Consider the following 72089-nt stretch of genomic DNA (forward strand, 5'->3'; position numbering starts at 1 on the left):
AGAGACATAAAATGGAAGTAAAAAGATTTATTTAACTCTCATTTTTAATAGAAATGGACCAAATTACAAATGAGTTTACTGTAATTTTCCCAAATTAGTACTCGTTTGTTTCAGCGTTTATAACCCAAAAGCCGCATTTTCAAAAAAGCCAACTCCAAATTAGTGTTTGGTAAGTATAAAACGCAACTTTTTGGAAAAAGTTGCGTTTTGAGTTTGTGAAGAAAACGCGCATTTGCAAAATGGAGCTCAGGAGGTCCATAATCAGAAAGTCCGTGTGCGTTTCAACAATATTACCGTTGAGGCAGTGTTAACTTACCAAATTGCCCACTGTGCTGCTACAAAGGTCCTCTCTGTGCTGCTCTGCTACAGAACAAACACTAAAAACACAACAATCTTTCTCTCAAACATCTCTAAACTCAAGCATAATCAGATTATCAGAATACAAACTCAAAAAAACAGTTTTAAAATTAATCAAATCATAACAATAAAAGCGAAAAAAAAGAAAAAAAAAGAAAAAGACAAAGGACAGAAGCCATCTGACCCAGCTGGACTAAGTTGGGGACGAAGATGAGCAACAACACGAAGATGAGAGCTCCCTGGAATGTTCTTGAATGAGGGAGAAAAGGAAACTTTTCTTATCATAGAGAGAGTTTTGGAATCAAGTAAAAAAAAAAAGAAAAAAAAAAAGAGAGAGTGAGCTGGAGAAAGAAAGAGAGAATGGAGCTCCTGGAACATTCTGAATGAGGGAGAAAAGGAAAATAAAAGAGGGGGGTAGAGATAGTGGACAGTGTGTGGAGGAGAAAAAAAAAAAAAAAAGAAAAGAAAAAGAAATGAAACGTATGGCTGAAAGTGAAATGAAGAAAGGAAAAATAATATAAAAAATAAAAAATCCTAATTGAGAAATGCTACCGTAATATTTTCATAATAAATTTTAAGTAACAGATTGTTATTAATTAATATTGGTTAGTAAAAAAATAATTTCAGTTGTGGGTTCAAATTAGAATTAGTAACAACTTTCCACATAAATTTTGTTGTGATAATATTGCGAAAAATGTTGTGAACGTAACACTTCTCATAATAAATTTTACACAGTAATTTGTTATTGATTCTCATTTGAACCTACTAATGACATTATTATTTTTCTTATCTACCATTAACAACTTGTCATATAAACTTTATTATGAAATTTTTGTAAAAATGTTGTGTCCATAACTTGCATTAAGAGAGATAATTAAAACAAAAAATTCACTTATATATATATCTTGTCATTTTTGGTAATTTACAACTCAAACCTCCACTTTTATAAGTGCTAGTCAAACACTCAGTTTTTTCAAAAAACATTTTTTAACAGTTTTTACCAAACACTTAGCTTTTTAAAAATGCACTTTTTCATTATGCACTATTTGAAAACTCCACTTTTTTTTTTTTTTTGAGGGGGAAAACTCCACTTTTTCATTATGCACTTTTACAAAAAGCTGAACCAAACTCACCCTTAATATCAAAATTTGATTGAGAACTTACCATTGTGGTTGAAAATCTACACCTTGTTTATTTAAATCCAATACCACATTTTAAAGAGAGACATAAAATGGAAGTAAAAAGATTTATTTATCTCTCATTTTTAACAAAAATGGATCAAACTATAGATGAGTTTACTATAATTTTACCAAATTAATATCAAAATTTGATTGAGATCTTACCATTGTGGTTGAAAATCTACACCTTGTTTATTTAAATTTTAAACTTTCCGCGCTGGGGATAAAATTGGATTTATGGGTAAAAAGCAAAACCTAATAAAAAAGACAGCATATAAACGTAAATGACGAAAGTGCCCTTCCATATCCGAACAAATTCAAGAACCCTCGTTTCATTTCATTTGGGTATGAAACTGGCGGGAAAATCCATCCACGCAAAAATCAAAACCCTACTACTCATTTGCTCCAAATCAAACTCCGAAGTTTGAAGGCGGAAACGATGTCCGGCGGCGGGCGCGGCGGCGGCGGCATGAAGGTGCTGCACGTGGCGGAGAAGCCGTCGGTGGCGAAGTCTGTGGCCACCATTCTGTCTCGGAACAGTGGGGGCCTGAGAACCAGGGAGGGTCGGTCGCGATACAACAAGATATTCGAGTTCAGTTACTCCATCAATGGTCGCCCCTGCCACATGCTCGTCACTTCCGTCACTGGTCACCTCATGGAGCTCGAATTCCAAGACCGATATCGCAAATGGCACTCCTGTGACCCCGCCGATCTCTTCCACGCTCCCGTCCACAAATTCGTCCCCGAGGTCTCTCTCTCTCTCTCTCTCTTTCTCTATAAGCATATGTGCGTTGTTAGAATAATGGCTAAATGATTAAATTCTTCGTTTCCTATTCGATAACACTAGGTATAAGCCTAATTTTACACCCAACTGATGTATCAAGTTGTGATTGGTGCGTAATAAAAATGGTGTCTAAGACCACCCTTTGCCACAACTCTGACACGGCAAACTGTGAGTTATGGAAAATGGTGTGGTCCTAGAATTACTCGATATTGTTTCCATCATAAGTTGACAACTCAACCAGGTGTGAAATTGGGTGTGTTTTATCATGGTATCAAAATAGGGGTATTGGGTTTTTGTTTCTGCTCTATCTTTTATTTAAAGAAAAAGAAAAAGAAAAAGAAAAATCCAAATTCCACGGGTTAAAATAATGGTTCCATTTGGTAACACCTTATCAAAGGTCACTTTTTCAAATTCGTTCCCAAGGTCTCTATGTATATTGGTGTTTTATCAGAATAATAGTTAGGTCTCTATGTGTATTGGTGTTTTATTGAATAATAGTGAAATGATTAAATTCGTCTTTACCTATTACTCAGTAGTATATCATGGTATCATGATAGGTGCTTTGGGTTTTGTCTATGCTCTACCTCTTATTTAAAAAGTTAAAAAAATTCCAAATTCCGCATAAGTTGGTTTATGACGTGTGAGGGTCAGTGTTAAAACAATCGTTAAATGAAATTCATTATTTTTGTCATTCCCTTGTTAGCTGGTAGTTTATCATGGTATCATAACAGGTGTTCCAAATACCAGGTGTTGGTCTGGGTCATACGAGGGACATTGTTAATATACTGGTTAAATAATTAAATTCATTATTTCCTGTTAGCTTAAGCCATTGGGAAAAGTGGTAGTTTATCATGTGTGAGGTAGTGATTGAAATGAGGTGTTTGAATAAAAGTTAATTGGATGTTGTAGAAAAAGTTGCTTGGTTGTGTACTTGTTTAGTAAACTTTTTGTAATTATAATGAGGTGGACACAACAAAGTATAATTTACGCATGGAAGCAAAAGCAAAAGCACAAATTGCTAGATATTCATGTGAATTAATAACTGACTGACCTGTCTCTTTCTTGTTTTTGTTTTTTCTAATTTAGGACAAGTTGGATATCAAGAGGACATTGGAAGAGGAAGCTAGATGGTGCCAGTGGCTTGTATTGTGGCTAGATTGTGATAGAGAAGGAGAAAATATTGCATTTGAAGTGATAGAAGTTTGCACGGCAGTAAATCCTCATCTTACCATCAAGAGGGCTCACTTTTCTGCTTTAATTGACAGGTCCTAAAGGTTATAATATTTTGTCGGTTCTTAATATCTTCTTGTCTCTACTTTCATGATCTTGATTGATTCCAGGGAAATCCATGAAGCAGTGCAACGTCTTGTTGAGCCGAATAAATGTTTTGCTGATGCAGTGGATGCTAGGCAAGTGAGTACTTTCTCCAACCAATGTGGAACTCTACTTGTTTATTTATGATTACTGTGAACTCATTTGATAAGTTTCCCTAATAGCTGTATGCTTGTATGAATCGAAAAGATTGTTTTTATTTGTTAATTCAATTCCTAGTTATTTGGCACCATGCTTTTAGACCTCTTATCTACTATATTGCTGTTAGCTCAAGAAGTGTGTTAGTCCTTCTATCACTGTTCTTTTTGGCAGTTGTATCTCCTTCTAAGTTGAAATGAAATTCTCCCTTTTATTTGTTTGCAGGAAATAGATCTTCGGATTGGTGCTTCTTTCACTAGGTTTCAGACTATGCTGTTGAGAGATGCATTTGTTATTGATTTTACTACAGATGACAGAAATCTTGTTCTAAGTTATGGTCCTTGTCAGGTATGGTTGCTATTGAAAAATAAAATGGAAATGATTTTCTGCTTAAAAGTGGGATGCATCTCTCCTGCATTTGTCATTTCACCTCATCCTTAAGTGCAGTTCCCTACACTTGGCTTCGTTGTGGAAAGATATTGGGAAATACAAGCACACGAGCCAGAAGAATTTTGGACCATCAACTGTTCTCACAAATCGGATGAAGGCATTGCTACCTTCAATTGGATGTAAATCAAGAGGCCTTAGAGATTACATATTTATTTTTGAAGTTTAGTTGCCATAGAGTTGAAATTGAGCATATCTTATTTTGCAGGCGCGGTCATCTGTTTGATTACACATGTGCTGTTATAATTTATGAGATGTGTGTTCAGGAGCCAATTGCAACTGTGAGTTATAATGAAAATATGTAACTTGAGCGTAATGCTAACTTCATGGTATAGATATTTCTGAAATTTGGGTTTTTTCTTATTTAACTGCAATTTAGGTTACAAAGGTTAGACAACAGGAGAAATTGAAGTATCCTCCTTATCCTTTAAATACCATTGAGCTTGAAAAACGTGCTTCGCGATTCTTTCGGATGAGTTCTGAACACACTATGAAGGTGAGCTGTATACGTCTGTTGTATTGGTGACACTTTGGCATCCTTTTCCAATTGATTGCTACTTAATTAGAGACAACATTTAACATGAAATCAAAGTACCTGGGAATGATCATGGAAAGGTTCAATTCGTACAAAAGTAGTTTATTTATGGAAGTTTTTATCTACTTTTTGTAGAAAAATAATGGGGAAATTTGTGTGTATATTTGTAGTTGCAAAGTCAAGTGTAGTCACTGGCATTGCTTGGTCTTCTTTATAAGGAGAACCAAGGTTCAAATCCTCCCTCCCTGCTTGTTGTAACAATTGAATTATCAAAAAAAATTTGTAGTTGCAAAAAATAAAAAAAAATTGAATTTGAAGTAATGGAGTACAGTTAAAGAAGCTTTTTTATATCCACTTTATATGATACAATATGGGGAAGTGTGTGTAGGTGTGTTTGCAGGCCTGGTCTATCTGTTTTGTGAAAGAATACGATTTTCAACCCTGCAGAAATCTCATTTCTTATATTAGGACTCATTGTTGGTTGCATAATGCTGTGTTTCTACTCTTTCTGAAGGTTCTCTAAAAGATCCATTCATCCAACTAATGTAAATCTTCATTCCAAATATGCAATTCCTTGTCATTTCTTTGCTCCCCTTTCTTAGAGCTTCAAATTTAAAATTCCATCCTCTTTGCACAATTGCAATTATGGTTATTTGTGGCAAATGAATAAATTATTTTAGATGGCTCTCCTTGATCATCTATTTGAGCTACTTCTTAAGAAGTTTTTGGGACATACAAAATTGGCAGTTTGAAAGGTATGCCTATTTTAGATCTGTCTGATATCGTTATCACTCTTTTTTTTCCCTTACCAAAGAAAAATATATGAAAGAAAGTTCCTTGTTTTCCCAAAATACTCTAGCAATTGTGTTTTTAAAAGCTTTTGTTCTTATACTATGCTCATTATGACCATTCACATTGTTGTATTGGTTGGATCTTTAACATACATCTCAGCCTGAAACTCAAGTCAATTTATTTTTATAGGTTGCAGAAGATTTATATCAAGCAGGTTTCATCAGCTATCCTCGTACAGAGACTGATAGCTTTTCTCAGAGAACTGATCTGCATGTTGGTAACTTTGTTGGCATTGCATTTCCGCTAAATTCCTTCTACTCTCCAAATATTATAGCAGCTTTTCACTAAGTTTGATGTTGTCTTTATCCTTTTGTTGGTCATCATCTCTTTTGTCATTTATTTCCATTGGCTTTTGGTGATTTAATTGGCCCATATGACTATGAGATAAATTTCATGTAGGCAATTGTGCAAGAACAGCAAAGGCATCCTGTATGGGGACCATATGCACAGCAGTTGTTGGAACCTGGGTCAGGACTTTGGAGAAACCCTGGTAATGGTGGACATGATGACAAGGCCCATCCACCCATTCATCCAACAAAATTTTCTTCTGGAGAATCTGGATGGAGTCAAGATCACCATGTAAGCATGTCACCATCTTAATTGGCATTTAACTGCTAACTGAATGCTTTTGAAATGTATTCTTGTGGTGTTAAGTCAAGAAGCATGCTTTACTAATTCTTTTGAATTTTAAATTACTTTCATTTGGTGACAGAGATTGTATGAGCTGGTTGTTCGCCATTTCCTGGCATGTGTCTCCCAGCCAGCAGTAGGGGCTGAAACTAATGTTGAAATCGACATTGCTGGTGAATTATTTTCTGCATCAGGGAGAGCGATACTAGCTGTGAGTTATGTCCAAAAGTCAAAAAAGATATCTATCTATCTATCTATATATAAAACCGAATATGGTTGACTTTTAGTTGACTTTATAATATTTTGCCACCTAAGTTTTTGAGGCCTCACAATTTTACAATCATTATTATAATATATATTTTTTTAATTGAATTTAGATTCTATTCTATATTTAAATCCTCCATTAGAATATTGACACATCATATTTTCTTTAAATGGTAGAATTGATAGTTCCATATACAAATACAATTATAATAATTCCTATTAATAACTACGATAATTATCAATTTTATATTTAAGGCAAATAAATAAAAGAAAATTTTACATTTTGTTAAACTTTCCTGTGCATTGCACGGGTTACAGACTAGTGTATGTGTGTGTATATATATATCTTGATGGCTCAGTGTTGGGTGTGCTTGAATGGTATTTTGGGAAACTGTAATCAATGCCGGAAATAGGTTATGGTTGTATCTTTGAGAAGTTTTTGCATCTCTAATGGTTCAAGAAATATGTGTCAGTTGAAGTTATTAAGTAGTTGTTCTATATGATGGCAATCATTGCCCCATTCTTTAATGAGCTTTAGAGTTTAACCATTATTAAAGACTCAGATGCAAACCAATGAAATGTCACCATTTATTGAGCATTAAGTATATTACAAAATAATGAAATTTCACCATTTTTTATACTTTGGTTTATTTTGGAGGATTGTTAATTCACAAATGATAGCAGTTGTTCTCACTAACTTTATTTGTGTTAATAGTATACAATAGACCGGGAATCAGCCTCTCGAAAAAATAATAATAAAATTTTGTAGTTGTAACCAATTATCTTTCTTAGACCCCCATTTTATGCACTAGGTACTATCATTTATATTAAAAGATTTGTTTGTGCTTTGATTAGCCTCATTTCTTAACACAGTTGGTCCCTTTCTGGAAAAAGGAATAGACTTGTGTTATGTATCTAGTATCCTCGTTAGCTTTTAATGAGCACGGTAGCTACAGATTTTTTTGTTGACATATAAGAGTGCATGTGTTCCAGTAATGCTTGTAAGTTTTGTTGTATGCCCCCTAGGAGTGATGTGAACCATCTCAATGTATAACCATTGAAAGAGAAGCAGTAGCTTCATATTTGGGTATGACAGGAAGGACCATGGATGAAATTTTATTTTTATGAGAGCAGCTTGAAATAGGAATTGGTGAATATCTTTTTGAGTTGCTGTACTCAGTGAGGGTTAGGAAGGAGAAGAGTAGATAATGTATTGGAAGTTGAAACAAAGTAGTCTATAGATGGTTGATCTTATTATGTGACTTTGAGAGGCCCTAAAAGTGCAGCATCCTTTTGGAATACCATTTTATGGTCCATGGCACCCCTGAAAGTAGCCTTTTCCCCCTTTTTGAACTGTTGCTTTAGGGAAAATTCTTGTGGTAGATGGTTTGATTACGAGGAAGCAGAATATTATGGATTGTTGTTTGCACAAGAGTAATGATGGCATGGTAGATCATCTCTTCTATCACTTCATTGTCCAAATGCAATCGATTTGTGATCTCTAGTATTTTAGAGTAGTTTTTAATAATCCAAACCAAAGAACACCTCAGGGTGTTTAGGGGCTGTATGAACAATATCAAGAGAAAGAAAAGAAGAGACGAGAGAAGGGAAAGGGAGAAAATAACAAAAGAAGGCCAACATGCCTCAATGCTTGAAGCACACTATTTTATTAATCAACTCTACCTCTCTGAGTACATTGAAGTCAAATAAAATTAGGGGCTCTGATTATATTTATAAAAGAGGGACTCTTTCTTTTATCAGTACTAGGACTTTTAGTTTGGCTAATAAACTAAAAACATAATAAAAGATTAACTTGGACTCAAAGAAATTAAAACCGAAGATACTTAGGATCTTTTAGAAAATTCTGTACTCAACTACCAAGAGCATTATAGCCTAACTGATACTTCTTGGTGTTTTCCAACCTAGACATCTAGGATTCAAATCCACCCTCCCCCACGACCTATAGCATTTGATGGAAGGCACTTTCCATCGTATGAAGGCCTAACAATCAAAGTATCAAAAAGAAGAAGAAGAAAATTCTAGACTCAACCAAACTACCAAAATTCCCTTAATTTGTAGGAATGGGAGAAATTACAGATTTGCCCAAGTACAAAATTTACCATAACTTATAGAATAATAACTCAAAAGAAAAAACTGTTGACCCTAAAACACATATGACTACTCCATTAAAACCACGTGCCTTTTACTTCAATTGGACTTCATGCGTGGTTCCCATAAAATAAATCTTGAATAGACGAATTTGCGAAATAGTAACAAATCAATCTTGCATGGCTGCATCATTGTTTCAATTCATTTTAAATTCACATTTTGACTTGGGGTTTTACGCAATGTATTTCCGTATTTGATTTCCTGCAATCTGTTTCTGTTTCTCTGTGATATATAAATTTTTTTTTTCAAGTACAATCTGTTCATCATTGTGAACATGGTGTACTTTTTTATTAATGAAAATATCTATTACCTATCAAAAAAAAAAAGAAAGCTCAAAAGATAATTAATAGAAAGAATAAAATTGGTGTTGATCAAAGATGGAACTCTAGTTGCTAACTGCTTACGGCTTTATGCTAAGGTAGAATTTAATATCCTGTTTTTGATTGATAAACACTTAAAAGAAAAAAATTGATGACACTCTAATTTGGGAAGCTGAATTAGCAACAGTCTTTGGGACCCATGATCTTTCTTGGATGTATCGATCTCTATATTTTACTTGAATGGACAGAGAACCGGCTTCTATTTTAATTAGGAATTAAAATGAAATTACTATTTTAAAACCTTCTTCCCCCCCCCCCCCTCTCCTAAACGGATGGGTTTTGGGATTAATGATGATGATTTTGTATTTGACTTGATTGCTTCTTGTTTGACCAGAAAAACTACTTAGATGTTTACCGCTTTGAGTCTTGGGGAAGTTCAACGATCCCAACATATGTCTCTGGACAACAGGTTTGCTATTGATCATCTCATCATGAGCTGCGTTTAAGTTTTTCCAATTGCATATTGATTGTTGTATTTTTTTTACTCCATATTTGATCTGTTCTATCACTTCTTTCCCCTCCCACTTCTTACGTTTATCAGTTGGATGGAATTTTCAGCTAGCATATAACTCTCTAGAATAAAATTATAAAAAAAAAAAAAAAAAAAAAATCCCTAGAACCCTTTTTGTTCTTAGATATGTCATCGTTTTGTGATATAGTTGAAATGCTAAAATGTGCTCAGCCCAGGCAACTTCTTAGAAATTTTTGGACTAAAGAGATTAAAATATTGACAAAGGTTTTAGCTAACTCATGGTAGAAATTAGTGTTGTTAAAAGCGCACTTAAGCACAAAGCACACAGGCCTTGGGGCTTTTTCCCTCTAAAGCGAGGCGCCCTCTTAAAAGCTCGCCTTAAGCACGCTTTTTAGAACTTTTTTATTAAGCGCAAAGTCCCTTTTTTTGAGCTTTTTGTAAATTAAAAAAAAAAAAAATCCTGATTTGATTTTTAGCTATTAGATCTAAATATGTTTGATATAAGCCATTGATTTAATATATAAAAACTAATAGTATGGTGCTACCATACACCTAAGCCTACCTCTTTAGATATTTTAGACCTTTTGGACCACAACCACACGAACAAACACTCAAGTCAAGCAACAGGTTCAAGTTCTAGTTCACAACATGCTCCTCATGATGGAGATGAAGATGATGAGGAAAATAATGAGGGCTACAAATCTTGTGATGACAATGATGATGGTCCCTTGCTTAATGGGGATGATGATTATGTAGATTAGGATTGCATTGCATATTTGCATTGATTTTGTTAGGCAATGATATTTTGTTAGGCAAAGATAACATTACTTAACATTCTGGTACTTTTAAGCCTTTGCCTTTTTTGTTCTATACTTCTATTTTGATTCAACCATGTTTTGTAATCATGGCCATCAAATATCATGGTTGCATATATTTTGTAAAGCACAAGAGAATTATATAAATGTTATATAAAATGTTTTATTGTAATTTATATGATTAATTGATCACTTGATTGTTGTATTGACCATTAATCGCTTTTTTTTTTTAATTTATTAATTTTTTTTTTAAAAAATTTGCGCTTCGCATCGATCAGGCGCGCGCTTGCACTTTGCGCCTAGGCTCTAGGAGGCCTTTGCGCTTAAGTGCGCTTAGTGCTTTTAACAACAATGGTAGAAATGAAGAAATAATGCAGTTCACATTATACAAGATACCATTAGTTAACTTGATAGTTTGTCTGAGTTTGTTTAGAACTGTGATGTTGTCCTTTTTCACATGCCATCTTTTCTTGTGATTACCATTTCATTTTGATATACCTTTAAGGATGTATCATCAATGATCCTCCCTTGGCTCTTTCCCATGATTTGTATATCTTTTCAATAAAAGGAATTGAAAGTAATTTTTTTTTAAAATTTGCATGATGGCATAATGTATGTTAAAATATGTTGTGGATTTTGATGTTGAGACTCTTGGGGTGGGGAGGGGGGAAAGGGGGGGAGTTCGGTTTGTATTTTTGGAGATCATTTCTGAAAGTGATTATTTTTTGTGCTCTTCTTTAAGGGCCTTCTTTCTTTATTCTCTCTCCATACAAACAAATATGCATATGTGATTATCTATACTACTATTTAAGGGGCCTTTCCTATTTGTATTCCTACTTTTTAATGCCCAAAATACCCTCAAATTCACTTGTTTAGAAAATTTAAATAGTAGGGTTAGACATGTAAAATTAATATTTTTTTGATAGGTAATAAGAATAATATTAATCAAGATGAAAAAACGAAGAAAGCAAATACAAGGTGTTCATGATGGTGAACATAAGAAAAAGCAACAAACAACAAGGGAAAAAACTTAAGGTGCAATTCTAAGAGAAGAAAGAATTCAATGTTAGAAGAACAATTCAAGGAGCCCCATCACCTAGACCAATCAAAAAGAGTCTTCTGGCATAGAGCTTGTAATTGAACCGGTGATTTCTTAGTAGCCTCAAAAGAGCGCCGACTTCTTTCTGTCCAAACAATCCACATCTGCCAGGAACCAAATTCCATATGTCTGAATTAATTTTAAAACTACTAAATTTTAGATAAATTTAAAAAAGCAGCTTACCAGTACAAGTTTTTTCTTTTCTTAAAGGATGTCTCATCCCTCAGACCTCTTCCATGAATAAGGGGGTAATCCTCATAAAATGAAGGGTAATACTAGTAGGATGAGCTAGTCTTTCGAGCAGCCAGATGAATTCATGAAGCTCCAAAATCATAGTCTAAAACTGAAACTTTGATTCTCTCGTCTAAAGTTTATGAGAACTTGTTCCAGTTGTTTATGTATTTTTCTGTGGCTACTGTATATAGTTTTTCCAATGTCCACTGAATAAGACCACACAGATTTTATCATACAATTTTATGTTCTGAACCTTGAGGGTTAAACTTTGCTTTAACTTGTTTTATGTTTCTTGAAATTTATTACATGTATACTGGTTATTTTACAGTTTGTACCGACATCATTGACCCTAGATTCAGGAGTTACTAGACCGCCACCACTTCTGAGTGAAGCTGATCTGCTTAGTTGTATGGACAAGGTGAGGAAAATAAATACTTAATCTGCATTGATTCTGGTATGGACTCCTTATTGTCTGAAATTTGGATGATCTATTCTCTAGTTAATCAGACAGTGATAATTGTCACTAAATTATTGCTCTCCTTTTGCCCTTTTTTTTGGATGTAGGAGGGCATTGGTACGGATGCGACGATGCATGATCACATAAAAAAGCTGCTTGATCGGTTTTATGCAACTAAGGACTCGAACATGCGTTTCTCTCCAACTAATCTTGTAACTTCAGAGGCTCAAACTCTTTATGATATATTATTTGCTGTCTTGTCTAATAATTTTTTTTTTTTTTTTCCTTTTTTGATAAGTAATGAAACTTTTTATTAAAATATCAAAAAAAGAGACAGCCAAGTATATAGGAAGTATACACTAGGGACAAGACAATCAAATACACAAATTACTAGCATCCATCAAAGAAAAAATCGAAAAAATAGATTGACTACCTCCTACTACAGACAACCAATCCAATAAAGTTTTGAAGAAGAGAAATTTAAGTTCAGGAATTGTCCTTTCAGAATCCTCAAAGCTCTGGTTATTTCTTTCCCGCCAAATGCACCACATCAAGTAATGAGGAACAGCCAATCATATACACCATTCTGATGTCACCTAAATTTCCCTTGCCAACAAGCTAAAAGTTCAACCACCGTCTTCGGCATTATGCAATGAATACTGAACAATCTCTTAGGATCATCTGCTTAGGTTTCCTAATTCATTTATTGGTTCTTTGTATGGGGAAAAAAACTGAAGTAGCTATAGGTTTAGTATGGGTTTAGAATGGGATGTAGACTTTAGGAGTGAAATAGTTGTCAAGCTGTCTATAGTTTTCCAAGAAAGTAAATCTAACAGCCATTTTTGCAATTTAGCCTCTGTTTGTTTCGTTATAAAATGTTTTTCGACATGAAGTGTTTTTAGCATAAACATTTCTCTAGGTGTATGGTTGCATTCTTGAAAATGCTTCAAAAAACATTTTCAGGTGTTTGCCCCTACGCAAAATGAAAAAAAATCTCACATCTCACAACCCAATCCACAAATCTCACAACCCACTAGATCCACGCACCAACCAACAAAATCCACCATATCAATGCACAACCTACCAGATCAGAGAAGCCTAGAGACCACAAGAAAACCCAGCCACCAACGCAAGCAGCAGAGATAGATCCCCATTGCGAGTCCTGACAATATTGATGGTGCCGTGAAGGCCCTAGGCATGTCGGAGACTACATCTGATAGAACCTCACTGTGACATCAATAGTGTTGAGAAACCTAGAGATCCATGCATTCTGGAGACTTTGTTGCCTGTCGCCCAAGGATGGCAATGGGGCAGAGTGGGGCCAGATTATGGGTGCTTCACTCTTACCCTGTAGGGGTAGTTGCCCTGCCTGCCCCTCAAGAACCCTCCCCATGTTAACCCACCCCACCCACATGGCCACACCTATTATAATAGTATAAAATTATACCTGCAATTATATTGATCACACCAAATCAAACTATTTTTCACTTTGCAACTAAATAATAAACTAAAGTAATTTCCAAGACAGTAAAAAAAAGTCTTCATATCCAAGCATTTTGATACTTGATAATGAAAGTTAGTAAGGATCTTAGGGTTGAAATATGAATAAAACAAAGGGCCATTTGTAAATATATGGGGGAAACCTAAATCTATCCTTGTCCTGCCCCATGGTGTAGGGTGAAAATGTCTCCCCATCCCTGCTTTTCCATTTCTGTGGGGCGGGGAAAATTGTGCCTGTGGGAGTAAATTGCCACCCCTAGTGGCCCTTATCATTTCTCGCCTATGTTGCACGGACACGGACACGACACGGATACGGGGATACGGCAATTTTTGAAAAATAAGGACACGATACGGCGTAGACACGGCAAATAAATAATTAATTAAATTTTATATTTAGACATATTTTTTAATATTTTTAGACATAAAATACGTTTATGTCTAGAATTTAAATTATGTAAGAACTACAAATAAGTAAACTAACACCCAAAGTAGTACAATAATACTCATAAAATGTTTAGAGTACAAACCAAAAGTTTAAATAGGCTACATTCAACATCAAACTAAAAACATAAAAGGAAAACAAGCACGGCACACAAAAACAAAAATCACAAATACAAACTTTAGTAAAATCACCTACAATATTTAACTTTAATAAATAAATAAACTATAGCAGGACACACAAAAACAAAAATCACTAAATTCATAATGAACATTATAATTTACTAGTCGCTAACCCGTGCGATGCACGGGATAGTTAAATTTAAAATTACATATATTTAAAAAAAAACAAATAAAGAGTCCTATATGAAAAAACTATTAATTAAAAGTTAATAGAAAAATTATTTTATAATTTAAAATAGTTTCCCATAGGTATTGTATAGGTATCAATCAAGTAGGATGCATTATTTAAATAAATAAATAAATGGCTGCTTTTGTTTTATTATTTATCCAAAAAAAAAAAAAGAATTTGATAGTATATGAACAAATAAATTGTTGTAAAATTTGAATAGTTTCCCACAAGTATCAACAAAGTAGGATGCATATTTTAAATAAATAAAAAAGACAATTTTGTCATCTAACTCTCACATGCACCAACGTTACACTACCACCATATGTATAGAGGTTATCACACGTCCTTGTTTAGTTTCTTATCAATGTGAATTGTCACTTTTAATATGAATAATGCACCTCCTTACTCTATATTATTCTACTAATCAATCTGAGATTCCAAAATCAAGTAGGAAACATCTAAATCATTCCCATACGGACTATACTTCTCCTTAAAATTAAAAAAAAAAAAACTATGGACTATATCACAACATTAATATAAAATTGATTATTGATGACAAGAAAATTGTGGTTTTGATGGTCAAGAATAAGCTCTTCTTCTTATTATTGATGACAATTTTTTTTTATAGAGTGGTTTTTTCAAGATCATATGAGGGTTTTATATATAAAATACATAGTAGTACAAATTACACCAAACTATTCTTGCACTCAGCAAAAAAAAAAAACACAAAACTACTCTTGCACTCGGCCAAAAAAAAAGAAGAAAAACAACACAAAACACAAAACTACTATAACAATTCCTTGCAAGACAGCAAGAGTATTGTAATCACGTCAGTAGATTAATATCTATATCAGTTTTTAATCTGTGAACTTTTCTTTTCTTTTTTTCCTTGAATGAAACCAAGTATTGAGCAATATATTATATGTCTATATCATTCACTAAAAAAATAAATCCAGAAAAGAAAACTATCCAAAAGTATTTTAAGCGAGAGAGAGATCATACCTATAATGAAGCAGCAAAGTGAACTGTTTTTCTTTGATACCAACTTTGTTTAACACACATGACTATGTTGTAAAATAAAAGCTTTATATACGAAACAGAGTTATAGTTGAAGATGAAGAACAGAACCGACTTTATTTTAATATACAGATTCAAATGGGCCAAGCTCAACACTATAAGGGCCCACCAGTCTGACTATAAAACCTAAAATAAAAAGAAAAAGAAAATAGTGGTGACATGGAAAATTGTGGAAGTTCCAGAGGTTTCGGTTTTATATATATATATATATATATATATAGATAAGGCAAGGTTGAGTAAAGAAACAAAAAATATACATATATATATATATACAGTAAAGTATAACAGTGAGTGGGATTAAAAAAAAAAGCTTTGGGTGTTATAAATAAAACACGCCACAGTACACCAAACCAAAGGTCCAAAGCAGTCAGCAGATAAAAGAAAGAAAAAAAAAAGAAAAAAAAAATCGCGAAACAGAGAGAGAGAAGAGAAGCTCGGACCTGTCCACGTCGAGAGAGAGAGAGATCGGAAAGGACTGAGGGACAGAGGGAGCTTGCCGACTCGTAGCGCCGGCGAGGGACAAAAGGAAATCAACGGTTGGGCTATGTGGGTTTCTGATGTGAGATTTCTCACTTCTCACTCAAGCGTATATCACAAAATCAACAGTAAGGATTTGTCCATCTGTCAAAACCTTGACTTTTTGTTTTTTTTTTCCCACTGCTGGCGTGTCGGCGCTGTGTCGGAGAAGCAAAAAAAAAAAAAAAAAAAAAAAAAAAAAAAAGACGACACCCTCGGACACCGGAGTCCGGCGAGTCGTGCCGGTATCCGTGTCGGACACCGACACGTCTCCAAAAATGGCGTGTCGGTGCAACCTAGTTGCTCGCAAGTTGAAGCCCCAATGGTCTGCGTGAGAAAGAGATAAAAGAGTGTGAGAAATATAATTCAGCTGCTTGGGATTGATTGGGTCATGCCAAGTTCGGTTGCAGACTTACTTTGTTGTTGGCACTATTGGCTTGGGAAATATAATTCTGATATTTGGAACTTGGTACCTGGCTGTTTGATGTGGACTATTTGGACTGAACATAATCGGCGTTCTTTTGAGGATATCGAGAAATCAATGGCCCAATTGTTAGATTTGTGCAAGCGGACTCTCTTCAATTGGTCTTGGTGTTAGGGTCTTTCAGATTGTTCTACTATTTTTAATTTTCTTTTGTTTCTTAGAATAGGATTTTGATTCCTTTTTTTCTTTTGTTGCTATTTTGTTCTTTGTTCACTACCGTGAATTATGTATATCTTTTATTCTTTTCTCTTGATAATATTACTTTCTTACCTATCAAAGTAAAGATAAAAGAGTGTGAGAAAGAGATAAAAGAGGGAAGGGGTGGGGGGGGTGTGCATGTGTGGATTTGGAAAATGTTTTACAAAATTTTTGGTGTAAAACGTTATACAACTTTTATCCATTGTGTTTTTATGGTCAACCGAAAATATTTTCGGTTTGACCAAGGTTTTATAACGATCAAATACCTGAAAATGCTGACAATGTTTTCCGGAAGACATTTTACAACAAATGCAGCCTTAGTTCTTGTCCTCAATATAGTTAATTTTGTTAGAATTATGATTAAATTATTAAATTCACCATTTACTAACAGCTTAAGTTTATGGAATAATAAGTAAATTTGCATGGTATTAGAGTAAGAGATCTTAAGTTTGATCTTTGCCTTTACTTGACCTCCCATTTAAAATGTTAAAAATGCCACATGTTGGGCTTCACTTTATTAAGGGGGAGTTTAGGTGCACACATGAGGAGGTGTTAGAATAATGATTAAATTCATCGTCTCCTAACATCTTAAGCTTTTGGGAATTGTTAATTTAACCGTGTCTTTAGATATGCAAACATGTTTGTGCTTGTGTGTATGGTAGCTTAAGGATAAAATTTTTAAAATAAATTAGTGGTCCATGTCCTTTACTTCAAAATCAAGTAAATAATTTTAATGATTCATATATTTTTTAACCCAAAAAAAAAAGCACACTTAGGTGTGCCTTTGTGCTTCTTCAAAAAGTGCTACAAAAGCATGCTTCAGGTGTGATTCATTAAATAAGCTTTGTTTTGACCAAGCAAAGTGCTTAGGTCTAAGGCTTTGAGTTTTGAGCTCTAAGTGCATTTAAGTGCGCTTTAACAACATTTTCAATTGCTGAGAAGCCCACAACCCCACCTGCAGTAGACCACAAGCCACACCCTAAAGACCAATCGTGCTGTCATCAAAGCCAAGTCGTTAGCCTCCACTTTGTTGTTGTCCAGCCCACCATGAAATATGCTTGATGGGTCAAGTTTCTCCCATCTTGGAAGAGTTAGCGTGGAGACCAATTTAGAGTCATTAGACCATTAATGTTGATTGATTTTGTTGGACCTTTTTTTTGATGACATGGAACCTCACCAAGGTAGGGCCCTTTGAATCTACCCCCCGGGAGTAAATCACGGATACATGATCCTATCCAAAACTATGTATCAAGTAATCCAGGGGAACTCCTATTGGGGGTCAAACTCAGGATGTTTGGGCCTATAGCTCATCCCAAACCTGTAACCACTAGGCTGCACCTTGACGGGTGATTGATTTTGTTGGACTTGATTGATCGTGATTGGTGCAAATTGATGTTATTAGAGAGATTTGATGGCTATTTGGAATTTATTTTCATATTTGATGTAATCTCATTATGATTTATTTATTTTTCCATGTTTGATGTAATTTGGGAAGTCTGTTTAAAGGACCCAATGCTATTGTAAGCAGTTGAAACTGGATTTATAAATTTGGGTTGAGAGTTTTCTTCTAGTACTTGGTGCTATTTCCAAGCAGGCTCACATATTGATTCCTGGTTTCCTATTATTTAAGCAAACCCTAAGTGCTGATTCCTACGTCCTATCCCTTTCTTTTGTTCTTGTTTAGTTTCCCAAATAAAGTCCCTCCCTTAGAGTCTACTGTCCTGCATCACATTGGCCATGGGTTTTCTCTGTTCTGGCCACACAGCTTCAGTGGGGCTTCAAACTAGTGTGGACTTATAGTTGATTTGGACTTTGCACAGTTCAATTAATGAAATGAACTATTCTTGCATGCATGGGCCTGCGAGGGATCTACTATGTCACAGGTCAATGGGGATACCACAACTCCAAACCCAACACTTTTTTCTTTTTTTTTTGGGGGGGGGGGGGGGGGGGGGGGGTGGAACTGAGTGCCTTAAACAAAACCATGACAAAAATAGGAGTGGCTTGTGTGAGCGATTGGTCCTAATGACAGGCCTCGGTCCTAGCGACGATTGAGTGGCACCACAACAATGATAGCGAGTGAAACAACTTGTAGATGGAGTTTTGGCGGTGGCACGACAGTCTAAGATTATTGACACCAAAATATAGCTCTCTAGCCTGTTCCCACGCAAGTTCTGCAGTGGGGAATAATTTACCTTAACATACATATTATTTATAGGCAGGTAATTACAATATTACAAAATTTCCCCTCATACCTAATTCTAAAAATAGGTTTTGATTTTTTTTTTTTTTTTGGGTACCAAATATCACCTGAGATACAACAGATAAGATGACAATGCTTTCATGCCTATTGACTATTGAGCCTCCTTTTCCAACAGTCTGTCTTATGAACAACCGTCCTTGGCATCACCAATGAGACCCCAAATAAGAAAGGGATAAAGGTCTAGAGCTTGGCAAAAGAACAATGGCTGACTGACTCCAACCAAAGCTTCATTATAGGTCAAACAGAGGACTAGATAGAGACTCCTTCGAACGCATTTCCTAAAAGGGGGATGGACCGCTACAAGCCTTAACAAAGCTCCTACAGCTAGTTCTCTTTAATAAAGGTTAAACACAATTTCTTTATTGTAGAATTGATGCAAGGGAAATTTGAGAAGCTTAAAGAAAGAGAGAATTGAATAGAGAGAGAAAGTGGCAGCAGAGAGAGGGAGAAAGAAATCTCAACCTCAATCTGAGACTTTGAGAGTAATTTTTATTCAATGGAAAAATTTACAATGGCCATGCATGGCTATTTATACACCAAGGGGGTTGTTACGATGACGTTATGCTGACATCAATCCAATTATGAACCTTCCTAACATATCCAAAAAAAAAAAAATTTATGAACTTCCCTAACAAACTGTAGCTACACATGCATATAAATAATTAATCTCTTTCTTAAAATCACAAACTATAGCTAGCATTTAACTACTATAACGTTTATTTCACATGTCTAACTAACTTCTACGGCAATTATCCATATGTCTAAAATAATTTAGTCACGTCTTAAAAAAAGATACCTTGCTGGGTAGCTGATTTTGGTCGCATCTATCATGCTTTTGTGGAGTAGTTGATTCAGCCACCTCATCTCATGCTCTAGTGGCATGGTTTGCAACCTCATCATTACATAATTGGCCACCTCATCATGCTTGCATCAATAATAAATTGGTTGGGTTTTGCATCCTAAGAATAATCCTTGGAGAAATTTTCTTTAGTTAGAATATTTACCAAATAAGAAATCACGACATTAGGAATTTGGAATTCAAACATCATATCCTTTGGTAGAATTCATTTTGATCTTTTGTTGCTAGCACCATATGCAAAAGAATTTCATTTGTGAAGTGTATTTTTGGCTTATGTTTCCTTACAAAAACTTTTATCTTTGAGCACTTTAATCATATTCTTTTATAATTGCAAATGTAAGGAAACTCCATTGTTGATAAGTTTACACTCTGGAGAGCTTGAAACCATGTCTTTGTAGTTTTGTACAAAGCAGTATTTCTTTAAATTGATTTTCAGTTTATTATGATTTCAGGGTGAGGCACTTGTTATGGGATATGATGACATGGGGTAAGTAATTTAGTTTTTGTATTTAAAGATATAATAACATTGTCTTGAGACTCAATTTAATCTGATCTCAGATATGGAGGTCTGTTTTAGTTATAAACTGGTTGACTGTGGAATCCGTCGTTATCATAGTTGCATGTTATGTGTAGCTGTAAGGTGCCATGGATGGTATATTAAGTATTGAGGAAGAAACAAGTTAACTAGTAACAATAAGTATGCCAATGATTTGACTTTTGTTTTGCTAGATATAAATTTTTGAGCATGATGCCTTACAGATATCTTAAACACACAAACAGTCACATACATGCATGCATAAATTATTTTTATATATATAAAATTAATTAATTAAATGTTTCATACATGTTTATAACTTTTAGCCAATGAACTTTATCTCAAATGGCCATTCCTCCCACAAGAACAGAGTGGAAGGTATTGGGTTCAAGACCCACTAAGTGCGTTTGTAACTTATATAGTATTTATAATTTCATATGTTTTTATGTACATATGAATAATCCCTTCCTATAACATCGATGGTATGTTCTACAATATATATCAAGAGACATTGATGTTTTATGTAGATGTTGCAACACATTAGTCACTGTGAGCATTTTTTTAATATGTTTTATTATTCCTTTTAACTTTCAGCCTTGCGACCCATAATAAGCAGTTTATAGACTTAAGGTTGAAATAACTTTTTTACTTTTTATTAGTAGGATATTTGGGCCATTAGCCATTGATCAAAATTTCTAGAGGGCTTTATTGAGAAAAAAAAATTGTTTTCTTGAGTCAAAGTAAAAGAATATACTATTAATGCCATGGATTTTTTTTTTAAATTTTTTTTATTTTTTTTTATTTTTAAGTAAAAGGATCAGTATATTGAAATGAGAGAACTACTATAGTACATGGGAAGAAAAATATTGTAACTCCTAAAGAATTAAAATATGAAATTTAAAAGGTCAACAACTTCTACAAAAGAAGAAGAATCAAGGCTGGCTAATATTTTTTTTCCAAGAAAGTGTAAGCTTTGATACCTATTGGCTGTGAGTTTATGTAATAATAATGAGTGTATGCAAAATTGAAATAGAAAAATACAAGAAACAAACACATGGAACACAAAGATTTACTTTGTTCAGCCTTAGGCCTTCATCAATGGGTGGTATCTAGGAGAAAGTTTCATTAAGAAAGTAGGAGATTATAAAAGTGGTACAAAAGAACCCTTGCAAATCCCAAATATAACCATAGGGCTTGCTCTCACCACAACTAGCACACCACAAGAATTCCTAATTATTTAAACCTGGTGTGCTAAAGACCAAATTTGTGTGTTGAATAGCGAGCATGGCAGAGTATATATATGAGTCCAAGGAATGTGTGTGTTGCAGTTGATATCAGAACTAAGTAGAATTTGGTTTACAAGTCCTTGTCGTACACCACAAGCAATAGAAGACAAAGACACAGTAAAATACTTGACCAAAATCATGCCCCTGCCACAATGAAGTTCTCAAGGATAGCGATTTAAGCGAAATCACTTAGTGCCCTCCTCCATCATAAGTACAATTATTCCATTCTCTCCTAATATTCTGCATAAGACATAACGGTTTAGCACCCCGAATTTTAGTCCTTGTCACTGTACCACATCTCCTTTTCCAACAAGTGAGAAGATCTGTCAATGTATTAGGCATCTCCATTCAACTCCAAAGGAAGAAATGACAAGTGCTCAGAGTCCTCTTGCTATCAAATAATGAAGCAAAAGATGATCCACTGTTTCTCCACTTTCCTTACACATACAACACCAATCTACCACAATAATACGTCATTTGAGGAGAGTTTTTCCACTGTCAGAATTTCCCCAATGTCATGAAAGTATTTCACTTTACATTAATATTTAACTGTAGTGAACTTATAGATCCTATCAAGAATTGGACAGAAACTTTATGTTTACTGTATTCTGAAGTATATTTGGTAAGAGTATATTTTTGCATCTACACACAAACATCCATAATAATATATATGGCTTCGTATATGTAAATGGAATGAAAATGATTACACATAAAAGTGAGCTGTATGTATTATTCAGCCCTCTTACTATTTATTCTTTATATAGAAAGGGTCATTACAATAGGACAAGGAATATCCTTTGATATAACAACCGGGAGGGACAGCTGGTAAGGACACATCAACACCAGGAAACTTCCTAAAGGCTTCTAACTATTCTAGAAGGGTACAACCCACCCATCACAATGTTATAGTAACATCTTTCCATTTTTTTCTGACAGTACCCCGCATGCTGTCATATAGGTCCAGCTTGAAATGTATAGACTTTGAATGACTCCTACACAGTGCCTTGGTAAAGACATCAACAAGAGGGCTGAAATTTACTTGAACTGGCTGAAACTCGGTCTATATCAGTCAAAATAGAAGTTGTACCTGAACCGACCGAAGCAGTCTGAACCGGCCAAAAAGATTTGAAACCAAGCAAAGCCAAACATAGACTTTATCCAGGTACACCAAGAACAACAACAACTGAGAGCAATGACTCAGCTCTGAGTTTTTACTAACAACAAGCTCAGTAACAGTTTTCAACAAAGGAGGTGCATGAAGACGCTTGAGATGCTGGATGTCTTCATGCTCCTTCCAACAACATTTAATTGATGAGGATCGGAGACACAGATCTTTAATGCTTTGATACCATGTTAATGGAAAGAAAATGATTATCAAAAAAGTGAGGAGCCATCTTTCTATTCTTTCTTTATATAGAAAGGGTCGCTACAATAGGACAAGGAATATCCTTCAATATGATAGCTATAGGGACAGCTGGTTGGGACCCCTAAATTAGGAAACTTCCTACAATCCACACTAACATCTTTCTATTTTTTTCCTAACTGTATCAAGATATTTGAGAATGAAATTTGACTTTATACTGTGTAAGAAAATTTTTACTTGCAAATTGGGTTTGTTTTGAGTTCATTGGATGATGCCAAAATCTGTCGTTGAACTTTTAGCTTGTTGGCAAGGATGGTTTGGTCGGCATTGGAATAGTCATATTTGGATGATTGTCCCTCATTACTTGATGTGGTGCATTTGGAGGGACTGGAATAGCAGGAGTTTTGAAGACACTGAAAGTTCTATACCTGATCTCAAGTTATTTTTTAGAACTTTATTGGATTGGTTGTCAGCCATGAGGATCCTTTCTTTATTTTCTATTGTTGACTTATTAGATTTATGTAACTTTTGTAATTGATTGTTTATCCCAGTATACTTCCTGTATACTTGGGTGACTCTTTTTTATGATATATATAATTTTATTATGTATAAAAAAAAATTTTACTTGCAAATTGTCAATTTGTAATTGTTAAATGGGTAGAAACGTCCCAAACTCAACAAAATCAATATCCATTGATAGTTTCATAGGTGTATTGAAAAGCAATGGATGACCTGATGTGGTTAACTTTGTGTGATTTACAAAGTATTGGCATAGAAATGGTAGGAAAATAGTATTAATTCAGTTGATGTATGTATTTGAATCATAGTTCAATGTTTAAAACCTATGTTGCAGTGAGGGATTATATGTGTATTTAGATATGTGATTGTTATTATGCTTTGGCTTATTATTTCTATAGGTATAAGCTTTGGAAACCATATCTTAGAGCAGTTATGGAGCGTGACATGAAAGCAGTTAGCGAAGGCACTAAGAGCAAAGCTGAAGTTTTGACAACTAGTTTGCAGCAGATGAAAGCTTGCTTTGTAGATGTAAGTAGGCAGTTCACCATTACTGTGATTATGGAATATTAGTAATTTGTTCCTTTGAGGTTACGGTATAACTTTGATTTCCTATATAGAGTTGTTTCCATGAGATTAAACATATTCAGATGACATTCCATGAGATTAAACCACATGTAGGTTAGGAAACCCTATTGTTTTTTTTTTTTTTTAATTTCTGTTAATTTGTAGATATTACAAATTATCATCGTGGGGAAATGACATGCTAATACTTAGATGCAAAAGTAATAAAAGTTCTCATGTATGCGTACATGTGTGAAAGAAGGCCCAATTATTTCTTTCATGTGTGATATTTCAATAAGGCAAAGTGGGTGATGTGGAAGCTCAAAGACCATTTTATTTGATTTAAGAAGTCAATTGCACATAGTTTTTTTTTTAACAATTTTTTTTAAAAAAAAACCAAATAAATGAATGTAAATAAGCTCATCTAGGCACATCCTATTAGTCAATTTCTGACAAATTTTTTAGCCACTCGTGTATTATAGGTTATTTTGAAATACTTCTTTAAATATCTGCTTGTGTTGTATAATTTGGGACTAAGGTTTGGTTGTTGTTATTATTGTTGTGTTGTGTATTTTGTCAATATCAAATATTACTTCCCATTTGGAAATACGTGCAGGCCAGGTTAAATAAAGTAAAACTTTTTGAAGCCATGGCAGTTTTCTTTGAGAGGTGATTTCTTACTTTCCTTTGTCTTCGTAGATTATTATGTTTTTACTATCATAATGCATGTTTTACCATTAATGTAGGTCCAACCGATCTGGTGGGGATGAGCAGCATGCAGCCGGAGAAGTTGTCAGGCCATGTGGACTTTGCCAGGAATCAGATATGGTGCTTCGGCGAAACCGGGTAATGATTTATAGCATCAATTTCCCTATTTAAAGAAGCATTGGAAGTTTTATAATTTTCTTCAATCAATAAGATAATTTGATCCTTTGGTGCACTTTCAAGCCAATGGTCTTTTGATGCACAAGAAGCAAAACACATTTTCTTCAATCAAATTAACCTTAAATCCACAAGGAGAGATATTGGAATCCACCAAAAAGTAGAAAGACAAAAGTTTGAAATTTATTAAACTGAATAATGAATTGCCTTGGAGATTACAGTGCGTTTAAATAGAAAGCAATCTTAGGGCTGCTAGGAGATGCTTAGAAAACCTTAAAAGCATTCCTAATGCGGCTAGGAAAACATCTTAAAACCTTGCATTAAGCACGAAATTAGGTGAAAAAATAGGAAAAAATGACCAAAAACAGCAAAATTGAGATAATTTTTCCCAACATGTTCTTATTCTAACATGGATTCAGATTACCTCTTATTGTACTATGGAGTTTGGAATGTTGCCTCTTTGTGTTAAATGTGGCCTGTATGAAGGGAGAGGTAGGAGGACATCTGAAGAACAGTAACTAGATAGAGTTTCCAAACTCAGGTTGGTGGGTTCATTATTATAATGGATGTTGTTGGATGTGAGGAGACCTTCATTCATTAATGATTTCATTGATTAATTGTATTTGATAATGATCCTTTGGGTATACACCCTCTATACTGCAAGGGTATCACTTGTATGTTTCCTTTTTAGCTTAATGAAATTTTTATTACCTATAAAAAATTATTTTTAATTTTAAGCCATATAAATGGTGTATTCTATAGATGTAATTCCCTACATGTTTTATGCTTTCTAGTAAGTCGCATTGTACATGATACTTTTAGTGATTGTAATATGGCTTTATGTTATAGATACTCTGTAATAAATATAGTTATTTCTTTTTCCTCATAAAATTGTTATTGTCACTCTCAACAGGATGGCAATTTCATGGTTGGATGCATGGGTTATCCACAGGTTGGGATACTTTCCTTGTTACATTCAATGTATTGTTAATCATGCTTGGATGAATACCTTGATGCTGAGGGTTTGCAAAGGTTGGGTTTGTATGATAATTTTTCAACAATAAAGACTGTGAGATGGATGGTTCTGTTTATTCACTTTAGATTGACAAGATCTACTAGTTATAAATTATAATGCATTTTTTCATACTGAATATATTACTGCATTTTTTAATAGGATCCCCTTTATATCTCTTACTTATTGATGTTCTTTTTTAATAGGGTTTCCTTTGCCCATTAGAATTAGGGTTTAAGTTTAATAGTCTATATAAGCTAAGTGTTGTACTCCTATTGAGGGGGATTATTTTTATGAATAAAATTTCTATGAAATTGTCCCAGTGTTCTGGTGCAAACTCCATCCAATCCTAGGTGTTGACTTCTAGAGTGGTTTTTTTTTTTTTTTTCTCGCTTGATGTTGACTCCAAGCAAGCCTAGATGCTAACTCCTAAATTCTCTATCCTTATTTTCCTGTCCTTTTATTTTTTTTGTTGCACTACTTATTAAAAAAGAAAAAAAAATTTGTTGCATCAGGTTGGTTTGTCATTTGTCCATTGTCTCTCAATGCATGGAGTTTTGTTCATTTTGGTCTTTGTGATTTTGTAGGTTGTAGTTTCATTTACTTAAATGATTCCTTGCCATCTCACAATTGCATGGCCATACAGCCACAGATTAGTTTCCTGCTTCTTCCAAATTAACCTCCAACTAGTCTTAACATCATGTTAACTTCTTGGATATACCCTTTTCTTTACTGTCACCTGTGTATCTCAACATTGAAATTTCAGATATGCTCAACTTATTGACATGTGGATGCATGATATTTATATTCAAAACTTCACTTGGTGAATTGGTCTGAGGTATGCTTGCCTATTCAATTTGGGGGTCTGGCAATTAGAAATCTGAGGTGCTTTAATGAAGCATTGTTGGAAAAATGGTTGTGGATATTTGGGTATGAGAGAGAAGCATTATGGAGAAGGGTACTAAGGGTTAAATATGGAAGTGAGGAAGGAGGTTGGTGCTCTAATTCTATTCTAGGTTCCTATGGGGTGAGTTTATCAAAGATTATTAGTAATGGTTGGTCTACTTGTTGTTACTATATTCAGTATGAGATTGGAGATGGGACTAGAGTGAAATTTTGGCATGATGTCTGCTGTGGGAATAACCCTCTGAGTGTGTGTTTTCCTGAATTATTCGGAATTAGTAGCGTTAAGAAGGCTTATGTGGCTGATATCATGCAATTCCCTAATGGGATTCTTTATTGAGACTTGGAGTTCTTGTGTTCTATTCAGGATTGGGAATTGGAATTTGTCTAATTTTTTGGATGTTATATATGGAGTTTCATTGAGGGGTATTGGTGAGGAATAGATATGTTGGATGCCTACAAAGAGTAGGGGCTTTGAGGTTTGCAATTATTACTGGGCCTTGTTGGGTGTATGTAATCAATCCTTCCCTTGGAGAAGCATTTTTAAGCCAAAGGTTCCTTCTAGAATTGCGTTCTTTGTTTGGACTGCAGTTTTGGGAAATATTGACTATTCATAATTTACATAAGAGGAAAGTATGAATTTTGGATTGGTGTTATATGTGCAAAAGTAATATAGAATCGGTAGATCATCTTTTATTACATTGCCCTATTGTTTTTGAGATGTGGTCTATGGTGTTCACTTTGTTTGGTATATATTGGACAATGCTAGACTGCGGTTGAGCTCCTAGCATTTTGGCAAGGAAAATTTGGCCGCCGTCGGAATGGTGTTATCTGGATGGCTGTCCCTCATTGTTTGATGTGGTGTATTTGGCAGGAGAGAAATTACTGATGTTTTGAAAAATTTGAAAGAACAGTAGTAGACTTAAAAACTTTTCTTCTTTAAAAAACTGTTGGATTGGATGTCTATCATAGGAAGTCCTTCCTGTATACTTGGGTGACTCCTTTTTATGACTTTGAATAAAATTTTCACTACTTATAAAAAAATTAAAAAAAAATTATAATTCCGCAACATTTTCCCAATAATGATTGTTTAACCTTATAAGCATCTTATAAAGTATTTCCTTGTAATTTGCTAGGTATTTGAGAGCCACATAATAGTTTAGAAAACCTTCCTTCCATGGATATTAGGTTGAACTTTTAATATCAGGGAATATTTCCTGTCTTGTCCCTGAATTACTAATTGGTTGAGTATCTTGCCATTTGCAGATGCTTGCAGTATGTATTATCCTTCTTATAAGCCATTAAACTTTTCCTTTTTGTCCATTCGAGGTGCAATAATGTAGCAAGCTCCTTCCCTGTTACGACTTTCATAATCCTTTTTTTTTTTTTTTTAAATCAAAAATGTATTTGGCAAATCTTTTGAGCCCTTTCCTTTGAAGCTTCATCGTTGACTAGGATCAGCTGGTGGGTTAGTTGAGTTTGTGCAAACTTTAACCAGCAAAATTCTCATATCAACATATTTACTTTTCGTTAATGTTTGTTGTACATAGCTAGTTGCACACATCCATACACACAGTCTTGGAAATTGTTTATTGAAAACATGATTTTCGGTTTTAATTTTGAAATCATAAACATGATTTTACCATTTAACTGAAATTGTGTTTTGAAGACACGATTTCAACTGACACACACTCCATACACATTGGTGTGTAATAATTAGCACTTTTTTACTTTTTATATTTTCTGGTGGAACTGGAATATTGGAGATTAGTGAGTCCATTTGGATTCTTTTTGTCATTAGGGGACCTTGGTCTTAATAATTATAACACCTATTTGCTACTCCTTTTCAGTGCAGGAATGCTGTTTGGCTCCCCGGATCTCTATCAGAAGCAGTGGTAACCACTAATATTTGCAACACTTGCACTCCAGGTTTTTTCACAATTTCCTATTGCTCTATATTTTCTGTTACTGATTTTAACATGGAGGGCTGATGCATTCCCTGTGGCAAAGTGATCTGACTTCCAAATTGTAGATTAAGGGGATTCTTAGAATATAATATAAATAATTAAGTTTCATACTTCCTATCAGCTTAAACTCTAATACAAGTAATAAGTTAACATGGTATTGAAGCAAGAGATCTTGTGTTTGAACCTTGTCTCATTGAGGGAGTGTTAGAATATAATGTTAATGATTAAGTTTTCCACATTCCTGTTAGTTTAAGCTTGGCAGATAAATAGTAATTTAAAAGGGATGAAATCCATGTGAGGAAGGTTATCAAGTTGTGTTATTGGTAGGATAATAAGCACATTGGAGGTTTCTTATATGTTCTTTGTTGATGACACTATTTTATTTAGTGGGGGTGAAGATGGAGAGTTACAAGCTACTTCAAAGTTGTTTTTAGTTTGAGGGGGAGTTTGGTAAAAGTTGGTTGTTTTTAAATTTGGCAGAAGTGTTGGGTATAAGGTAGGTTTACTTAAAAATAGGTGCAGAAATGCTATTACTGAAATGTGGAGAAACAACTAGCAAGGTGGAAAAAGTTTTTCTTTTTTTAATAAGTAATGAAGTTTTATTAATACGGAGAGTTACTTCACATTCTTTTTATTGATAGGTAATAAGAATATTATTAAACAAACTGTAAAATAGAAGAAAGCAAATACAAGGTGTTCATGATGGTGAACACAAGGAAATGCAATATACAAAAAAACAGCAACAAACAACAAGAAAAAAGTTAAAAGTGCAATACTAAGAGAAGAAATAAACTCTAAGGTAGTGGAACAATTCGAGAAGCCCCAACACCTAGACCAATCAAATAAAGTCTTCTGGCATAGAGCTTGTAATTGAGCCAAGGATTTGTCGGTATCCTCAAAAGAGCGCCGATTTCTTTCCATCCAAACAATCCACATCAAACAAGTAGGAACCATATTCCAAATGTCTGAATTAAATTTACCCATCCAATAGCTCCAACAATACACCAAGCTTTCCACAAAGCCTGGCATGACCCATTGGGTCCCAAATATCTGAAACATATAAACCCATAGAGAGTGAGCTACAGGACAATGGAGGAGGAGATGATCCACAGTTTCCTCATTCTGATGGCACATACAACACTGATTCACCAAAATGCGCCTCCTAAGCATAAGATTATCCAATATAAGGATCTGCCCATGAATTGCTGTCCACACAAAAAATGCCACCCTCTTAGGGATCTTAGCTTTCCAAATACCCTTCCATGGAAAATTGGAGGCAGCTACACCCCTCTTGTTATGGTAATGGGACCAGGTATCAAACTTGCCATTCCCGTGGAGACACCAATGAGAAGTGTCACTCACACCACCCCTAGGGATCCGAGATTGAATGAACTCGATGAAAGAGAAGGCAGCCTCTAATTCCCTTTCATGAAAATCCCTATGAAATATCAAATTCCAAATTCTATCGTTTCCACCCTCCTGGAAGCATAATACGTCAGAAATGCAAGCTTCCTTGTCATTAGAACACACATACAATTGAGGATAGAGCCTTTTAAGTGAGTTATCTCCCACCCACTTATCATGCCAAAAAAGAATATGAGTGCCATCACCCACCACTAGGGCCACATGTTTGGAGAAATTCTCCCAACCATCATGAATACCACGCCACAGACCACATCCATGGGCCCTTTTACAAATTTTAGTAGTCCACCTCCCTTGACCCTTTCCATATTTAGTTGCAATAACCCTCCTCCAAAGATGAGTGCCTTCTCGTCCAAACCTCCATAACCATTTCCCTAACAAGGTTTTATTAAAATGCACTAACTTCCTGATCCCCAAACCCCCCATATCTATTGGTAAACACACTTTCTCCCAAGTCACCAAAGGATATTTGAAACACTCCTTTGAAGATCCCCATAAAAAATTTCTCTGAATATGCTCCAATCTATCAGCCACAGCTACAGGGATGACAAAAAATGATAGATAGTATGTAGGAAGGCTAGAAAGAGTACTCTTCAACAGGGTAAGTCTACCAACCTTTGATAAATAAAGATGCTTCCAACCTGAGAGTTTCTTCTCCATCCTTTCCAATATAGGATTCCACACAGATGCTGTTTTGTATGGGGTGCCCAATGGCATTCCCAAGTATTTCATAGGCAGACTACCCACCCTACATCGAAGTATGGTAGCCAAAGCATCTATATTCCCAACCTTCCTAAACCTCACATTCACAATGATGAACACAAAGAATCTTAAAACAATTACAAAAAATCAAGGATCGAATCTAGGAGAAGAATGAAATTGAAAGATAGAAGTACAATGATTAAACCCCAAACTCGAGACCACTCAAACAAGGTGTAATGCATTAATGATTTCAATTGATCCTAGGATTTTTCAGTGTCCTTAAAAGTGCGTGATTTGCGTTCCTTCCACACTAACCACATCAGACATGAAGGCACCAAATTCCAAACATCTGAAGAATGTTTCCCAAACTAATCCTCCACTGAATAAAAGAGAGGATGTATAGAAGATGCTCCCTAGAGGCATCACAAAAAAAGTATGGTATCAGCAGCAAAAAGGAGATGCAAGATACTCAACCTTGAGTCGTATTAGGCTCCACATGAACCTTGGATAAAACCTCCCTCTGTTTTCTTCAACATCCTGCCCAATATCTCCATGACCAGAATAAAAAGTAACAGTGATACAAGGCAAGGAATTTTTAGTGAAATATGGGGAGGTTTAGGGTGATTGAACCTCAATAGTGTGAGCTTGTAAAAGAGCATCAGGGTTTGTGGGAACTGTTTTCACAATTTGTTTGTTTTAAGATAAAGGATGACAATCAGGTGTGTCTTTGGTGTGCTAGTTGGTGTGATGATGTTGGAGTGAAGGATAGGTTTTTGGAAGCATTTCTAGGTAAATAGTTATGATGGGTTGGATAAAATGTGATAATTTATGGAAGCAGGGTATTTTTAGTTAAATAAGGGGAGGTTTAGGGTGATTGGAGCTCAAAACTGGTACGAGGTTCCTATCTTAGAAGCATATACACTCCAAAATGCCCAGTGTCTATTAGACACTCTAGGGACACTCCTGCATACATGTCCTCAATGTGTTGGGAAGGAAAAAAAATTGTTGTCCCATACTTTTTAGGTTTTTATTGGTATGAGTTTGTGGAAGAGCATCAGGGGTTTGTGGGAATGTTTTTCACAGTATTTTTGTTTTAAGATAAAAGATGACAATAAGGTATGACTCTGGTGTGTTAGTGGGTATGATGATATTGAACTGAAGGATAGGTTTTTTTGGACCTATTCTTGATTTTAATGGATAAGGATTGTTTTGTTGTGTTACAGTTGGGAATGACCGATGAAGGAGCCCGATGTCGGAATGTGAAATTTCTGAGATATTTGCGACATTGGGAGATTGAGTTAGTTGACATTTTTATGGAGTTATTGTGGTTGAGGCTTTCTAAGAAAGGAAGGTTCAATGTTCATTCATTCTAGAGGCTCTTAGAGGGCCATTAGCAGTTAAATTTTCATGGGAAAATATTTGGTGTATAAGGATACCAAAAAAGTAGCATTCTTTGGATGGACAATTGCTTTGGGTTATTGATGATTGATAATTTAAGAAGAAAAAAAAAAGGGGGGGGGGGGGGTGTCATTATGGGTAGATGTTGCATGTTTAAGAATTGTTGTGAGATGATACACCATCTCCTTTTACATTGTGTTGTGGCACGAGAATTGTGGTTGTGAGCTTTATCTTCATTTGTTGTGCATTGGGTGATGCCTTGGACTGTGCTAGACATGTTTGCAAGTTGGAAAGAGAGGTTTAGTTGTCAAGAGAAAGGTGATTTGGGGTGTTGTCCCTCTTTATAATATGTGGGCAATTTGTTAAAAGAGATATCATTGTGCTTTAAATGATAGAGAGATGAATGTGAAGTAGCTTAAATAATTTCTTAATCATTAATTGACAGATTTTGTGCTTTGAGTGTACACTGAGTCTTTTTCAGATTTTAGCACTCTTATTTCCAATTGTCATATGTTGAGAGGATATCTTGTGATTATCTCTCATATTAATTCTTTTCTCTTTGAATTAATTTCTTATTAACTATAAAGAATATGGAAACATAAGGGATGGCTGATTGGATGCAGGTAAATTGTAACAATCTCGCAGCTATTTTTCCCTTTAGTCTCTTAGGTTAGGTGATAACACCTGTACAATCTAGCATATTGTCATATCTATTAGAATACTTCTTCCAATATAATCGTCTTTAGATATAAGAAACCCTCTGTTGGGTGGTTCCAGTCATTTTCTGTTCGGTACTGACTTGGGTTCTTCACCTGGTCTAAAGCATTCATGTAATGTAGGTTGCTTGCAAACTATAATGATGTTTTCTAACTTCTTTTTGGAATCTCTCTCTCTCTCTTTTCTTTATTCTTTTTTAAAGATGATTGCATAAAAATCTTGTAGGTCCTGTATACATGATTCAATTTAAGTTCCGCCCGCTGGAAATACCACCAAACTACAATGCCAACCATTTGGGTATGTTACAACTCCAAAGAGCTATTTTAATTGTCTTTACATGAATATGTTTCACTTTAAAATTTAATTATCATTTTGTATGATATTACCTCCGTCCCATATTACTTTTTTTTATTGGTAAGTTTTACACACCCAGCAGAGGTATGATCTGATACCATGTTGATTTTTGGAGAAAATCTTGTGTTAGGTTAATTTGATCCCTAACACCAGTTTTATTATACTCAAATAATATGAATTACAAATATACCCTCAAGAGGGTTAAAATTACTAATTTAATAATTTCTGCACTGTATATCATGTTTTTCTGTTTGTTCCAGCCTTCCAATTGTCACTGTAGCAGATTCTTGTTTGAATCTATTCACTCCCTCTATATTGACATATCTATCTGCATGACTGGACCAAATAGTCTCTTGCTGCTTCACCTTATTTTGTCCTTAATTGATGCCAATCCTAGTTTTCCGTTTGCATATATCCTTTTATTGCCATTCGTCCATTTCAATATTTTCATTTTAACTGCCCTAGTTTTGTGTGCATGCACAGATATGTACACTAGTCCCAAATGTACTTGTATAATTCTCGCACTTGCAGGATAAGTTTGGTTATCAGGCAATATTTCCAAATAATTTTAGTTGCCTTGTGAAATTTGCAGTTGAGTCAACACTGAAGTTCTTATGCATTTATGTATGACCAGGTTGCATTGGTGGCTGTGACGAGATTCTTAGACAGCTGATAGAAATCTGTGGAACTGGTTCTCGCATGCCAGGTGTGGGTGCTTGTCCTGAGTAATTACTTGACAACATCATGTATAGTTCATCAAATATTACTGATTTATATGCAGCTTCTTGTTATTTGTAACTTTACTGTGTTAGCCAAAAGCCTTGTAGCTCAACTGGTTGGCATCTCTTAGTGTTTCCAAATGAGACATTTAGGGTTCATATCCTCTCTCCCCCAATTACAGAATTATAAAAAATATATAAATATATATAGTTTTAATGTGTTTAATATTTTTAGGATATTAATATATGTCTTTTAGATTCATCAGTGGATAGTTTACTAGGGGTTCTATTTGCATACAAATGATTTCAATCTAAGTTCAAATAAATTTAGCATTTAAAGAATCATCAATATCATGTTCCTAACTATCTAGAGTTGTTTCTCAAAAAAAAGACTATCTAGAGTTTATGCATGAGAAAACAACCCCCCCCCCCCCTTTTTTTTTAAATCAAGGTAAATAATCGTTCTATAAGATTATAAATATATATATATATATATTTATAAAGAAAAAAAAGATGAAAAAAATTTTCGCCTGCTAAAATCACCTAAAACTTAAATTACAGCTCTATAAACGTTTACAATAATTACGGTTAACAAAATCATACATTTCCGTATAGATATACAAGTAACATTAATAATTTCTCCAATGAGATCCAAGCAACCATAAAATATCATAAATTCCTCTTTAGGTATTCAACCCCATTAGCAAATTTGGGTCTCACATTTGGAATTATGAACTCCAAAAGCCGAGCCTCCAATAGAAACAAATAACAGCTCTGTATCAAATAACGAGTTATACAAATCAAATCCCCAGATATAATATTTTACAAACCAAGCATCTCAATTTAAGCATTGAACTCAAACAACTAGCTCAAAAAGAAGTATAAAGCTTGGGGATCACCGACCAAATTTAGAAGAGGCAAATAAGCAACGTAATTGAGTGTTGATCTTTACGGTATGGTAGGTTGGGATAGGTTTATGAGATTTTTGCCTGTGATTAGGCTGTGTTAAATGTAAATCATTAATGCATAGACATTAGAAGATTGTTCATGCTTGATCTTTTGACGTGCAAAGATATTCTATACATTTTTACAATGCTTGATATGTAAGCACGTATTTTTTACGCAGTAATCCCTTTATTTGTTTTGGATGTTGCCCTTCTCCCTTCTCTTCTGGCTTAAACTTCTGGTCCATTATTCATTTTTTATTTTTTATAAATTGCTATGCACAAAAGGATTAATTTGGTATGAGTGTCAAATTTTAGACTGTATATCTAGTCTGTGTCCTACTGTATGTTTCAGTTTGTTGCATGAATTTAATTAACCAAATTACATAGCATAAAAAAAGGAAAAAAGAAAAAGTAGAAGTAACTTTTAGAGAGAAGAGCTTGATTTGAAGGAACTTATTCTTATTCATCATTAAAAAATTAAAAATAAAGAAAGAAAGAACTCATTCTTCTGTTGTCCCCAAGCCAATCACAAAACTGACTTACATGTTTAATATTTTCTCCAGCAAGAGGACGAGGATCCTCTGCACCCGCCAGCAATGTCCAACAAAGTAACTCTAGGCACGGTGAGGCTAGGCGCAGTGCTTGCATATACTGCCACCAAACAGGGCATTCTTCAAGTGATTGCCCATCACAGGTTTCAGGTTCTCGAAGTGCTCAACGTCGTGGAATGAACCCTCAAAGTGGTATGCCTGCTGAGCTTCCTTTTTATTTGTTATTTATTTCTAATGAGTCTATATATTCTAAAGCAAATTGTATTATTGCTTGTTGAAATTAGTAGTCAACAGTTATACTTGCAGGTAGATGCGAGCAGACATTGAAATATTTTTGTAAGCACAGTATCTGTAATTTAATCAAAATCATTATCTTGTATGTTAGGGTAATTGTTATCTTGTGTTGGCAACCCTGTTTCCAAGACCATTATTAAATGTATTTGAGTTGTAAGTATTAGTTTCTAGGATTGTGGTTGAAGATCTGAAGACACAAGAATTAGGAAGTATTCTAGTTTAAATACAGCATTTTTACCTTTTAGATTTAATTTTTATTTACTTTATACTAGAAATTGGTGAGAAATTTTCCGTGCAGGTTGGAATTTTACTTTATACTCTGTAGGTTTTAGGAAGTTAGTTTACATAAAGTTTCAATTGAAGACTTTGATGAAGTTAATAATAACTGGTGAAAATCATTAAGAGCTTCACTCTCTCTACCCTTTCACCAGAACAACTGGAGTTTGAATGAATAATGACTAATGATTCTTTAAATAATGCAGGAGAACTGTCAGTTCCATGTAGCACATGTGGAACACCGTGCATTCTGCGAACTGCTAATACGGCAAATAACAGGGGAAGAAAGTTCTACTCGTGTCAGTCACAAGAGTGCAACTTTTTTGTGTATGTAACCCTATTCACAATGAATCTTGTCATCTTTCTCAGTATTAGCATGTCTAGACACGGACCTTATTTGAACTCTTTCATTTCCTCAGCTGTTTTTCAGTGGTTCAAATTAATTCAGCAATTTGCCTGATTCTTCAAATCCCCACCACCAACCCCCCCCCCCCCCCCCCAAAAAAAGAAGAAGGAAAGTCTGCTTTTGGTGGGAGTTGACATGATTTCAACAATTAAGCAGTTAGGAAAATTGGATTTTTGAATACATTACTGATTTAGTTCAGTTTCAGTTCCTTGAGGCTAGAAGTAAAAAAAGATTTTCATTTATTAATCTGGATGTAGACTTGTATCCTTTTCTTTTCTTTTATTATTTTTTCCCCAATTTTCAATCAAAGTTGTATAAAAAAGCTGCCTTGGAGAGTAAGATGATAATACATCTAATCACATTGGATAAATATAGATGGTGGAAAAATAAACAATTTTCAACTTCCTTCCCCCTTAAATGAATGGTTTATCTACATTCAAAAGAGATTGTTACTTAATATGATAATATTTTTTATGAATTTAGTTTTGGGTACAATTTGCTGAACTGTAAGCTTATTCTAAAGTGACAGCGAACTGAATCTTCAGTGTTCGTCAGCAAGTGACTTCAATTGAAGCATTTCCTAATAAAGCTATTACATATATGTGGCTAAAACAATTCTGCTTTTGTTGGAACCTTCATCTAAGAACTGGTTCATACTTACACATCTGGTTGCCTGTGATGCAGATGGGAGGATAACCTCAACAATGTCACTGGAGGGAATGTTCAACGTGGAAGAACAAGTGTCTCAGCATCTAATACCAGCAGGAGTGGTGGCCGCGGTAGAGGTGGTCGGGGTGGATCACGTGCTGCTACTGCAACTGCAACTTTTGTATCAGCCACTGGTGATCCTGTAACTGGCAGAAGATGTTTTGTTTGCGGTGATCCATCACATTTTGCAAATGTGTGCCCAAATCGTGGTTCTTGATGCTGTTAATATGAAGAACATTTTCAAATATCAATATATACATGGATGGTCTATTGTACATAAAAGAATCAGATTTGGTACCCATAGTTTTGTTGTTCATGGGTAGTAATTTATGTATCTTATAAATAGTGATTATCCGGTATTGTTCAATCAAAATTATACTAATAGATATCATGTATGCAGCAAATCCTTGCCCTAAAACAAATACTGTGCTAAACAAAATTAAAATGCACGTTAGTACTTCTGCACAAAACTAGCAACGCTAGAGTAAATCGTGGACTGCTTTGTTCTTCCCAAGAGTAGCATATGGCGTATACTTATGCTCAACAGAATCAAAATTTTATTGTTTTTCTTTTGACCTTTATCAATGTTCCTAAGTTCATATCTTGAAACCAGTTGATTCAGTTGTCATAAATACATAAAGGAAGGACGATTTACTAGCTCTAGTAAAGAATTCCAATTAGCAAAAAAGAAAAGCCAAAAACCAAAATAAAACGAACCATATTACCAGTCCTATTCTCTTATTACTCACAAAGTCTATTCGGGTTCAATTTTCTCTCTACTCTCATCTTCCAAGGAACTTTGGTGACCTGATACGATATGGACACATGTCCAGCATTGATGCATTGAACCTAAGCTAGCCACACCTCCAAACTATATACATATTGGACATGTCTTGCTAATTTATTTTCTGCAAAATTTCCTTTCCTCTCTGTACCTCCTATTTTCTAAATGCTTTCAACCTATCCCTAACTTCATGGACAATGTTTCCCCCACCTTCAACATATTCTGTTCTTTTAAAATGAGCCAAGAGTTTTGTAGTTTAACAGGTCGATACCTCCTAAAATTTTCAAATGTGACACCTAGCACTCAAATTCTCATCTCTCAACTATTGAATTATCAAAGAGGAAAAAAAAAAAAAAAAAGGAAAAAGGAAAAATGAGCGCTTATTCATGGCCAGATCACTTTCCATGATCACATCATGAACCCCAATGTTCCTTATGGAAACTAGATGGTTGGATACAAATGATATATTGATTCCAAAAAATGAAAAGATCTTTAAGATGTATATTTAGCAAGAAAAAGGATAAGTATGATATATATTATTAAAAAATCATATATAAGGGACTCATGACATTTGTTTTGGAATTAAAAAAAGAAAAAGAAAAAGGTACACATGATATATATTCAACAACAAAAAAAAAAAAAAAAAAAAAAAAAAAAAAGACAGATGAGTATAATATAATATTTTAAAAAATCAAAAAAACAAATAGATAAATAAATGAGGAACTCAAGACATTTTTTTTTGGATAGAAATTTAATGGACTTGTACCATTTTTAGTCTTTAATAACAATTAAAATTTGTGTGTTTCAGTTAACTCAACTGGTAAAATTTTAATTATTCTCAAAAAAAAAAAAAAAAGGTGTCATGGTCTGATAAGAAAGAGCCCTTATTAAGAGTGGGCATTCAATTTTCTTATATCATGATTTTTTTCATTGTATTATAACTCAGAACAGCTTACTTATATTTTAAAATTAGAATAACTATTAAAAACACACACAGAGCAAAAAATCTCTATTACCTTCGTCCCTTTACTATATAAAGAAAGTTGAAATTTATATATTTTTTAATAGCAATCATGGCAATAAAATAGCATACAATTTTCTATGTATACTAGCTACTATATGCTTACCAGTTTTACTTTGATTTATTTTTTCAATTTATTTTTTGGGAAATCAAATTACATGTTTGAACTCTAAGTACTCAGAATAATTTCTTAAATTGATTGTTAATTAAGATAATGGAGAAATCTAAGCATAAGCACGGGTTTAGAATTCTATGTATAAAAAAATAAATTATCTTTGACGTATATATTATTATATAATTGATTATTTCTTTAATGCCGATTAATATTTTTTGGATTAATTTTACTTTCAAGTTTGTCTTTCAATCCCCCGGCTCTGCCATTGAGGCTAATGATAATTTAAGATGCTAAGGGAGTTCTTTTTTTCATCTCTGATGATCACTGTTCCTTTCACAAAAGATAGCCTCATCTGTGTTTATTTGATAGATCTTCAGTGGTGCAGCTAGGAGTCCATCTTATTGTTCTTCGACTTGTTTCACATATATGTTGGCTTCTCTCTACATTGCAAAAGCTCATTCAAAATACCCATGGTTACTTTTGCAAATAACCCCTATTATTTTACTTAAACTTCCAGGAATGAAAAGCTCTAGTCCCAAATCTTCCATGCCATCATGATCAACAACTCCAGACCATTCTCTTTGATTACTTTCAATGACTTCCCAGTCCCAGACCAACTATCCACATTAATTAATGCATGAATAGTTGATTCCATTCCAAACTCTCTTTGTTAGTAATTCGCTTTCTTTCTAGATTCACTTTGGTTGGTAATAAGTCTTTGCATGCACGCCATGCAAACAATTTGAAGCACTTTTAATAGTTGGCTGAGTGAAAGATTAAGTTCTTTCTTTTCAGATCCACTACCTGCTCCCCTTTAATGATTATGTGCTTTGCTTCTTCCAAAATGCATGCTAGCTTCTCTATGTCTACAATACTTTCTTTTTGATTTATTATGGTTTCCGAAAACGAAGGAGCCTTCAAGACTTGGTATACCAGGAGGGGTTCCACCCTTGGTCCCTTGATTAGCTAGTGTGGTTATAGTTGGGAAAGTTAGTAACGTGACAGTTTTATTTTGAATTGTTGTATTGACTTATGTCAGCCTTGAAAAAACATGGATTGACTGGTTATATCATATATGTTGGATTGGCTAGTTATATTTTGGATTGGCAAGTTATATTTTTTTTCTCTTTGGGGGGTTGGGGTTGCTTAGCTAGTGTGGTTAATATTTCAAAAAGTTTGTAACGTGACAGATCAGTTATTTTGAAATGTTTGTACTGACTTTGTCAGCTTTGAGAAAATTTGGATGGGCTTGTTGCCTTTGGGATCCGATTTACGTAAAAGATATTTGCATTTTATCTCTTTCTTTTTTCTTTTTCTTTTTCTTTTTTTTTCAAATAATCTAATTCTTAGCTTTTTTGAAATAAACTAGTTATTATTATTTTTAAATATATTTAACATAAAAATTACCAAAACTATCTTTTTTGATAAATGTAACACAAATAATCTACTGAAAATAAGCAAAAGTCAAAATCTATAACATACATATGTCTCCCTACACCAATTTCTACAATAGAAAGATAGCATATAAATTATATTGTATATATTTGTTAGGTTTTTCTAGTTTAAATATGTTTTGTTGTAATTTTTCATAGTCAAAACTTCACTTAATTCTCATATATAATGATTTTAGAAATTAGATAAAATTCAAGTACAACTTATATAAGTTTTTGTTAAATTCATAAAATAATTTAACTATAACAGTTCTAAACCAAGTAATAATTATTTTATGTGTCTAAAATGTTTATAGTATATCTTGAAAAAAAAATCAATTTATGAAATTTATTACAATTTTGTGAAAATAATATGTTACTACATAAATAATTTAAAGTTTTAACATTAATTATGTTCTTTGTACTTATTTTCTTAGAGAGAGAGAAGTTTTAGGTGGGGCCCAGGGATGTCCACCCTTGGCTTTTCTGGTTATATTTTTTATTATTGACACGAATGTGTTTGTTTGGACCATGTCCACGTTTTGGACATTTTGCGTTTCAGGCTTTTTTTTTAACCAACGCTTAATGCACTATTCGTGGAAAATGAATAGTGTATTTAGGCCAATGAATAGTATTAAATAGTAGTGAACAGTAATAAATAGTAACCAAAAATTATTTTTTTTATTATTTTCAGTTTTCAGCAAAATAAGCGGTATCTAAATACATACAACTATATTCTTTTTTTCTGTTGGGGGAGTTGGTGGGGCAAGAATAATATCAGTCTATTTTCATTTTTTTCAGGTAAAAAAAAATTTGTACACCATGTTGTAGTAAAATGTATAGCTTAAACAAAAAAAAAAAAAAAAAAAAAAAAAAAAAAAAAAAAAAGTTAAATTGTTAACTGAACCCAAAAATTGTAATATGGCACCATTGAATATTAAGGTCAATTTGGTATGGGTCCTAACACAACTAAAAAAAAACTATTAATTTAATAAAAATTATTTAGGTGGCAAAGTGAGATATTTGCAATTGCCCTATACTTAAGGGGGAGAAATTGTAATTACATATATATATATATATATATTTATATATTATTTATTTATTTATTTATTATGGCCATCAAATCCAAGCCCAACAGACATGATCGATTGCTCTATTTCTTAACGTTATCTATTATTCTATCGGTGGGGCCAATCATAATCTCCATCTCCACATTTGATATATAATTTTCACTGTTAAGTGCTGTATATAAAGCCCCCATAATATAATCTCACACAAGTACCAGACAATTGAGGGCACATAACACATGAGGGCCAAGCGGTCTTTGTCTTGCAATTTTTATGGCTTTTTTGATGTCATTTTTAGTCCGGACTGTTTCTCCTCTATTGTGTTGAGAGCGTCCAGTGGCTTGTTGTAGTTTGTATCCTTTTTAATAAAAGTTTTTGATTATCAAAAAAAAAAAAAAGAGGGCACATAACACATGATTTATCTTTTTTTCCTTTCTCTTTCTTTCAATGCAGTCATAGTACGATCTTGCACATGTTTCTTTTGTCTTTCTGATTAGTGATTAGCATGGCTTGTTTTCTTGCCTTGTTCAACCTACCCGGATCATGCATATTTAACTTTACATGTGATTTTGGAGATAATAAGAACAAAAGGTTCATATTTTTGACAATGTTCTGAATGGTGGCCAAGGTGAACACGGAATAAATTTGGGGAGAAAGTGAAAGTAGGTAAGTTGGATTTGGCTTGTACCAAGTGTTTCAGTACTTCGATATGATTTGATACAGACACGTGTTTGTCACGTTCAATACAATGGAACATTGAAAGCAAACTTTTCCCGTTAAAGTTTTTTTTTTTTTTTTTTTTTTTTTTTTTTTTTTTTTTTTTTGTAACAAGATCTCATCCAAACATTACAACAAAATGTTTTTTTGGTGAGAAAAATTAAAGATGAAATTTATATTTCGTCCCCATTTATGAAAAATTAATAACCTTTTGGCCTATTAGTAGTACTGATTAGGGCGCGAAGGAAAAAGTGGGGCGCGAAACTTTGTAAGACAGTGGCACGTTCTCTAAATGCTATGGCCTATGGACATTATGCAACCACCAAAGAAAGGTAGCTTTTGTTGTGGTGGAATCATCATGGACACTATTGGTGATCTAAGAATGGAAAAAGGTGTTTAGTCCTGTGGGGATGAAGGACAATTTCACATTCTCTCTATACTGTGGAATTTCGATTTGTGGGATAGCAGTCTGAAACACTTACATCCAAAGGCCACATTGTAATCAATGTCAGCAATTGCTTGGATTTGCTTTTGTTCGATCCTCTTTGGATGGAGTTGGGAGTTCGCATATATATGAGCCGAATCTTTCTTTCTTCCCAAGAAACGAATGGAGGAATATTTGCCTAAAGACTTACCAAAACATTTCTTTTGCTTACGATATAGTATTAACCGGAAAATGTTTAATGGTCGTGGACAAAATAACCACATTAACAACATTGGAAAAGTTTTGAGGACGGAATTGATAAAATTAAAACTTTAGAAATCAAAATTATTATTATCCCAAACTTTCGTGTATGTTTGAAAATTGCTTATTTCTAATAATTTATTTGTATATTGTCAAACAAAAAAGTTAAAAATTAGTTTATTTAAAAAAAATTAAAAGTTAGATTATTTGAAATAAATCTAAGATAAAAATTGGTATGAGATATGCAAATAGTAAATAATTTAATTAAAAAAAAAAACCATCTTATAATAAGTTTCCAAATGCACACTCTCCCAAAGATTAAAATATTTCGTTTTAATTTCATTTGCGTGCATTTATTTTAATTCGTTCAAGTCAAAGATTAATGAAATTATATTTTATTGTACTATTTTATATAGTTGTCGTGGGATCTTACGATATACTTTTATAACTTTATTAATTCTCTGGCTAATTATTAAGGTGTTGTGTAAAGTAATGTAATAATTGGATTGAAGAATTAAAGCTGCTAAACCCTTTTCCTTGACCCATAATAGGTTGTGGAAAAAGAAAGAAAAGTAATGGTTGGCTAAATGTGAGTGTGGCCCAAATTTAGATCATAAATTTTGGCTACAAACTCAAAAAGAGAGAACTTGTTTCTCTTCTCTAATATTCCTTTTCATATATTATTTTTTCAATATTCTGAATCTCATTCTCGCAACCCCTTCATCAGTTTAACATGTGTGTCTGGATACAAACTTTCTCCATCTAAACAACCAACTATTTTTCTCTATAAAAATTCATGCGCCTCCTCCAAATCTGAAAAAGGTACATCTCAACCAAAATTTTATTTTAAATAAATGCTGATATGCTGAAATATTATATGAGAAGCATCATGATAGAGATTTAAAAAAAAATAAGATTGCCAATTAATTGTAACATGATAATGACACTAATCCATTAAATAAATAGCTTCGCTAAGAAAAGGCAGAGAGGCCCACAAGCACCCAGTCTGGCAGACACATCCATATGAATATATGATGCAATCTTGCGCATGTTGTGAACAAACGCACCGTCCATATAAACAGGTAATAATTAATCAGTAGAACATCACAACTTTTAGCACAATTCGTTTTGTGGCTAGTTATGAGAATTAAATATGTGAATCGACATAAATTAATCACTTTTTCTCCATCACTCACAACATGCGAACGGACAAATTGTACTGTATTTTTTGGGTTGCTAACATTTTTCTAATCAGTCACCTTTTGAACACATGAAAGGCACACTATCCCGTCCCATCCCATCTCCATCAAGTAGTCAATATAATACTATTTGCTAGCAATCAATTGCCACATTGATAGGCTGAAAATAAATTATTACATTCTCCACCTTTTAATGCTGATAATAAATGTTATACACAAATCACATTCTAGCAAAATTTTCTTGTTGTTCTTGTTACCAAACAATATTCTCTTGTTCTGTGTTAAAAGTTAAATGCCCAATGATTTGTTCGAGGAATGATGCTTCTTGAATCTTGACGCCTCCCCGTGAAACTATATTGTCTTTGGGAATTAAAAGTTATCTCTTACCACGGGTGTACAAACTTGGTGTCTCAAAGTTGGTGGGATCCATCATCCATATATTTTGAGACTTTATATGCTGTGAGACACCTAATGTAGGAGATAGTTCTTCCTCCTAGGGGTCTCCTAAATGGATTGGCCTTGTAAAATTGAACATGTAACAGTCAATGAGTTTTAACTTGCTTGAAAAAACATATAGGTTGTTTTTATCTCGCCTTGATACGTATCGACCTTTGATTGGCTTGGTTTTTGAGGAAGTCAAGTCTGCTACTCATATCATACAGCAAGTGAAGAACAAAAGAGAAGGAAGAGGCGGATTTCCAATCAAGTACAACGGTATATATTTTCTAATCACAAAATTGGGTAAATTCGGGGTGATGTGATTAGGGAGAGAGAGTACTTCATGTTTTTGCTTCCCAACGCAGAGAAACCTTAATCTTACATTTGCTTAATTTATTAGACAAAAAGTCTTGTGTTGAAACTCATGAGGAGTTGATGATTTTGTTGAGATTGATGCAAACCCAACCATTTTAGCTAGTACCTACCCAAGGACTTTGTCACGTGAGTGAGACTAGTAGTTCTCGAAATGCTACGCTAGGAGGTTTACAACAATTTAGTATGCATTTAGTTCCAAATTAAAAAAATCAATTTATTTTACAATTCAGTTTATTTTTACTATTATTTATGAATTTCACTGCACTTTTTGTACTATGTCAGCTAATTTTTACTTTTATTTATAGTACTTTTAGTAAAAAGTTTTCAATTTCAGTAAAATAAGCGGATCCCAAATATAACCTTAGTCTTTCATGGCTTTAGGCAAAACAAAGATGACTTTAAACTAAGAGAGGGGCATCACAAATGGGATTCAGATCTTCTAGACTTTTTAGGGTACTTTACTAAATAGATTTTCTTAAATCTTAACCATTCTTTAATAATTTAATGATTTGGATTTTACCATGTCAGCATTCTATTAAAAATAATTTTAGTTGTTTATTTGCAACATTATTTTATTATTTAAAAGTACTATTAGTGGAATGCTAACATGGAAAAATTTAAATCCTTAAATCATAAAATAGTGGTTATGATTTAAGGAAATCTATTGGTAGAATACCTTAGAAAATCTAGAGAATCTGAATCCTCGCAAATGAGCTCCTTATAACGTTCCTTATTTTCGTAGGCTTTTTTAGTGGCGTGATTTAAAATTTAGTAGATGATATAACTATTATTATTATTATTATTATTATTATTTGGCAAGCATTGAGAGAATAAGAATTAAATATAATTTAATGATAGATTTGTTAAAATATACTACTCTTTTTTTTTTCTTTTTTTTAGAATACTAAATATTTTAACTCACACACGCACAATGGGAGATGGGAGAAGGTTTTAAAGAAACTAACAATGGTGTATATCCAAAAGAGCCTATCAAAATATACTACTCAGTGCTCACTTCATCTCAAATTGTTGGTCCTTTATTTTATTTTGGAATGTCCCAAAATATAAGCTGCTTTCAAAAGTCAATGTATAAATTTACTAGTTTACCTTTTTGCTTTATTTAAAATGTCAATAGAATTAATACCATTCTTTCACTAGAGTTTAAATTAATGGTGCTAGTTTTGAAAAAATTTATCATTTTAATTAAAAAAAAAACACTTTACCACCGCACATCTTCTGTGTGATGGTCACTCCACAAGTATAAGTGTTTGTGGGGTGTGGGGGTAAGGCCCGGGGTTCAAGTCTCCAGGAGGGAGTTTCACACACATATACACTTAGATTAGGCTAGAGTAGAATTCTATCTTGTATAAAAAAAATTAAAAAAAAAAAAAAAAACACTTTAAATAATGTTCCTTAAAAAGTTGAATTTTCTAAAAATGGCCAACAATTTGGGACAAAGAGAGTATTAACTAATGAGTAAGTTACCGTCATAAACTATTTTACAACATATTTTACAAAATATTGATGTGACCAACCTCTTCTTGATTTCCATCTAGGCTCACCATTAATATCACTTTTTCATTTATCAATAATTACTCATCACATCAGTAGTTTGTAAAAAAATTTGTAAAATAGTTTGTGTAGGGACACGATTTTAGTTGACCCAGTCCTGGACGGTCAGGCCTTGGCCCAAAAGGTCCCACACAATGAATTTTTGTAGAGTGTGGGTTGAAGAACTCGGTCCCAGTTGGATTAAACGGTTCGTTGCATGGGCTCAGGAGATATAGAAACACGAATCAAGAAAGTGGATGTGAAGGGGGGAATTTTATTCATGGGCATGTATGCGTACAATGAAACTTCGCTTCTCTGTCCCCTCTCTCTCCCTTTTTTCTCCGTCCTCTCTCTTGAGGGACTCTTACATATTATATAGGCCCTCTTTTATCATCTAGACCTTACACTTGTTGATCATCCAAATCCCTACTCGAGCACCTGTCCCATCAGACGCCCTTACCAGTTTTTTGTGAGTTGCAGTGACCAAGGTAGCACTGTTCAGGGGTCTTCTCTTCATTAATGCGGCCAGGAGAGTAGCTGTGGTGCATTTAATGTGGTGGTGACAGCCTTTTCTGAGATATTTTGGGTCTCCTTTCTTTTTACGTGCTTGGAGTGAGGGCTACAGTAGCTGGGATGCATCGTTGACCTGGACTTTGGAATGTCCGATGAGGAATTACTCCTCGGACGTGTTCTCCTTGCTCCAGTGGGCCTGAGCAAGGATTCTGGGCCGCGACGTCTCCTCGGACGGGCCCAAAGCCCAGTCAACCTGTTATTCTGGGCCGGTCCCCACAGTTTGTATCTCTAGCATTATTCTTAATTAATTTTTTTATTTTTCTCTTTTGTGACCAAAGTATTAATTAAAAATTTTGAATTATATAATATTGTATACTTTTTATTTAAACCTAGCACATCTTAAATAAAATAATATTGTCTTTATCTATGTCATCTCTGTATTTGAGTGAAGGCAACTTCTTGCACCCTTTTAGTTATATATTCATGCAACATTAACGTCAAGATTCTCACTGGTTCTTATGAAGAATTCATCTTTCATTATTCAGGAAAAAAAAAAAAAAAAAAAAAAGAGGAAGATTTCACTTTCATTATGTATAAAAATACATTTTGCTGTACACCGCTGAGATGAGAGCAACCAAAAAGTAAACTTATTTCCTCTTATTTAATGAATCCTACCATTCATTCATAACAGTATTAGACCATGCACGCAGCACGCTCCCAAATTCCCAATCATACAATTCATTCAGAAAAATACATTATTAATGTTATTATTATTTAAACGTCAACTGCCTTGACAAATCATGGATAAATCAATATAGATTACAAAGAAGTTAAGACTTATAACCATTAAGAAAAAAAAAAAAAAAAAAACTCAACTCATAAAGTTTTTTTAATTATTTAATAAGAGATTTGGGATTTGAACCCTGCTTACTTAAAAAACTAATTAGTATCTTAGCTTGATGATAAAAAGTAATTATCATTGAAAAAAAAAAAAAAAAAAAACTCTATACCTCTAATTTTATTGATCTCCTATTTCATTTTAAGATGTATTTCAAGATGTCCAAAATATAATATTCTTTGAAAAGTTGGTAAACACCATAAGACCTATTATTGCTTTTATTTTAAAAAATCAATACAATTTTTCAATTAAAAGTTAAATTAATGAATATAGTTTTGACATTTTTTATTCAGAAACAACACATAAATTATGTAATTAAAAAAAATGAATTTTTAAAATAGAATCAACAAAATGAGATAAGGGGAGTAACAAACATAGAACTTTGATAAAAAGAAAAAAAGAAAAAAAAGGCTAAAACTATTTTGAGGTAAATCTTTATATATAGCTATGAAAAATTTTAGAATATCAACCAACTCCACTTAGATCACACTCATTTTCATAACTACATGATGTGGCTAGTTGTGAGTGGTGAAAAAATAAAGTGATATATTTGTGTGAAAGTGACAGGCAACTAGTTGTAAAAATAAGTGTGGAATTTGTTGTAGTTCTAAAATAACGCTATAACTATATACTAGCATCATCACACGCGCTTCGTGCTTGCGATGAGTTTCTTTTTTTGGGTTTACATGTTTTCCTACTAGTACTAAGAATTAACTCATGGCCTTGTTTTTCACAGGAATTTCATCCTACTTTATCTCTCCTATTTCCACATTCTTCCATTCTAAAACCTATCATCATAGACAAACCGATTGCAATAAAATAAAGTGAATAATTACACTTTTTAACCCAAAATTCTATAGTTCACAGCTACAAAATTAGAAAAAGAATGAAAAAAGATGAAAATAAAATCTATTTACACATGTAACTCACTCATATACAAAAAATAATAATTTAAGGAGAATTGGAAAGGGAAAAAAGGGAGAAAAAAGAAAAAGTAAAAGAAAACAAAACAAATAGGGTAAGAAAACGGTGCCATCTCTTGAATCTTTTTCATTGTCTGACTTCAATCTCATTTGTCCTTAGTTCCTTATTTTTGCCTCCATAAAAGTAGATATACAACAACTACAATTGATCAAATAACCCTAAAAATAGTTTTATACAATGTTTATTATTTCAAATTCTTTTCTTACAATTTCCATAACAAATAAATCAAAATCATATGAGCAATAAAAAAAAAGAAAAAAGAAGAAGAAAAGAAACAGCACTATGAGAATTAACTTGTAGAAAAAGGCTACTCCTTCCTTTGAGAGAGAAAAGGAGAGGTTTTTATTTTTTAAAGATTAAACAGGAGGAAGAGAGACATTTATTTGTGTTTGATTTGTTCAGAAGGACTAAGCAGAGGTGGAAGTGACTAATTTTAAGGGATATGGATAAGGGGTTATTAAAGAGAGAGAGACTAACGTGAAAGGGAGACTAACATGAGAGAGAAGAAAAACGACATTTTTATTTTATTTTAATTTAGCTAAAATTTAGGAGTTTTTTAAATTAAAAATTTTGCATGTCTAACCCTATTATTTAAAGTAAATTTGAGGATATTTTAGGCATCGAAAATGAAGATCTCAAACAAGTGAAACCCCTTAAATAGTAGTATAGAAGAAACTCATGCACACACACAAAATGTATATTCTTTATTCCTTGCCTTTTATAGTCTTTTTTTTTTTTTTTTTTTTTAATAATTCCTATCTTTCTAGTCATATGATCTTATTAAATCATTAAAAAAAAAAAGCGTGTAGCTTGCTTGAATTTGGCTTCTATTTAATTTAACCCCCTAAATTATACCTCATTTTACACTTACCCTGTAAATTATGAGAATGCACACTTTACCCCCTAAACTATATTATCTTTTACACTTATCCCCGTAAACTATGAGAATACACACATACTTCCCTAAACAATAACTCATAGAGAATGTGGTGTAAAGTATTACACATGTAATAGTTTAGGGAGATAAGTGTGCATTCTCATAATTTAGGGAGTAAGTATATATTTGGATAATTGAAGGGGGTAAGTGTAAAATTGGTATAATTTAGGGGGGGGGGGGTTAAAACGTAATTTAGGAAGTATATTTTTTATATTTATAATTCCTATCTTCCTAGTCATATGACCTTATTAAATCATTAAAAAAAAAGTGTGTAACTTGCTTGAATTTGGCTTCCATTTAATTTAACCCCTTAAAATATACCACATTTTACACTTATTTCATAAAATATGAGAATGTACACTTTACCTTCTAAACTATATTATCTTTTACACTTATCCTCGTAAACTATACCCTTTACACGGGTAATAGTTTAGGGAGTAAGTATGTATTCGAATAATTGAAGGGAGGTAAGTGTAAAATTGGTATAATTTAAGGGGGGTTAAATTGTAATTTTTCCAAAAAAAAAGTAAAAAGATAAAAAAAAAAAAGGAGTCAAGTGAAACAGCAAGTATGAGTGGAATTAGCTCTGTAGTAAAGCTGGCGTGGGAAGACAACCTCATTGTATTGTATTGTATTGTATATCCGCTTTTAAACCTTACTTGTTGTCTTGTCTTGGTGACAAACCAAACCATACTGTCCCCTGACAACTCCCAAAGCTATTCTTCAGCTTTGTCCAAAATTATATAATATATCTCAAAATAATAATAATAATAATAATCCAACGATCCAAAATCACCCAGTAAAAAAGAGGGTCACACGATAGGTCAAAAGCAAACGGTTTACAAGGGATTACTGCCCCCTCTCACCCCGCACAACAAAGTCCACAACCAATACAGTTTTCCTCCATTCTCCATTGTTTTAGAGAAGATTCCCATTTCTCGCAATTCCCAATACATATGCTCTTTGTTAACTTTTCAGTCTCTCTCTCTCTCTCTCTCTCACTATCCCCAGAAAACCCAAAAGTAAAAGTAAGAAAAGCACCAAACCCAAACCCAAAACCAAAACCAACAAAGCGCACACACAGAGAGAGACTTTGCTAAGAGATGGGGTTAGAAGATGGCGGCGAGGGTGAGGGTGAAGGTCAGCCTCGCACGGTGGTTGTGGGGGTGGAGTTAGACTCGCCCAGCCGAACATTGCTGACGTGGGCACTTTGCAATGTTGCACAGTCCGGTGACCGTGTCATTGCCCTTCACGTCATTGACACCCCCACTGGTCTGTGTGTGTTTTTCTAGCATTTTCTGTGAAATGGGTATGATTGTTATTAACGAGAAACTCATGGGTTTTTTCTCTTCTTTTGGTTTTGGTTTTGTAGAGAGCACGTCTGCGCTTCTCTCGCTTGCGAACCAGTTTAATTCCATGCTTTCTGTGTATGAAATTGTCTGCAAATTGAGAGAGGTGCTTTTCAATTTCCCTGTTTTTGTCTGCAATTCGAGTTTTGGTGTTTTTTTTTCTTAGTAACCAAACATAGTTGCTTTTGTTCGTTCGTTTAGGTTGATTTGAAGTTGAAGTTGATTAAGGGCTTAAAGGCCCGGAAAATTCTAGTCCGGGAGGCGAAATCTCACGGTGAGGCTACACTCATTGTGGGTGTTTCTAAACCTCGTATCGGAATCCGGCCGTCGGCCTCCCTTGCCAAGTATTGCGCCTCCAAATTGCCGAGGAACTTTTCCGTTTTCGCCGTCCACAATGGCAAAGTTTTGTTCCACAGATTGGCCAAAAACGCCGGTAAGTAAATCCCTGAGTTTGCAATGATTTGGAAGTTGGGGTGGGGGGATTAGGTATGGTAAAATGTCCAAATTGTCAATTGTTCTTCAAATACTCTGATTTTAGATGTTACTATTTTGATTCAAGATTAATGCTCATATATCTTTCTATTAGAAATTTGATGTGGGATTTAGTTTTTTTTTGTTGTTTGATAATTGTTGCAAGTATTATGGTTACTTTTCTCATAAGAAATTAGGTAGAAATGGGGAAGTTCTTTCTAAATAATGTGGGTGATGGTGCAGGGAGAGTGAATTTGGATAAGGGTCATCAGTGTCAGGTAGAATTTAGCTCGGGTTTGAAGAAGATGACGACACTGAAGAATTGCCCGAGTTGTTCGCCAGATGCAGTGTTGCGGGATAATTGTGGGACCCAATCTGCAGAAGAGTTGACTGGGGATGGTGATGATGGTGATGTCAATTTGTTGGCTATGGTACCCTACCAAACTGCTGAAGCTGTTGGGAGTTCAAGTTCCGTTGTGATTGTAGATGAACCACCGGAGTTGAAATCTGGTTGGTCGATTCTTCGACGGGTGTTTCTACCAAACCAACAATACGTGGAGAAACCTGTGAAAAAGACGTCTGTGTTTCAGTGGGTATTGAGATTACCAAGCTGGCATTCTTCTGCTGTGGTCTATCCTGACCAGAAGCAGAATAATCTTGATAAGGATGATGAGCGTTGTTCCTCACTTGATGGAGAGACTGGTGCAATTGTGCCATTTGAATCTTCCGCTGTGTGTCCTCTTTCCCCTTGCAGTGGTTTGGGTAACCTTCCTAAAGAATTGTTGGGTTTACATGAGAAATACTCATCCACCTGCAGGTTGTTTAATTACCAGGAGCTTCTGTTGGCAACCTCCAATTTCAAGCCTGGTTCGTTTGCTTTCCTTAATTTTATGGGCTTGGTTTCAAGTTTACCTCAAATTTTGGAATGTTTCTAATAAAGTTTCATTTTTTTATTTCCAGAGAATATGGTTGGTAAGGGTGGTAGTAGTAATGTTTACAAAGGGTGTCTTTCGGATGGCAAGGAATTGGCGGTCAAAATCTTGAAGCCATCTGAAGATGTGGTTAAAGATTTCGTTCAGGAAATCGACATTATTACAACTTTACACCACAAGAACATAATCTCTCTATTTGGGTTCTGTTTTGAGGATAACAATTTACTCTTAGTCTATGATTTTCTTTCAAGAGGAAGCCTAGAAGAGAACCTTCATGGTAGACTTTGCTTTTAGTGTATCTATCTGCTTGAATCAGAGAAAAAATTTACATTATATTCTCCATTTTATTTAAAGCTCATAGTGTGTGCTCTCTGAATAAGGTAATAAGAAGGATGGGAAAGCATTTGGTTGGCAAGAAAGATATAATGTGGCTGTGGGTGTAGCTGAGGCGTTGGATTTTTTACACAACGGCTGTGTGGAACCTGTGATCCACAGGGATGTGAAATCCTCGAACATCCTTCTTTCTGATGATTTTGAGCCACAGGTACTGAATTTAACTGTTTAAATTTTATCTGCTACATTATAAGAAGCTATTTATGCTCATTACCTTTCGTCATACTACTTCAGCTCTCAGATTTTGGACTTGCTGGTTGGGCTTCGACATCATCCCATGTTACTTGCACCGATGTTGCAGGAACCTTTGGGTACGTAATTTGATTTCTAGTTCCTATTTTCTCTTACTTAGTTACTTTAGATGTACAGCTAATACTCCCTTCTGTGGCAGTTACTTGGCTCCAGAATACTTCATGCATGGCAAAATGAGTGACAAAATTGATGTCTACGCATTTGGTGTTGTACTTCTTGAGCTTCTTTCAGGTAGAAAGCCAATTAGTGGCAAGGACAGCTTAGTAATGTGGGTAAGTTCTTATCTCTATGAAATTTAACTCCATTTGCAGGAGTATTGGCTGCTAATCTTGTTTCTGAACTTTACACCCAGACAAGAAATAACAACTTTGTATTTGACACACAATAGGTTGAGTCGCTGATATATAAAAAGAATTCATTTTTGACAAACAGTGGTCTTTAGAGAAGCAAACTCTTTTTTATAACTTGGAAATTATTTATTGATTGCCTTTAACTCAGTATATGTCTTGATTCATCTCAATTAATGTGGTTGATGATGATATCTAGGCAAAGCCAATTTTGAAGGGTGGGGAGGTTTCCAAATTGCTGGATCCAAGCTTGGGCAGTGACTATGACCATGTTCAGATTGAGAGAATGGTTTTGGCTGCTACCCTTTGCATTAAACGTGCACCTAGATTACGGCCTCAAATCAGCATTGTAAGTTTGCTCAATACTCGAACTTTCCACTCCTAGCAATTATTTCATATACTGATCAATGTTTTTTTCCTTCACCAAAAGGTTTTGAAGCTTCTCCAAGGTGATGAGGAAGTGACAAGGTGGGCAAAGCAACCCTGCACTTCGGAAGAAGTTGATGACTTGGATGGGGAGGCATTTCCTACCAACCTCCAATCCTATCTTAACCTGGCATTGCTAGGCTTGGAAGATGATTCACTTTCTAGCAGTGGCAGTGAGCAGAGTGTCTCATTAGATGACTATCTGCATGGGAGATGGAGCCGCTCATCAAGCTTCGATTAAGTTTGTCTGCAGAAGAATGCAATCCTGCAAGCAAACATTTTTATTTTGTTTTAATTTTTGTATATCATTTTCCTTTCTTTGTATATGCCTGTGTTTTGTAAATACAATTTTTGGTTCAGTCACTTGGACTGGGTCTCGGAAGAGTGGATCTTTGCAAGAGGTTCGACCCCATCCTGGACTTGGTAGTTTTGTTATTTCTCAATGCTGATTTTGTATTGAAAGCTGGGGTCTGTTTAGTCTTCTCGGTGGAGAGCAAATTTGCACTAGCCTGTTACCATGAGCACCAAGTCATTGCCTTCATGTGTAGTAAATATTGGGGTCTTTGTGCAGCTTCTGGTCTCACTGACTGAATGCATCATTTTCTGTTAATATGATTTTTTTTTCTTTTCTGAACTGATGTTTAAGCTTACTTTGTTTGTTTTAATGGAAAATTTTATCCAAAGATATGTTTCTGTGTTTTTCTGTATAAAGAAAAACTAGTCAAAGGAAAATTATCTTTAATTAATGCAAATCCTATTAAAAGGATGATTGAGAGATTTTTTTTCTTTAAATTCTTTTTAAAAACAACGCTACAAAACAAAGGAAGCCAACATTAATGATTTCAGCTCATTTTCAAGGTCAATAGACTCAATACCAAATACAAGTAATATAGTTTTTCAGAAAGTATAAAATGACTTTTTATTTGAATACGTAAATGTTAAAACAAACAGTGTAAATGGCACGTTTCCATCTTGAATTCAACACAACAGACAAATTTTAGTGCCAACTGGTCTGTGAAACATAGCATGACCGTGACCTTGGTCTCTTGGGTTGTATATTTTATTACTTTTTTGATAGATTTTAATTTCTTTCATTTTCTACGATATTGATATTTTAACAGTTGTTAGAGCCGCGTTAACAATTAGGGACAGAATTGAAGGGTGCATACGGTGCTACGACATATAAGATCAATTATTGTTCCTCTTTATTTTATTTTATTTTTTGAGAATCAATTATTGGTCCTTAATTGATACTAAAATGAAATTCAAATGTCGAAACGCCGTGTATATGTTTAGCTCTAAAACTAAAATTAAATTGTAATCATGGAAATGAAATAGACAATATTCATATCCTTTAATGCAAGAATCTAGATCTTATCCTTTTCTTTTATAAATTTTTATGAAAATATCTTATCTATATTTTTTTTAATAAGAGATCTTATCTAAGTAGTTTTTTTTTTTTTTTTGCTAGGTAAGTGCGGGGGATTGAACCCCCCAGCAACAGATCACAACATAACCCGGGTACCAACTTGCCTAGAGGGGCGGCGGTAATCTTATCTAAGTAGTTGGCCATAAAGTTCCCTATTAATCAAATATTCAAATATGCACGCGCGCGCACACACAGAGACTAGCCTCATCACATGCACTTTGCACGTGCGAGGAGGCTTTTTTTTTTTTTTTTTTTTTTTTTTTTTTTTTGGGTTTAGTATCATAATTTTTCCTTCATCACAATTTGAAAAAGTAGACAGGATTTTTTTTTTTTTTTTTTTTGAAGAGAATAGAATTCTTATTTTAATTAGAAGCTTTTGCATGTTTATCCAAATCCAAATTGATAATGTAAATCACCCAAAAGAAAAAAAAATTGATAATGTAATAGTTTAAAAAAGAAACATGGGATAGTTTAGCTTGACATTTATTTTATTTTTTTAACGTGGAATAAATTTTCCTTTGACTATCTAGTGGGGAGTTAATAACTGGTGTGGTGGGCCTTTTTGCATTGTTAGGCCTCAATCCCTTCTGCTACGCTGCGGCGCTTTAGTCTGAGGTAAGAGAGTTAGGATTGGCATTACTAGGGCTACGCTTCAGGCTAGCTTGTACGCAAGTTAAGCCAACTCAATGTAGATGTGCCCTGGCTTGAGTGTTGTGGGTTAAGCGTATGGCGTGGTCACAACAGGAATAACTATTGCAAGTGTTATGGTAGGAATACAGTACAGCAGGATAACTACAATACTAAACGTAATAAATAAAACTAATATCGAGGAGATAGTAAACAGAGTTACAACAATATAATACAGCAAATAGAAATAAAACTATAGCAGGGAAAGTAAATAGCTCAATAACTGAACGGTGGGCGAATCACCCAATAAAATGCGACCAGTAAAAAGGGAAAAAAACTTGTCTGCCGAGTGACAGGCTGAACTTTTCAGCAGAAGCAGACCCAAGAAGGGAACCAATCTCCATTGTGGGTAATCTTAAGAGAGGCTCCTGCCATAATAGTTACACACTTTGGAAAAATGACCTAAATGGGTTGAGCTTCGATTCTCAATCTTTTGAGAGTGGGTCCGTCAAGAGGGAGAGAAATGATGGTCTTGATGCACGCCTCTATTCCTACCGTTCACTTTCTATCTCTCTCTCTGGTTTTCTGTCCAATCTTTCTTTCCTTCTTTTATCTTTGGTTCGGTTTTTTTTTTTTTTTTTTTTTTTTTTTTTTTTTTTTTTCTTTTTGTTTTTTAGCCATTGTAAGATTTACCCTTTTTGTCCCTCAATTGCTTTTGGCTCCTTATGGGAATCCCCCCAAGATTGCACACTAGCTTGTCGGCTGCCCAGCCATTATCTATGTTCAGAATGTATTGGTTTCACCACTCTCCATTCCTAGACAAAATTACTTGTCTTGTTTATTACCTCTCTCTATTTGTTTTACCCATGTGGATAAGGATTAAGCTACCTCATCACCTACCTCTATGGCACGCATCAAGTGGTCCTAGCCCATACTCTTTTGGGGGAGATGCCATCCCAGCAGGAGATTTTCCTCAAAGAAGTTTAAGCGGAAACCCTAGAATAGACCCCCTTTTCTCCCCACCACCAAACCACACTCTCAGAATACCTTGACTCATGGCCCATCTCTCATGTATTGGCTAGGTACAAGTAGGTGGTGCCTTGACCCTTTGTGCATGCTCCACTCCATCTGAATTTGTTTCTTTATGGCCTTCACACCATTTTTGCTGCCCTTGCATTGTTTGATTTTGTTGTAAATACTAGTTGATGTTTATCTTTTGCGGCATGAAGGGTGTGTAGGCTTTTGGGTTCATATTTTCTTCCTTTCATCCCTTCCTGGACTGGGTATTGCTAGGGCAAAAGCCTTCATCTTCCTGCTGGGCCCATGCTTCCTTCTTTATGGCCGTAGGCCTTTTTGGCCACTAATCTTGCCATATCACTTGGTTGTGTCTGCTACAGTTTTGCCTTTTTTTTTTTTTTTTTTTTTTTCTTATTATCCTGTGGGCTTGCGAGCTGATGTTCCTGCCATGTCAACCCACTTCTTCATCAATCCTTTGCTCAAGACTTCCTTAGCCCACTTTCCACGTCTTTACCTCTTTTGGACTTATTTGCCAACATTCCTACCAAGCCAGCCCATTTTACTACTTTATTCCTTGGGCTTCCTTGGTTTATCTCTTTTTACTCCCATGGGCTTGTTGCTAAATTCCTTGGGCTTCCTTAGCCCTTTTACTGCACTTTCACCTCTTATTACCTTCTTTTGGGCTTATTGGTCGTTAAGCCAGCCCATTGAGTTTACCAATTTATTCTCTGGGCTTCCCCAATTCATTTACTTCTCCTTTACCTCTTATTATTCTCATGGGCTTATTACTTCATTCATTGGGCTTCCTTAGTCCATTTACTCATTCTTTACCTCTTTTTATTTTCATGAGCCTACTGGCCATCAATCCTGCTGCTTCAGCTTGTTGGGCTTGTTTTCTTATTTCTTTTCTATTTTGCCCCTCATTTCCTTCTCACCTTCTCTATTGTTGGGTTTCTTCTGCTGTTGGGCCCTTTGTCAAAAATGGGCATCAACAACTGATAGGTATTTTTTTTTTCTTTTAACCTTTGTTTATTTACGGTTTTAACCTCATTTCTTATTTTTAGGAATAAGGATAAATTAATTAAATTAAGAGTTTTTTTGGAAGTAAAAAATGCAATAACTAACTTTCTGAATTCTCTTGACATTTATTTTATTTTTTTAACATGGAATATTTTTTCCTTTCACTATCTAGTGGGGAGTTAATAACCAGTAGATTTTTTTTTTTTAAAATCTTTTTAACTTTTGTTTATTTACAGTTTTAACCTTGGGGTGGGCCTTTTTGTGTACTAGGCTGGACTGCTCCTGTCGCATTGTGGCCTGATAATTCTGGGGTAGGAAAGTCGGGACTAGCTTAATTGAAACTCACCTTAAGCCAGCTTGTGCGCAAGCTAGGACCCCTAGCAAGAATCTTGGTCATGTGCTCACAACAGGGAATGCTTGAAAGCCATAACAGTATTGGAAGTCCAGCACATTCAAATCATGAGGAAGAAGAAGAAACTCCAACGGCTACTTCCATCAAAACGTTTTCGTGTATGAGGCTAGAGAAACATAAAGGAAAGCTAAAACAAAACGTTACCGTTTCTCATTAAAAGGAACGGTGCCGTTTTGTGTATTGTATAGCTGATCTCTCATTAAAGGAAACGACACTGTTTTAGTATGTTTGTGAAGTTATCAGTTGGTTAGTTCTGGAATACCCGTGTGTGAGTTTGTTAGAGAATAGTGCACGTGTGTGAGTCTGTTAGCATACGTGTGAAGCAGTTATCGATCTCACTCTCTCTCTCTCTCCATCACTCTGTATGTATAAATATAGATTATAGTCTTCATTGTTAGTGTGAAGAAAATTGTATTCAATGAGATAATTTCTAAAGAGTTTTTTTTTCAACTATTCTCTCTCTCTGCTTTTCTTTCTTTTCTCTGTTTCTTCTTCTAGAGTTTTCTGTGATAGAAATCCTAGACTTGAGAGAAGTTTTTCATGGTATCAGAGCTTTGATCTGTTTCAATGGCTTCCGCTCCTTCTGGTTCGTCTTCTTCAGAATCTGCTTCAACTACTCTGCCTGTTATGGCAACTACGAGCTTACCAGTGAATACTTCACTGTTGCTGTTATCAAACATGTCATCCATGATGACTGTGAAGCTCGATTATGGAAACTACATTGTATGGAAACACCAAATAGAGGTAATTCTTGATACCTACTCTATGATTGATGTTCTTGATGACTCGATCAGTGCTCCAGATAGATTTCTTAAAGATTCATCTGGTAATTTCACTGCTGAGATTAATCCAGCTTTCATAGCTTGGAAGAATCGTGAACAAGCCATGTTCACCTTCTTGAATTCTACGCTTTCTCCTGCAATTCTTGCTCTTACAGTTGGGCAGAAATCTGCTAGAGGAGTTTGGAAAGTGTTAGAGAAAAGATTTGCATCTATCTCAAGGTCTCATGTGATGAGCCTACGAAATGAACTAAATGCAATCAAGAAAGGTGTTGATTCTATTGATGGATATTTTCAGAAAATTAAGCAAGTTAGAGATAGATTGGCTGCTGTTTCTGTGTTTGTTGATGATGAAGAGCTCCTTCACATCATTCTTGATGGTCTCTCCTCTGAATATGATTCATTTAGTTCAGCAATTAGAACTAGAAGTGATGTACTATCAGTTGAGGAATTGAATGTTTTACTTAATGCTGAAGAAAGAGTGATTAAAAAGAGGTCTAATACAGTTGATTCAGCTTCTATGGCTATGGCTGCAAAATTTCACTCACAAGGGTTTCAACAAGGAAGAGGTGGTAGGAATAATAATCAGAGAGGAAGAGGTAGAGGTCATAATCATAATTCTGGAGGAGGTTCTCATTATGGTGGTGCTAGTTATTCCAATCCTGGACAGTTTCAGAATTTCAATTCTGGATTTTCCCCTCAGTTTCAAACCTATAATCAAACTAAGCAATCATCTAATCAGAATCCAGGTCAATCAAGCAGGCCTATCTGCCAGATCTGTGGCAAGAATGGACACTCAGCTCTTGATTGTTACCATAGAATGGACTTCACATATCAAGGGAGGCATCCACCTGCAAAACTTGCTTCTATGGTGGCTAATGCAGCTCAAGTTCAAGCTTCCAATGCTTGGCTCACTGACACAGGTTGCTCAGATCATGTGACTCCTAACTTGTCACAACTCTCTCTCATGCAGCAACCAATTCAAGGATCAGAGACTGTCACAGTAGGAAATGGCCAAGAACTACCAGTGACTCACATTGGTAATGGTGAGCTTCGAACCTTAACTCATAACTTTAGGCTTGATAACATTCTAAGAGTACCTGACCTTGCTTCCAATCTTCTTTCTGTTCATAAACTTTGCCTTCAAAATAATGCTTTTTGTTATTTTGATGCACACAAGTTCTTAATTCAGGATTTACCCACGGGGAAGATCCTCTATGCAGGGTTGAGTAAAGATGGAGTTTACCCTATTCCATCTAATCAGGATCTGTCTTCAACTCCCTGCCTCAATTCTGTCTAGAATCCTGCCTTTGTCACCATCAAACCACATCATATTCTACTATGGCATCATAGACTTGGGCATCCAAGCTCTAAGATTTTATTTTCTGCTTTAAAACCTGTATTTCCCTCTATTTCTTTGTCTCAGATTGCTGATGTTTGCTCATCTTGTGAATTCTGTATAAGTGCTAAAATGCACAGGTTTCATTTGAATAAAACACCTCTTGTTTCTACTTCACTTCTTGAACTTGTGCATAGTGATGTTTGGGGTCCTTCTCCACTCACTTCTCTACTTGGTTTCAATTACTATGTCATTTTTGTTGATGATTACTCCAGGTTTACTTGGTTATTTCTTCTCAAACATAAGAATGAAGTACTTTCTGTCTTCAAACACTTCAAATCCATGGTTGAAACTCAGTTCAGCTCTAAACTTAAGGTTCTTAGGACTGATAATGGCTCTGAGTACATTAACAATGATTTTAAATCTTTTTGTTCAAACTCTAGTATCCTCCACCAATCTTCCTGCCCTCACACTCTTGAGCAAAATGGTGTTTCAGAGAGGAAGCACAGGCATATAGTTGAAACTGGTCTCACCCTTTTATACCAGTCTCACCTTCCTCTCAATTATTGGTCCTATGCTTTCTCTGCTGCAACTTACCTTATCAATAGAATGCCTTCTTCAGTCTTAGGTTTTCACTCACCTTGGGAGAAAGTTCATTCAAAACCCCCATCTCTTCATGCTCTTAAAGCATTTGGGTGTGCCTGCTATCCCTACCTTAGGCCTTTTAACCAAAATAAGTTGCAGCCCAGATCTAAGCCTTGTGTCTTTTTAGGCTATCCTCCCCTTTCTAAAGGTTATATATGCCTTGATCCAACCTCTAACAGAATCTACATTGCTTGTCATGTTCTGTTTAATGAGTCTATCTTTCCTTTTGCTCATGATTCTAATCTTACTGATCCTCATCTTCCCTTCTCCTCATCTCTATCTAATTGGTTTTCTTCAACTACACAAGCTGTTGATGAATCTGTCCATACTTCTTCTCCTGAGTCTGCTGCTGTTTCCACACCTCCTGACCTCACATCTTCTCTTCTTCCCTCTTTTTTATCTTCACCAATTCCCATTCCTGTTGTTCCTCCACCTTTGGCTGTTCCTTCCTTGTCTATTCCTGCTCCTGTTCCTTCTCTATCTTCCTCACAGACTGTTCCTAGTGTATCTGAGTCTACTGCCATTGTTCCTATCTCCTCTAACTCTCATCCAATGCTCACAAGGTCCAAGCATGGTATCTATAAGCCTAGAGTTATGCAAGTTCAGGTTGATTACACCATCACAGAACCTCCTTCTTTCACTATTGCTGCTAAACACTCTCAATGGGTGGCTGCTATGGATGCTGAGTTTCAGTCTTTACAGAAGCAAGCTACATGGTCTTTAGTTCCTCTTCCTCCTACTAAGAATGTGGTCACTTGCAAGTGGGTTTATAAGTTGAAACGGCATAGTGATGGCTCTATAGCAAGATATAAAGCCAGATTGGTTGCAAGGGGATATCTTCAACAATATGGCATGGATTATGATGAGACTTTCAGTCCTGTAGTGAAGCCTGCTACTGTGAGAATTCTCCTAGCTTTGGCTGTTCAATTTGGTTGGGAATTAAGGCAGTTAGACGTCAGTAATGCATTTTTGCATGGGGTTCTCAAAGAGGAGGTGTATATGGCCCAGCCTCAAGGCTATGTTGATCCTGCCTTTCCTCAGCATGTCTGCCTACTTCACAAAGCCCTTTATGGTCTCAAACAAGCCCCTAGAGCTTGGTTTGAGAGGTTTACTTCCCAATTGCTGCACATTGGCTTCTGTGCTTCTACTGCAGATGGTAATCTCTTTATTTTAAGGCATGGCTCTTCAATTGTCTTTCTGTTACTATATGTGGATGATATCATAATCACAGGCAACAAAACCAGTTTTGTCTCCTCTATTATCAAGCTATTGGGGGTGGATTTTGATCTCAAAGATCTTGGCTTGCTCCATTATTTCCTTGGCCTGCAAATTGACTATACTTCGTCTGGATTGTTTGTTCATCAGACCAAATATGCCTCTGATCTTCTCAAGAAGTTTGGCATGACTGATTGTAAGCCATGTAAAACTCCTTCCTCACCTAACTCTCATCTTCTACCTAATGATAGTCCAGTTTTATCTGATTCTACATCCTACAGGAGCTTGGTTGGTGCCTTACAGTATCTTACCTTTACAAGACCTGATCTTTCCTTTGCTGTCCAACAAGCATGTCAACATATGAGTACTCCTACTCATAATCATCTTCAGGCAACCAAACGTATTCTTAGATACCTTCAAGGCACATTACACTTTGGTATTGCATTTACTCCTGGCCCTATTTCTTTATCTGCTTACAGTGACTCTGATTGGGCTGGGGACCCTGTGGATAGGAGATCCCTCACTGGTATGGTGTTGTTCTTTGGCAATTCTCCTATTTCCTGGTCTGCCAAGAAACAAGGCACTGTGTCTCGTTCATCCACTGAGGCTGAATACCGTGCCTTGGCCTCCACCACTGCTGAGTTATATTGGATTCGAATGCTTCTTCGTGATCTTGGTCTCTTTCTTCCTCATCCTCCTCTTCTCTGGTGCGATAATGTTAGTGCTTTGGCCATTGCCACTAATCCTGTGTTTCATGCCCGTACTAAGCACATTGAGGTGGACTATCATTTTGTTCGTGAGAAGGTTCTTCGGCGTGATGTGATGCTTAAGTTCATCTCCACCCATGATCAGTTAGCTGATCTATTTACTAAAGGTCTTCCTTCTCCTCGGTTCAATTGGCTCACCTCCAAACTCATGTGGAAATTCCCCATTCGTTTGAGGGGGGATGAAAGCCATAACAGTATTGGAAGTCCAGCACATTCAAATCATGAGGAAGAAGAAGAAACTCCAACGGCTACTTCCATCAAAACGTTGTCGTGTATGAGGCTAGGGAAACATAAAGGAAAGCTAAAACAAAACGTTACCGTTTCTCATTAAAAGGAACGGTGCCGTTTTGTGTATTGTATAGCTGATCTCTCATTAAAGGAAACGACACTGTTTTAGTATGTTTGTGAAGTTATCAGTTGGTTAGTTCTGGAATACCCGTGTGTGAGTTTGTTAGAGAATAGTGCACGTGTGTGAGTCTGTTAGCATACGTGTGAAGCAATTATCAATCTCACTCTCTCTCTCTCTCCATCACTCTGTATGTATAAATATAGATTATAGTCTTCATTGTTAGTGTGAAGAAAATTGTATTCAATGAGATAATTTCTAAAGAGTTTTTTTTCAACTATTCTCTCTCTCTGCTTTTCTTTCTTTTCTCTGTTTCTTCTTCTAGAGTTTTCTGTGATAGAAATCCTAGACTTGAGAGAAGTTTTTCAATGCTATCATCAAAACATTATGGCAGGAGAAATATAATACAGCAGGATAGTTGAAATATTCTAACTGGAGTACCAAAAGATAATGTTTAAACGATTTTGCAGCAGGAAAATACGATAATATGAGTATGGCAGAAATAAATTAGTAACAAAAAAAAATAACGTTAGCATTGAAAAATTATGATAAAAGAAGGAAGGGGGTCAGTTTACTAAACTTGGCTCCTTGGCCAATTTAAGTCCAAAAAGGGAATCAATTTCCAAACTAAGTAACCTCACAAGGAAATTCTGCCATAGAAATTGCCTATTTTGGAAAATGGGCCTAGGTGGCTTAATCTTAAACTCTTAACTTGCTAGAGAGTAGGCTATTGAGAGGGAGAAAAATGAGTAGCCTTTTGGTGCATGCTTTATCACTCCTCACACTCTTGTTTTTTTCACTTCATTCTCTACTCTCTTATTTTCTTTCTTTTTGTTTATCCTCTCTCTGTTTTCTTTGTTTTCTATTTCTTTGTTTTTTTTTTTCTATGTTTCCTACCGTTCCTCCTTGTTATTGTTTACTGTGCACGACTAAGGCCTTTTTTATATTACTTGCTATGATAAGATTTACCATTTTACCCCTCAACCACTTTTAGCCTGTTGTGGGTGTCCTTCTTGAATTGCCCACTGGTCTGCTAGCTGCCCAGCCACCACCACTACCCTGTGCTGGTCGTGCCACGCTTCATTCCCAGACAAAATTTGTTTTGTTTTGTTTTCTTACTTCCCGTGGCATTCCCATCAAGATAAGGGTTGGGCTTCTTTCTTACTAACTCCTATAATATGCACCTAGTGATTCTAGCTTATCTTTACATCTTTTGGGTGGTATGTCATCCTAGCAGGACATTTCTCCCAAAAGAGCTTGAGCGGGAACCCCAAAATAGGCTTCCTACTTCTCTCTACCACCAGACCATACTCTCTCTTACCTCTGACTCATGGCCCACTGCCCCTGTATTGGCTGGGTACAAGTGGGTGGTGCTTGAGCCTTGTGTATGCTCCACTCCCATATAAGTCCATTGCTTGTTTGGTGTTCACGTGTTTGCCATTGCCTGCGGGTTTGTTTGGCCCTACTGTGTGTTCTGCTGCTCGTTTAACTCTTTGTGGCACGGATGAGTCATCGGGTTTTCATTCTTTGTATCTCGTTTCTTCTTTAGGTTAGCTTTGGGCTTTTTCTTCTTTAATTCAGCCCATGTCTCCTTTCACTTCTAGTTTGTGGGCTAACTGGTACTCTTACCACGCCACTGCATTGTTTTTGCCGTGATATCGTTTAACTTGTGTCTGCTGGGCTCCCTCTGGGCCTGCTATGCCAGTTTCATGTATTATTCCTTCCCTTCGTTTACGTTGCCCATTATTCTTGCTAGGTTAGTTCTCATAGCATCTTGAGTTTCCTCGGCCCATTTTATTCCTTTGAGCATCCTCGGCCCGTTTTATTCCTCAGGGCATCCTTGGCCCATCTCGTTATTTCCTACTTCCTACATTCCCATGGGTTTTTGCTAAATCTTTCGGACTTCCTCGGCCCAATTACCATATCCTTTACTTTTGGGTTTATTGGCCTTTGAATCAATCCCATTTACTAATTCCTTTCTTTGAGCTCCTTTGGTCCATCTTTGCTTACTTTCTACTTTTTATAATTCCCATGAGCTTACTACTTCCTTCTTTGAGGCTCCCTTGGACCCATTTGCTTTCTTTGGGGTCCTTTTACTATTTTGTGGCCCTGTATACCATTATTCTTGCCATTCGGGCCTAATAGTTTTTCTTACTTTGCCAATTCTTCTTTCTTCACCCCTTTTATATTGTTGGGCTTCTTCTTCTCATTGGGCTTTTTTTTTTTTGGTTGCCAAAATGGGCATCAACAAACCTCATTTCTTATTTTTAGGAATAATGATAAATTAATTAAATTAGGGGTATTTTCAAAAGTAAAAAAAAGCAATAATTAAATTTCTGAGTCCTCTTAATATATATATATATATATATACATATTTTTTTTTCCTAAAGAATTTTATATTTAGGAATAGATATAACAAGTAGTAAAAAAAAAAAAAAAAAAAAAACCGACACAAGAATCCCATTGAAGATGGGGCATGGACTTCAAAAATTATGTTGTTTCTCTTCACCTCCCAAGTCCCACTCCACTAGATTTCATTGGCAATTAGCTAGCAAACACTAGAAACTTATACTATATAATAGCACTCCCAAGTCCCAAATCAAAATCAAGCTTTCTTCGTCTTATTTTATATATATTAGCTACTGTATTGGAAAAATATGGGTATGGAAATTGTAAGTGCAGGCTTTGGATCCTGGTGCCCAAAGTGCCCAATACAATGAATTTGTAGAGAGTGGGCTTAAAAACTAGGCTTTAATGGATCGAATAACACGCACGGTGAATTAAAGCAAAGAAGACAAACGCTGTCAAAGAAATCCTTCCTCGGCAAAATTCGAGGAGAGTGACCCTTAAATATATTTCTTTTAGACCTGGATATAATTTCATTTCTTGTTACTACAGTGTTTTCTCCATCGATTTTTCGATGGATCTCCTGTCCCTGGAGGATCTCTCTCATTATATAGCCTCCTTTGGTTGATCTTAACCCTTTATTTGTTGACTATGTAGGCTACTACTTGGGTGCTTGTCTTATCAGATGCCTTCCCAAGTCTTCTGTGAGTTGCAGCAACTAAGACAGTACTGTTTAGGGGTCTTCTCTACATAAATGCGGCCAAGGTGTTTGGTGAGATACATTAAATGTGGTGGCAGTTACCATCCCTTCAATCACGTCAGGGCTAACCCCCTTTCTAAGACTCTTCCTCTACAGTGTGGCCCCCTCTTGTAATGTGCCATTGACATGGCCATGACCCACCTCTCCGGCCTTACCATCCGAGGGTATGGACTCCTCGGAACTTCATTGGCCTCCTCGGCCTTGGGTATGACACGTGGCATGATTAAATTTTTGTACCCCACATAAATCATATGAAAGATTAATATATATGTGTGTGTGTGTTAGATTGTGCAATACCTAGAGCAACAAAATCCACAAATACTACACATGGAAAAAAATATGAAAGATTAACAACTAACTCAGAAGAATAATTTAAAGAAAAAGGACAGATCTAAAAGTTTGATCCCAATACAGCAGTCAAAGCAATGACTTTCTAAGAAAATTATAGAACTTCCTTTCAATACAATTTTTTTTTTTTTAAGTAAATAAAATTTTTCATTATTTCCGAACAAAGAAACATTTACCCCCCAAATGTAATAAATAGGAGGGAGAAAAAAAAATGATGCCCTTCTTAATGATATAAATTGAGATGTCAAAACAATAAATTTTCAATGATGACATGATCAAAGTTGGAACTCTTTTCAGTGCTATGTAAATAAATCCAAATTCTAATTTTCTATCTAAATTGATTTGAAAGGATGACGTGCTATATTTTCAACCCAGAAAAAGAAAGAAGTTTTAATTTATGGGGATATTTATGTCTTTTTATTGGAGTAATTGTTTTTTGTTAATGTCATCTATATGAAATTTCAATATGGATGAAAGTGAAACTACAGGTTTTGAAAATAAGACTAAAGAGGAGGTTTAATATAGACCTCTAAAAAAAGGTTTTATAATTTTGCACTTTTATTAATATCCATGTCTTTTTGTGCCTTTTGTGCTCCTCCAAGTACAAACCAGAAACCCTTTATTCATTACGTATACGGTTCCACCTACCCTTAAATATTCTCCTTCTTTATGAACAAATGGGCTTTCATGTAAAGCCCTAGTACTAAAAAAATTGGCCAATGAGCAATTGTGACTGTAATAAAATACCCAGATTTAGCAAAGCTTATACGATGAGAAGTATTATTAAAAAGGCTTTTCCAAACTCAATAAGACTGAGCACTTACATATATATATATATATATATATATTTTTTTTTTTTAAATTACGAATCTCTACATTTTTAATAAGGGATCTCCGGATTTAGTTTTTGGTCAAGACTCAAAACTCATTATTATTATATGGACATTTTAGGATTTATCGTATGGTTTCCGTTTAGACTTTAGAGTAATTTATACGCGTCCCATAAGAATAAATCGACTTGACTAATTTTTAATTCTAATTTATTGAGCCCGATTCTCACGATTATGTTATACTTGACGTGTAATTGGAGTTGGTGATTGGTCACGTATAATTTCTTTTTTAAAGTAAAATCTCCATTAACTAGTCATTCCAATCACTGCATTAATTGGTAAAGGAATATATTCTGTGCACACTTCAACAAGTGCCTCTTTAGGCTCATTGGTGACTCCTTTTTAACAAGTTAGAAAAAATTAACCTCCAAACTAATTTTGAAGAAAATTCATCAAACCCATTACATGGTGAATGACAAATAATACTTTTGACATGAATTTTAAATAATACTTTTAATTATATGATATATAATTAATTATGTGATTTTTTTTTAAATAATACTTTTATGAGTCAACAATTGAAAAACTTTGTTCAATTTTGACGTGTGGGATAAAGTAAGTGTGTACAGGTCAAATTTGTATAGAGCATTTACATCTAGTGAGGCGTATCCCATCAAAATGCAAAATAGATGTTACCGTTCACACAACACAAAAAAAAAAAACACAAAAACACAAAAACAAGCCTACATCCGATGATGCATTTTGCAAAAAATTTTGTATCTTTGCTACAGTAAACATACATGTTCACTTTAGCAATAGTGAAAGTTTTTAATTTCCTTTTATTAACTCTCTCCTCTACTGTCTAAACCGTAGGTTTGGGTTGGCTGCAATTTTTTTTTCTTTTTCTTTTGTTGTTACTTGATACTTGCTAGGTTGTGTATAAAGTATTATTATTATTTTTTTTTTAATAGAAAAAAAGTAGTATTATTTTAATGTGCAGAATTATAAAATAAAAAAAAAGAGATATAATGTGTATTGTAAAAGTGATTATATAAAATAGGTAAATTGGCTCTTTGATATTGTATTGTATTATATATATATATATATATATATATTTTTTTTTCATTCATTTCGGGATGTGAGTGCTTTTAGATAGTAAACAATGGGATAAATATTTACAACATTTATTGGATAACAATCCATTGTATAGTGTTTTATATATATACTAGTATTATGCCTGTGCGATGCACGGCTTAGTAAAAAAACTTATATATTGTAAGGACGCGATTCGTGGCGGACCGTAACAGTGTCGGGTTCGCACGTGAAAAGGCCCCTAACAACATCATTTGTAGAGCGTGGGTTTGGAAGGCTAGGCCTTGATCGATAGGCGGTGGGTTTTTCGCGGTGTTCGTACCAGTTTAAGTTTTCCTACATCCCTGGAATTTTTCTCCTGGAGGTGGGCTGGGAGGCTCTGGTTTTTGGCCATTTTTCCCAACCTCCTTCTTTAGGTTACTTATTTTTCCTTTTATACTCGCCTGCGTCCACTGTCCTTCGCCCACGTATAGGGTCAACCTTTCCAAAATTGATACTTGTCCCATCAGCCCATATTCAAAGTCGTTGGGGGTGGTTGTAAAAGCTAAAAACTGCGGCTCTGTCAGGTTCAGAGCATTGAATGGCAGTGAGAGCAGCTTTCCCTGGATATTTTAGATCTTTCGTCCTGATTTCGGTCCTATACCGTTTTTACCCTTCCTTCGGGGGGGGGGGGGGGGACTTTGGGTCTGCCGAGGACTGAGCCGTCCTCGGCGATATCCATAGGCTATTTTGTCGAGCTTAGGCCATAGCCCTCCTCGGCTTGGGCTTTCGGATTTTCCCTAGGTAGATGGGCCTGGCCCGTAAATCATTTGGGCCCCACAATAGCCCCTCAAAACCCGGCTGTCCAACCTCTTGGTTGGAAAGGGGGGTTTTGGTGATGCCAAACCTCTTCCTACGGCCCAATCAGTTTGGCCTTTTAATAATGCTGGCGGCTCCTCATCTGTCCAAGAAACGCGCCGGTCTATGAGGCAGCCTTTTGATTTCGCGCTTGATGCGCTCTTATCGTTTGGGTATCCCAAAACGTGTTTTTAATGACCACTATTTACGAGACTGCTTTAATTCGGCGGTTTGTTTTGATGGGGTGGAGAAACGGAACTGGCATGTTCGTGTTGGCAGATTCCTTTGGATATCTGAACCTATTAAATGTCTCCCGCTCCACCCTCAGTATAAGAAGGAAAGGCGGAGGTTATTGTTTTTGTAAAGAATTCCTTCTCATCTTTCTGAGATTTGAAATATTTGGCCTCCCCGAGGGTTCATTTTACCCACTGGTCCACAAACTAAATCGTGATACACTTTATCATAAAAACGAGTGATGCAGGAGCCAAACCCCTCCCATAGACGCCATGTTCCAATAAAGCTCATTATGGCTCGATCGGGACAGGGATGGCGAAGACTCAAAATCAACCTCACCCTTCTTTCAGTCAAAATCCGAAGCAGGGACTCGTCACGTCAAACTTTCGGCGTGACTGAGTCGAGAACACCCATCATCAGTACCAACCGCTCTCCTATGAGCATACCTAGTATGGCTCCAGTGTGTTGGGAGTCAGGATCGAGGCAGGGACTAAGCGTCTCTACTTCTTCCTCTCTTCCTTCACTGGGGCTATTCTCCATCTCCCTTTCTTAGTCTTCCCAGCACCAGTTCCATCCTGGTGCTTCCACTTCTCCCTCTTTTGCTCCTTTTTCTTTCTTTTCATCTCTTCTCTCTTCTTCTCCTCCTTCTTTACTCATGTCCTCCATCTTCTTCATTCATCTCCTCCATCTTCTTCATTGATTTCTTCCTTACTATTTCCTTCTCCGCCATTTCTTCCCAAAGAAGGTTCTTATCATTATATGAGCAGTATCGAGGCAAAGATTGGAGAGACTTTGAGAACGAGTTTAGAAGACGCCTGGGAGTTTAATTATCTGTACTACGGATGTAACTATCGCTTAGGCTGTTCGCATTTTGTATAGGCTCGTTCGAGCCCTTCTTTGTACATTGTAATAATTTTTCGTATTAATAAAAATCGTTGTTATTTTATTTCGCATGTTTTGTCTCTATGCTTTTTTTTTTCTTTTGGATCTACAAACGCTGCTCGGCATATTAATATAGCATCTAAATCAATGACGGCTAAGACCAAAAGATTTGATAATAAAAAGACGTCGCCATAATTTTAATAGAAATGCTTGACATAATAAGGCCGATCAGTGAAGAGTAATACTTACCCCATGCTAGCCGAGGAGAGAAACGAAGGCTTGATGTCATGTAAGGAATAACCATTTGAAGATATAGCACCCACCAAACGAGCGGCCTTCTTATATGACTAAGTGCTGGGGCTTTCCACCCCCTTTCTTACACCTTTATTGGCCTTAACCTTTTATGGTGTTTAAGCCGTGGATGAAGTGACCCGACATTTTTATCAAGTAACCCATCTTACGGATTCAAACCTTTTCTTATCCAAGTATTTGGTTTCCCCATTGGCTTGGGTCCGAGGACCATACAGGGCCTTGGTTCTGTCCAAAACTTGTAATTTTTATAATTTTTCGTACTTGGTTTCCCCATAGGCTTGGGTCCGAGGACCATACAGGGCCTTGGTTCTGTCCAAAACTTGTAATTTTTATAATTTTTCGTACTTGGTTTCCCTATAGGCTTGGGTCCGAGGACCATACAGGGCCTTGGTTCTGTCCAAAACTTGTAATTTTTATAATTTTTTGTACTTGGTTTCCCCATAGGCTTGGGTCCGAGGACCATACAAGGCCTTAGTTCTGTCCCTGGGCCCATATGCTGAACGGGCCTGGGCCGCGAATTTACTGGGCCCACAAATTAAGAGGTGTTTCCACAACCTTTGATCACGCGGTACCTTTTGGCGTCCCAGTGTTCGAGGTGCACCCTCTCGAGACTCCT

The 72089-nt window shown here is 35.2% G+C and overlaps 2 protein-coding genes across 5 annotated transcripts; both read left to right on the forward strand.

Annotated features, from left to right (window-relative positions):
• The first annotated feature begins 1859 nt into the window (after nt 1-1859).
• Nucleotides 1860-37743, forward strand: LOC115963839 (DNA topoisomerase 3-alpha). 4 transcript variants are annotated; one of them, XM_031083031.1, is made up of 24 exons: nt 1863-2283; nt 3406-3584; nt 3660-3732; nt 4015-4137; nt 4237-4358; nt 4445-4517; nt 4616-4732; nt 5753-5836; nt 6023-6202; nt 6336-6464; nt 9401-9475; nt 12015-12104; nt 12251-12355; nt 20283-20317; nt 23932-24061; nt 24711-24763; nt 24841-24940; nt 25890-25928; nt 28742-28820; nt 33323-33394; nt 34086-34157; nt 35681-35860; nt 36445-36565; nt 37329-37743. In XM_031083031.1, exons 1-24 carry the CDS (start codon nt 1975-1977, stop codon nt 37567-37569), a joined length of 2781 nt encoding a protein of 926 aa, XP_030938891.1. In that variant the 5' UTR covers nt 1863-1974; the 3' UTR covers nt 37570-37743. The 4 variants fall into 4 exon arrangements, with proteins under 4 accessions (XP_030938892.1, XP_030938891.1, XP_030938893.1 ...); XM_031083033.1 differs by lacking the exon at nt 1863-2283 and having other exon boundaries at nt 3505-3584; nt 3677-3732; XM_031083034.1 differs by lacking the exon at nt 1863-2283 and having other exon boundaries at nt 3505-3584; nt 3677-3728.
• A 13165-nt stretch (nt 37744-50908) lies between these two features.
• Nucleotides 50909-54851, forward strand: LOC115964032 (probable receptor-like protein kinase At2g42960). Its single transcript, XM_031083318.1, has 10 exons — nt 50909-51338; nt 51439-51521; nt 51617-51848; nt 52130-52753; nt 52847-53095; nt 53199-53362; nt 53446-53522; nt 53603-53735; nt 54010-54159; nt 54241-54851. The coding sequence occupies exons 1-10, from the start codon at nt 51170-51172 to the stop codon at nt 54475-54477; spliced, it is 2118 nt and encodes a 705-aa protein (XP_030939178.1). The 5' UTR covers nt 50909-51169; the 3' UTR covers nt 54478-54851.
• The last annotated feature ends 17238 nt before the right edge of the window (nt 54852-72089 follow it).

Source organism: Quercus lobata, chromosome 10 (genome assembly GCF_001633185.2).
Source record: "Quercus lobata isolate SW786 chromosome 10, ValleyOak3.0 Primary Assembly, whole genome shotgun sequence".
In the NCBI taxonomy this organism is placed as follows: Eukaryota; Viridiplantae; Streptophyta; class Magnoliopsida; order Fagales; family Fagaceae; genus Quercus; species Quercus lobata.

Bases quoted from the DNA above. Each gene is read 5' to 3' on its own strand.
- LOC115964032 (XM_031083318.1), top strand. From the start codon at position 51,170: ATGGGGTTAGAAGATGGCGGCGAGGGTGAGGGTGAAGGTCAGCCTCGC. The intron at 51,522-51,616 runs GTGCTTTTCAAT...TCGTTCGTTTAG, and splicing joins TTGTCTGCAAATTGAGAGAG to GTTGATTTGAAGTTGAAGTT. The intron at 54,160-54,240 runs GTAAGTTTGCTC...CTTCACCAAAAG, and splicing joins TACGGCCTCAAATCAGCATT to GTTTTGAAGCTTCTCCAAGG.
- LOC115963839 (XM_031083031.1), top strand. From the start codon at position 1,975: ATGTCCGGCGGCGGGCGCGGCGGCGGCGGCATGAAGGTGCTGCACGTG. The intron at 12,105-12,250 runs GTGAGGAAAATA...TTTTGGATGTAG, and splicing joins TGCTTAGTTGTATGGACAAG to GAGGGCATTGGTACGGATGC. The intron at 34,158-35,680 runs GTGTGGGTGCTT...TATTTTCTCCAG, and splicing joins AACTGGTTCTCGCATGCCAG to CAAGAGGACGAGGATCCTCT.